The 72,089-nt window shown below is 34.1% G+C and overlaps 6 protein-coding genes and 1 pseudogene across 6 annotated transcripts; 5 read left to right on the forward strand and 2 right to left on the reverse strand.

Moving 5' to 3' along the window:
• Nucleotides 1–3,646: 3,646 nt before the first annotated feature.
• Nucleotides 3,647–12,836, forward strand: LOC129305522 (uncharacterized; annotated as a pseudogene).
• Nucleotides 12,837–14,671: 1,835 nt separating this feature from the next.
• Nucleotides 14,672–16,876, forward strand: LOC129306950 (40S ribosomal protein S19-3-like). The gene is given in 5 exon segments (XM_054947775.1): nt 14,672–14,862; nt 15,822–15,851; nt 15,853–15,913; nt 16,108–16,291; nt 16,601–16,876. Coding segments are annotated over 5 exon segments (432 nt in total). The 5' UTR covers nt 14,672–14,778; the 3' UTR covers nt 16,674–16,876.
• Nucleotides 16,877–18,841: 1,965 nt separating this feature from the next.
• On the reverse strand, nt 18,842–21,540 carry LOC129306949 (microtubule-destabilizing protein 60-like). The gene is made up of 8 exons (XM_054947774.1): nt 20,336–21,540; nt 20,174–20,219; nt 19,970–20,062; nt 19,760–19,879; nt 19,568–19,666; nt 19,431–19,490; nt 19,239–19,333; nt 18,842–19,145 (listed from the first exon to the last, which is right to left on the reverse strand). Exons 1-8 carry the CDS (start codon nt 21,214–21,216, stop codon nt 19,052–19,054), a joined length of 1,488 nt encoding a protein of 495 aa, XP_054803749.1. The 5' UTR covers nt 21,217–21,540; the 3' UTR covers nt 18,842–19,051.
• Nucleotides 21,541–25,593: 4,053 nt separating this feature from the next.
• LOC129306177 (UDP-glucose 6-dehydrogenase 1) lies at nt 25,594–28,558 on the forward strand. The gene is made up of 2 exons (XM_054946605.1): nt 25,594–25,740; nt 26,859–28,558. Exon 2 carries the CDS (start codon nt 26,877–26,879, stop codon nt 28,317–28,319), a length of 1,443 nt encoding a protein of 480 aa, XP_054802580.1. The 5' UTR covers nt 25,594–25,740; nt 26,859–26,876; the 3' UTR covers nt 28,320–28,558.
• A 949-nt stretch (nt 28,559–29,507) lies between these two features.
• On the forward strand, nt 29,508–32,148 carry LOC129304874 (uncharacterized). The gene is made up of 2 exons (XM_054944703.1): nt 29,508–30,147; nt 31,538–32,148. Exons 1-2 carry the CDS (start codon nt 29,728–29,730, stop codon nt 32,108–32,110), a joined length of 993 nt encoding a protein of 330 aa, XP_054800678.1. The 5' UTR covers nt 29,508–29,727; the 3' UTR covers nt 32,111–32,148.
• A 747-nt stretch (nt 32,149–32,895) lies between these two features.
• Nucleotides 32,896–43,230, reverse strand: LOC129304873 (alpha-1,4 glucan phosphorylase L isozyme, chloroplastic/amyloplastic). The gene is made up of 15 exons (XM_054944702.1): nt 42,693–43,230; nt 41,592–41,833; nt 41,396–41,497; nt 40,459–40,635; nt 40,069–40,344; nt 39,445–39,716; nt 39,237–39,354; nt 38,742–39,158; nt 38,259–38,411; nt 37,198–37,326; nt 36,593–36,829; nt 35,231–35,307; nt 34,225–34,411; nt 33,773–33,973; nt 32,896–33,363 (listed from the first exon to the last, which is right to left on the reverse strand). The coding sequence occupies exons 1-15, from the start codon at nt 42,907–42,909 to the stop codon at nt 33,247–33,249; spliced, it is 2,922 nt and encodes a 973-aa protein (XP_054800677.1). The 5' UTR covers nt 42,910–43,230; the 3' UTR covers nt 32,896–33,246.
• A 24,478-nt stretch (nt 43,231–67,708) lies between these two features.
• LOC129306424 (BAG family molecular chaperone regulator 8, chloroplastic) lies at nt 67,709–69,445 on the forward strand. Its single transcript, XM_054947035.1, has 2 exons — nt 67,709–68,411; nt 68,512–69,445. The coding sequence occupies exons 1-2, from the start codon at nt 67,803–67,805 to the stop codon at nt 69,289–69,291; spliced, it is 1,389 nt and encodes a 462-aa protein (XP_054803010.1). The 5' UTR covers nt 67,709–67,802; the 3' UTR covers nt 69,292–69,445.
• Nucleotides 69,446–72,089: the final 2,644 nt, after the last annotated feature.

The raw sequence follows: 72,089 nt of genomic DNA on the forward strand, positions 1-72,089 counted from the left end.
AGTTTAACACATGCTGACTGGACTAAACTCATGTTACATAGACAACATATGCTGACTCACCATAAGATTTACTGGTGTTAATGACAGCTTAGTAAATTTAACACCTTTAATGACTAAAGGGACTAACATTATGGATGTAAGATCTTAAGTTTCTCAATTAATAATTATCAATTTTTTCAAGGGTAAATTAGTCAATTTAAATAAACTATTGATTAATAAGGTTTATGGAAGACTAATATAGTTTTTGAATTCTTGAGCAGCTTTAGAAGAGGGCTAGGTTGATGCTTGAGCAGGCCATAGCACGGAAGGGAGTTTAAAGTTTAGTGAGACTTTCTATGCCATGCGCTGTGGTGTGCATATCAATGCGTCATGATGCACATGTAAAATCTGCACTTATTATATGTGAAAAACAAACAGAAAATAAAAAGAAGAAAAAAGGAAAATGAGAGAACGATGAAGAGGAGCTTATGATTTGCTAGGGCACAATCCGTAGGCCATGTTGGGAGCATTTGGAGTTTGAATCACCATTGGATAAGTTTCACATTTTCTCTTCTCCCTCTTTTATGCAAAAATATGGATTGGTGGGGCAATGAAGGCTTTGATTTTAGTTCCCTTAGGTTTAGATCGAATCTATTAGTTTATTTAAGGACTTGAGGAGTTAAATTAAGCTTCTAACCCTAAGTTTATGAGTTTTATGGTGATTGGAAATTCTATTGGTGGGTTTGGATGAACTCTAAGTATAATTTAAAGATTTTGAGACAATGTGAGGTATTGATTAGTGATTTTAGTGTATTAGGATATTTAATAGGATAGTTATAGTGTTTGGGAATGGTTAATGTTGTTAGAAAAAAAATTGAGTATTATAAGTACTTAAAACCTAGTGAATTCAGGGTTATCTGGAGTGATAATTGACGATTATCACTTGATTATGTATATCGAGTGTTGCTCGAGCTACCTTGTGCATATAGAACGTGTGGAGCTAACGTTAAGTCATAGTAACCTTTTTGTATGACAAAGGGTTGAAGTAATGGAATAATTTATACTATTTGATTATATTGCTTAATTGTCTGTGAGTAGATATGTTAAATTTATTATTTGAGATTTGATAACCTTGTATATTACGAAATGTGGTTTTGTACATGAAAAACTATTTGCAAACAATGAGAAGGATGAAAGTTTTATATGGACTAGTTGAGAAATTTGAAATGTATATGTGTTATATATGATGAGTGTGAGCATGATCTGATAGACCCCATGGCACGGGTGACATAGCATTAATGGCAATGAAGCTTGAGGATGGTAATCATGAGTATGGTGACATAGAAGGAGCCCAATACTTCCAATCCAACGTACCTAAAGACCCATTACAACATATTAGAGGTCCAATGACAAGAGCCCGAACTAAAGCTATGAAGCAAGCCTTATTCAGTCTTGTGCAAGAAGTTCAAGAGCTTGGAGAGCATTGGGGCACTCCTCTCAAGCCCAAAGGAGAGCATCTATACGTGTATAATGTATTTAAGATCCAAACTCATGAAAAGTCAAGCCTAAGAGATGCAGACCTTAGCCCAATGCAAGGAAGACTACAAGTTGAGCCTCTTGCAAGCAAGGAGGCATGAAACCCTAGTACAGAAGTCAAGGGTGGCATGATTTTAAATCCTTTATGATCCCTTGATTGTCTTCTAAATTATTTCCTATTTTAATGGTCCTTTAATTTAATTTTCTATTTTGAGTCTAGTCAAAGGTTAGAATTAATTATAGTATTAATTTCTAAATTTTGTAATCCCATAATTTTAGGATCACATCTCCTAAATTATGTGGCTGAATATTTTATCATTATTTTATATTATTTCTCCTTTTAGCATTAGGAAATTAGGGTTTTAATTTTAGGAAATTTTTTTTCTATGAGCCTATATAAATTAGGCATGCTCCCTATTGTAAACAACACAGAAGTTAAATGAAATTATTCATTTTAGAGTTTATAACTCTTGTGAGCCTTAGTGCTTTGTGGTGGCATCCTGTGTGAGAAACAGACGTGATCAAGAGCGTGATCAACTCTTATGGTGTCTACGAAGGTTAAGGTTCCTAAAGGCAGGTGCTCTAGAGGATCTTCGCATTGATCATTATTCTATTGTTCATTTCATACCTTTCTTTATTTCCGTCATAAATTTCGTCCCTTTCCTTTTGTTCTTGTGTTTTTGTTGTTTCAGGGTTCTGTCCCTAAACTAGCATGATTCTACTTCCGCGTCCCCTATCAGATTGGCATCAGAGCTTTGGTTGCTAGTTTTGGTTTAAATTCTTATCCTTCCTTCTTCTTTTTCATCTTGAGTTATTTCTTTTTGTGATCATCTCTTATCTACCCCATCTACTTCTATCTTTTAGTTTTTCTCTTCTTCATTTTTGTGACTTTTTATCTTATGTGAGTTTTCATTTTATTAGCCTTCTTTAAAAAAAGAGAAAAAAATACCTAGAAATTCGTGCAAAAAAAGGCAAAAAAAAGTGTTAGTGTGTTGAGAAAAAAAAAGAGAAAAAAAATCCGAAAATTCAAAAAAAAATTTACAAAAAAATATATTGTTGTGAGTTATGACTGTAGAAAAAGCTATTCTTGAACTCCAAGTTACCAAGAGTTTGCTTAAAGAGAAAAGTCAACTTGGGTGATAAGAAAGTCTTATACGTTGATCACTTTCTTATTTTTAATTTTTGGTAACACTTTTCGAATTCTCTACTCTCTTATTTGCTATTTGTGCTACTCTCTTATTTTATTTAGTTTTTTTATTTTTGTCTTTGAGTATTTGACTCTTTGACTTTTATTTATTTCTTTCTTATTTTTGTTGTCACGTGTGGTTTTTCCTTTAACAAGCTTAATTTTATTTGAAAATTTTGCTTTCCTATTTGTTTCAAAATTGCAAAAAAAAAAAATCCTTTTTTCACTTTGTGCTTGTTTTCTAGTTTTCTTAATTTAGAAGATATTCACTTGATTGTTCCTTAGTTTCTTGATTTGTGTTGGTTTCACCATTGGATTCTATCCATAAGCTTAGTGAGTGGTAAAAGGCAAGTGTGTTTTTCATCATTAAAAAAAAAGAGCCATTAATTTTTTTTGTGAAACACGAGTGACTTTATCTTGAGAGTAAACACGTGAGTTTGTGTGTGTGAGGACCTATTTTTATCTTATATGGTTTCTAGTGCTTCTGTGAACATGAGTAACAAGGATGAATCTCCTAGTATTGATATAAACTCTGTTTTAGAACTTATCAAAACACAGTTGCAGCAGTTTCGCTTGAAACTTGATCATAGGTTCCATAAAGAGGATAAAGATGAGCCGGAGACTTCCTCTTCAAAAGGAAAGAAGCATAAGATCCCCAGCGATGATGAGGAGTATGAAGAACCCCCTTCTCCTAAGGGAAAGAAATCCTCAAAACGTGGTGTTGACTTACCAGACCAAAAAGTAAAGTATCCTTCATTCAAGGGTAGCAACAATCCAGAAAAATACCTTGATTGGGAAATGAAGATGGACCAAATCTTCATGACTCTTGATTTGTCTGAGTCAATGAAGGTAAAAACTACTTCTTTGAATTTTACTGACTATGCTGTTTATTGGTGGCAAGATTTACAGTACAAAAGAAGCCAACTTGAGAAAAAGCCCATTAAAACGTGGGAGAAGCTTAAAAGGCACTTAAGAAAGGCTTATGTCCCCAGCTACTACTATACAGAGCTGAATAGAAAATTGAGAATGTTTTCTCAAGGATCTATAACAGTGGAGGAGTATGTGCACGAGTTGAATATCTTGAAGTTTCGTGCAAACATTCAAGAAAATGAACGTGAAGCGATGTCAAGAATTACGGATGGCTTGAGGCCAGAGTTGAGAGATAAGCTTGACTTGTACCCTTTTGTGGACAAGGAAGAGCTCATACACAAGGCTATAAAGTTGGAGCAGAGAAATAAGAACAAACGTTCCAAGTCCTCTTGGAAAGACTCCAAGACAACTTCCAAATGGAAGGATTCCAAAGCCAAAGATACATCCCAGGCCAAGGAAGAAATAAAGACCAAGTATGAGGGTAAAACTTCTAACCCTAAACCTTCTTCTTATTCATCTAACACTTCTCCTATTAAGTGTTTCAAATGTCATGGTGTGGGCCACATGGCGAGAAATTGTAGCAATAAAAGGGTTATGATCTTGAGAGATGATGGTGGCTATGATAGTGTGCATTAAAGTGATAAAGATGATGCTGATAATGTTGATGATGATTCTACCTCCCATGAATCAAATGATGAGCTTGAATGCAATGGTGTAGTTGACTCTATCTTGGTGGCAAGAAGAGCTCTCAATATTCAACTAAAGGAGGATGATGAATATGAGCAACGTGAGCATATTTTTCACACTAGATGCTTCATCAGAGAGAAAGTGTGTAGCATGGTAATTGATGGTGGTAGTTTTACTAACGTCACTAATACTTTACTTGTAGATAAATCATCTTTATCTTTAATTCCACACCTTAAGCCCTATAAATTGCAATAGTTGAATGATTCTACTGAAATTAGGGTTTCTAAGCAAGTGTTGATTACTTTCTCTGTTGGAGTTTATACTTGTGATGTATTATGTGATGTAGCCCCTATGCTTGCTGGACACTTGTTATTAGGTAGGCCTTGGCAGTTTGATAGTAAGGCTACTCATGATGGTTTTAGAAATTGTTACAAGGTGCCTTTTAAAGGCAAGACTATTGTATTAAATCTTCTTAGGCCCATCCAAGCCTATGAAGATCAACTAAAGATTACTCAAGATTACAAGCAAAGGAGAGATCTCCTTAATTGTGGCATGAGTGAGAGAGAAAAGAAAGAGAGTATTACTTTACTTGAAAATCAATCAAAAGAGAGGAAAAAGAGTGGTGAGAAGGTGAGAAAAGAAAAAAAATAGAATGGTGGGAGTGAAGGAAAATAGTGAAAAAAAATATTATTGTGTGGGAAAAGTAAGATAAGAGGCTTTGATGAGTGAGCAAGCCCTTATTGTAATTCCCAAGAATATTTATTTTTCTACTAACACTTTTGACCCCACTTTGCCTTCTAGTGTTGTCTCTTTGTTGCAGGATTATAGAGATCTATTCCTTGATGAAATTCTTGATGGACTTCCTCCCTTAAGAGGAATTGAGCATAGGATAGATTTCTTGCCTGGAGCTGCTATTCCAAACAAGCCTGCTTATAGGGCTAACCCTAAAGAGACTAAGGAGATCCAACGCCAAGTAGAGGAATTGATGATGAAAGGCTTTGTGCGTGAGAGCCTTAGCCCTTGTGCTGTCCCTATTATCTTGGTGCCAAAAAAAGGCGGATCTTGGAGGATGTGTGTTGATTGTAGAGCAATCAACAAAATCACTGTAAAGTATCATTACCCTATCCCTAGACTTGATGATATGCTTGATGAATTGCATAGTGCTTCTATCTTTTCTAAAATTAATCTTAGAAGTGGTTATCATCAAATTCGTATGAAAGAGGGTGATGAATGGAAAACTGCCTTTAAAACTAAATTTGGATTATATGAATGGTTAGTTATGCCTTTTGGTTTGACTAATACTCCTAGCACTTTTATGGTATTAATAAATCATGTTTTTAGAAAGTTTATAGGCAAGTTTGTTGTGGTTTACTTTGATAATATTCTGATTTATAGTAAATCTTTGACTGATCATATGAATCATCTTAAAAATGTATTTGACATCTTGAGGGAATATAAGTTATATGGTAATTTTTAAAAAGTGTTTCTTTTGTATGGACTCTATTATCTTTTTAGGATTTATTGTTGGATCACAGGGAAATCGTGTAAATGAGGAGAAAGTTAAGGCTATTCGTGAATGGCCAACCCCTAAGAATGTAAGTGAAGTAAGAAGCTTCCATAGCTTAGCAAGCTTCTATAGGAGATTTGTTAGGGATTTCTCTAGCATTGCTGCCCCTCTTAATGAACTTGTTAAGAAGAATGCGACCTTTAAATGGGGTAAAACACAAGAAAGGGCCTTTCAAACCTTAAAGAATAAATTGACTAATGCCCCTTTACTTGTTTTGCCTAATTTCTCTAAAGCATTTGAAATTCAATGTGATGCTTCTGGTATTGGTATAGGTGCTGTTTTAATCCAGGATTCTAAGCCCATAGCTTACTTCAGTGAAAAGCTTTATGGCGCAGCTTTGAATTATTCCACCTATGACAAAGAGCTTTATGCTCTAAAGAGGGCCTTAGAAACATGGCAACATTATTTGTGGCCCAAGGAATTCATCATTCATTTTGATCATGAAAGTTTAAAGTTTCTTAAGTCTCAAGGTAAGTTAAACAAGAGACATGCTCGCTGGATAGAATTTATTGAAACCTTTCCTTATGTGATTAAGCATAAGCAAGGTAAAGAAAATATCATTGCTGATGCCTTATCTCGAAGGTATACATTACTTTCCTATTTGCATGCTCAATTACTTGGTTTTGAGATTCTAAAAGATCTTTATAAAACTAATCCTGATTTTAAAAATATTTGAAAATCTTGTGAAAATCATGGATCTAGTGATTTCTTTAAATTTGATGGATTTCTTTTTAAGAAAAATAAATTATGCATTCCTATTTGTTCTATGCGTGAGTTGCTTACTAAGGAAGCATATAGTGGTGGTTTGATAGGACACTTTGGTGTAGATAAAACTTTAGCTATTTTGTCTGATCATTTCTTTTGGGCTCACATACAGAAAGATGTCATATTTGTTTGTGATAAATGCATTAAATGTAGACAGGCAAAATCTAAGATCCAACCTTATGAACTTTACTCTCCTTTACCCGTCCCCTCTCACCCTTGGGAACATATCTCTATGGATTTTGTAATTGGATTGCCTAAATCTTCTGCAGGCAAAGATTCCATATTTATTGTTTTTGATAGGTTCTCTAAGATAGCACACTTTATTGCTTGTGCTAAGACTAATGATACTGTTAACATTGTTGACTTATTTTTTAAAGAGATTATTCGTTTGCATGGTTTACCTAAAACTATTACGAGTAACAGAGATGTGAAGTTTCTTAGTCATTTTTGGCGTACCCTATGGCATAAATTAGGGACTAAGTTACTTTTTTCCACTACTGCCTATCCACAAACTGATGGTCAAACTGAGGTAGTTAACAGAACTATGACTACACTATTAAGAGCAATAATTCAGAAGAATTTAAAGAATTAGGTGAATTGTTTACCTCATATTGAATTTGCTTACAGTAGGGCTGTTCATTCTTCTACTTCTTATTCTCCATTTGAAATTGTTTATGGTTTCAATCCATTATCTCCTATTGATATTTTACCTTTGCCTTTCTTTGAGCATGTTAACACTAATGGCAAGAAAAAAGCTAAGTTTGTGCAGGACTTACATGCTAAGGTTAAAGCAAACATAGAGCGAAAGAATGAGCAATATGCTAAGCAAGCTAATAAAGGTAGGAGACGTGTGATCTTTGAGCCTGGAGATTGGGTTTGGTTACATTTAAGGAAAGAGAGATTTCCTAATCAAAGGAAGTCCAAACTTCAAGCTCGAGGAGATGGACCTTTCAAGTTTTGGAAATAATTAACGATAATGCTTACAAGATTGATTTGCCTAGCTCTTATGGCAATGTTAGTGCCACATTTAATGTTTTTGATTTATCTTTATATGATTCTGCAGATTCAAGGACGAATCCTTTCCAACTGGGAGGGAATGATGGACCCCATGGCACAGGTGATATAGCATTAATGGCAACGAAGATTAAGGATGGTAATCATGAGTATGGTGACATAGAAGGAGCCCAATACTTCCAATCCAATGTACCTAAAGACCCATTACAATATATTGGAGGTCCAATGACAAAAGCCCGAACTAAAGCCATGCAGCAAGCCTTGTTCAGTCTTGTGCAAGAAGTTCAAGAGCTTGGAGAGCATTGGGTACTCCTTTCAAGCCCAAAGGAGAGCATCTATACGTGTATAATGTATTTAAGATCCAAACTTATGAAGAGTCAAGCCCAAAAGATGCAGACATTAGCCTAATGCAAGGAAGACTACAAGTTGAGCCTCTTGCAAGCAAGGAGGCATGAAACCCTAGTAAAGAAGTGAAGGGTGACGTGATTTTAAATCCTTTATAATCCCTTGATTGTCTCCTAAATTATTTCCTATTTTAATAGTCCTTTGATTTGATTTTCTATTTTGAGTCTAGTCAAAGGTTAGAATTAATTATAGTATTAATTTTTAAATTTTGTAATCCCATAATTTTAGGATCACATCTTCTAAATTATGTGGCTGAATATTTTATCATTATTTTATATTATTTCTCCTTTTAGTATTAGGAAATTAGGGTTTTAATCTTAGGAAATATTTTTTTCTACGAGCCTATATAAATTAGGCATGCTCCCTATTGTAAACAACACAGAAGTTGAATGAAATTATTCATTTTAGAGTTTATAACTCTTGTGAGCCTTAGTGCTTTATGGTGGCATCCTGTGTGAGAAACAGACGTGATCAAGAGCGTGATCAACTCTTGTGGTGTCTTTAAAAGTTGAGGTTCTTAGAGGCAGGTGCTCTAGAGGATCTTCACCTTGATCATTATTCTATTGTTTACTTCATACCTTTCTTTATTTCTGTCATAAATTTCATCCTTTTCCTTTTGTTCTTGTGTTTTTGTTGTTTCAAGGTTCTGTCCCTAAACTAGCACGATTCTACTTCCGCATCCCCTATCATGATTTTATTAGGAGTGGAAGTTCACCCATAGGAAGGAGTAGTGAAAATTTATATAGCATCTATCTCTTTAGTGTCTAGTGAGGCACGGTATTGGAGATTTTCTCCTTAGTACCCATGCAGGATATGGTGTTGGAAAGTGACACTCCTTAGAATCAATAATGCAGTATTAGAGTAACGATACCCTAATTCGTGTGTGATAGAAAGAGACCATAGTCTAAAAGTGGGATAGGATGCCTTTGGCCAGGTGATCCTACCGCCAAAAGTGAGCTTAAACCATTGTGGATGTATATTTGGTTCAAGAGCTTATGGTTTTAGTAGGAGTGATATGAAGGCTCGGATGGTAGAATGATCATACTAGTAATACATGATTTGTATTGATGAAAAAGAGTATGTTATAGTGTGTAAAAGTATATTTTGCAATGATGTCAAACCCGGACCGAACCGGACGGTCCGACCGGTCTGACCGTCACCTGGTGACTGAAGCGGTCTGGTTCAACCAATTGAACCACTCAAACTATTAAATCGGATTGACCCAAAAAGAACCGTCCAGTTTTTATTGAACCGGAGTTGACCTGGAACCCGAGTTTAGTTCAACATGGGTCAATCCGGGTCAATTTAAAAAATAAAAAAAATTACTTAAGGGCTTCTACGGTTCTGCACTTCTGCTTCTGCGCCATGCCGCCACCGAGACCGAATTGAAGTCTAAAGTCTGAACTCTCAAGTCTCAACTCTAAAGGCTGAAGCACAGACATTGGCTGCTCTCTCTCTCTCTGTCACACCGTCTCGCCTCTCGCGTTGCCTCTGTCACGCCGTCTCGCCTCTCGTGCCTCTGGTTTTGGTAGACTCCAGACTCCATAGACGAACAAACATGAGCTCACTCTCGCCGTCTCAGATCAGGGTGATCAGTAAAATGAGAAGGAATAATCAAATACTCTCTGCTGCTCTCTTCACCTAGCGGTCCACGAAGCACTTTCATTTTGTAGCTCGCCGACCGTCGCATTCCTCTGTGATTTATCACGACTTCATTTTCACTTCACCACTGTGGTGCTCGGCCTCAGACTCAGTCTCAGAGGCCAGAGCTCAAAACTCATTTTCCTCCAATCTAGTGAGTCTAGTCTCTCTCTCGCCTTTCTCTATTTCTCATCTTCAATGATCAACTAATCAAGCTTAAAATTCAAAATTTTGATTCATATCCTTCTCGCATCTTGCTTGCCATTCTCAACCCAGACCAGATTTTTCATCGCCATTGTCAGCCATTCTCGTCTCGCTCGCCACTTTGAGCTCGTGCCTCTGCCTCTGCTTCCAGCCCTCCACTCGAGTTGCTTTCAGCTCCTCCCAGCTCCAGCTCGTGCCTCTGCCTCTGTGTGATTCTCATTTTGCTCCAACTTGTTTGATTCTCGGTGTGCTCTGCTCTCCTTTCAGGTTCAATTTTTAGCTTATATGTTCTATCTATATATTTGAGTTTGTAATTTGTATAATGAGTAGTATGTATGCACAATTCGTCCAGGACTCCAGGCAGCTTGTTTGCTTTATTTTTCATTACTTTGTTATTTATTGATATGGAATTCTGAATATGATCTAATTCTGCTCTCTTTTTCACGTTTTATCTGTGCTTTCAATTTAAATTTAGAAAATATCATCTGACCAAATATCTAGTACTGCATCTACACAATCTGTTAGAGCTAAGTCAGATCCTACATGGGAGCATTGCACTGCAATACCAAATGAAAAAGGTGGCAAGCCTCGCTTAAGATGCCTATATTGTGGAAAGGAATTTGGTGGTGGTGGAATACATAGAATGAAACAACACCTTGCTGGAAAAAAGGAGATGCAACTAGTTGTAAAAGTGTACCACATGATGTTCGTTATCAATTGGAGGAAAACTTGAAAGAAATTGATCAAAAGAGACCAACTAAGAAATTGAGAAAAGAAGAGGACAATCCATTGGAAGTGGATGATGAAATTGTGCAAGAAATAATTCCTTCAAGTTCCTCTCAACTAGCCAAAAAAAAGGCATCTACAGCTGGAGACAAATTCTTTGCCCCAAGGACAAGCTCGGGAGTACAGCCAGGAATTCAAAGTGCATTTGCAAGTAAAGAAGCTTTGCATAGAGTGGATTTAGCTGTGGTTAGGTGGTTGTATGATTGTTGCATTCCTATGAATGTTGTAAATTATGTTTACTATCAGCCCATGATAGATGCTATTTCAGCTATTGGCCCAGATTATAAAGGACCAACTTACCATACTGTGAGAACCAAATTATTACAAGACATGAAAAAGGAGGTGCAATTATTAGTTGATGAATGTAGAAGCTTTTGGGCTGAGACAGGATGTACAATAATGGCTGATGGTTGGCAAGATCAAAGAAATAGACAGTTGATTAATTTCCTTGTTTATTGCCCTAGAGGAATGGTTTTCATTAAATCTGTTGATGCATCGGATATTGTTAAGGATGCTCAAAATCTTTGCAACTTATTCATGGATATGGTTGCTTTTGCTGGTGCAGACAATGTTGTCCACTTGGTAACTGATAATGCAACTAATTATAAAGCTGCTGGAAGGTTGTTAAATGATAAGTTTCCTTCTATTTTCTGGTCTCCTTGTGCTGCCTATTGCTTAAATTTGATTTTATCAGATATTGGCAAAATGGAGATTGTTAGTAGCTTAGCAACACGTGCATCCATGGTTTCGAAATTCATTTACAACTATGTCTTTTTGCTAGCATGGTTAAGGAAAAGAGAAGGTTGGACAGAAATCATCCGGCCTGGTGCAACACGGTTTGCCACTACTTTTATTGCCTTGAAAAGTATCTATGAGCACAAGCATGATATTCAAGCTTTGATAACAAGCAAGACATTTGTAGAATCTAGATACTACAAGGATTCAAAGGCAAAGGATGTGACAATGATTGTATTAGACAATCAGTTTTGGAATAATTGTAAAATTGTTGTTGAAATTGTAAAACCACTTGTGAGATTGTTGAGAATTGTTGATTCTGATGACCGGCCTTTACTTGGCTATGTTTATAACGGCATGTACAGAGCAAAAAGAGCTATAAAGAATACTTTTAGGCACAAAAAATCCTTGTACAAGCCTTACACAAGTATTATTAAGAGAAGGTGGGATTCTCAACTTTGACAAAATCTTCATGCAGCAGCATATCTCTTTAATCTTGCTTTTCTTTATGATAAGGAAAATTTTTCTAGAAAGCCAGAGGTTATGCAAGGATATCTTAATGTGATAGATAGAAAAATTTCTTCTAATAAGACCAAGTTTCTGTTAGAAGGCACACAATACCAAGAAAGGTGTGGAAGCTTTAGTCATCCACTGGCTATGGAATCTGCAAAAACCATGCGACCTGGTATACTTTTATATTTGATATTTATTATTTTTATCTTTAAAATATATTCTAATGACTTATTTTTTCTCATGATAGATGAATGGTGGAAGCATTTTGGGAGGAGCTGTCCAAATGTTAAAGACTTGGCTATTAAGATATTAGGCCAAACTGCATCTTCCTCGGGCTGTGAAAGGAACTGGAGTGTCTTTGAAAGAATACAATCCAAGAAAAGGAATAAGTTGGAGCATGAAAGATTAAATGATCTTGTCTATATTCATTACAATTTTCGATTAAGGAATAGGTAAATTATTCAAAATTTTGCTTTCATTTGTAGTTATAAAAAATAAGTTACATGAATCCTTATACTTTATTACTATTGTGTGTTTTTATTAGAGTTGCTAACAAGAAGAAAGCTTTAGACCCTGTTGATTATGAAAGTATTGATCAAATTGATTATTGGGTAATGGAAGAAGATGATTGTTCTTTGCTCAATATTGATGATATAGAACGAGATCTCATTTATGATGACACAGTGCTACCAAAAGCTATCATTCATCAAGAGGATGAGGAAGGTTTGGTATTTTTACTTAATGTTTTCACTTTTTTTTTATCACTTATCATGTGATTCTCATTAATTTGATTATATACATTGAATGTTTGTTTGTGAAGATAATGAGCAAAGAGGCAACGTGGCACATGGTAAAGCTATTGGTGGACTTGATTTACAATTATTTTCTCAAGAGGATGTTGATAGCTTTAGTGAAGATGTTGATGCCTTTGAGCCTACACATGCTTAGATTAACCAAGATCCCCCAATATTTGATAAGCCATGAAAATTTAAACTTATGAGTTATGATATTGTGAACTTTGCAATGATATGTTTGAGACTTATATTTTGGATTTGTGGTATCTTTATTTGAGACTTTGAGCAATTAAAACATGTTTGAGACTATATTTTGAATTCGTGATGTCATTGTTTAAGATTTTTAGCAATTAGAACATGTTATGCAATGTGAATTTGTGGTGTTGCTTGATATATTATTGTTTTTTTTGTCAAATCAATGTCTTATATATATATATATATATATATATGCATATAAATATTATTTTTTATTTAATTTTTATGTCACTGGTTCGACCACCGGTCCAACCGATTGAACCATGAGAACCGTGACCCGCTGCCCTTTCCGATTCGATGTCTGGTCCGGGTTTCAAAACATTGATATTTTGGTGTTTTAATAGCTTTACTCCCAAATAGTTGTGTATGTTAATTAATAGTAATGAATTATTCTGTTACTGAGATGTTTATCTCATCCTGTGGCTATATTTTTACAAGTGAAGGCTCTGGTAGGGGTAAGGGGAAGGAAGGGGTGTTTAAAGAGTGAAGAGCATAGTTGTATAGCTCTTCCCTTTCCTCTTTTTGGGTATTGTAACGAATATTATCAATATATAATGTCAATTTAGGAACATGACATTATTTTAGGATATCACTTGTCTGAATTTGTGATCAATGTATGTATCTTGGTCCAAGGTAGAGCTAAGTTACAATTACTAGTGATATAATTGTAATCTATGTGCCAAAATTACCAAGTTGATATGTGTGTTAAATTTTATTCACCCCTTTGTAATATTGTCAGATGGAGGTTTGGTGGTTATTTTGAATGTGATTGTTTATTTAGGTGATATGAATGAATTGTCATGTTGTGTGTCTGGGGCTAATGGCATTTGGTATTATAAGTTGGACACCTTTGTATGTGTTTTCAAATAAAAGCAAACCAATTTGGATTCCGGTGTCCATCTTTTAAATGAATGATTAATTAAGTGTGAGACCGGTGCCATTAGCTAGAGAGCTCAAAGAGCTTCATGTGGACATTTAAACCTTTGAAATTGGACATTAGATGGCGAAACAGCACGCTTTAGAAATTTAGAGAGATATCATGATAGTAATTTACTGTCATGATAATAGGTGCGCGCCGCGGCGCATGTGACTTTTAAGGGACTCATCCCTCTATGCCATCTTCCATGGTAGGTGTGGCTTGCACCACGACAAACGGGCAAGATATTTGAAAAAAAAAAAAGGCTTGTTTTAGATTGATTTGAAGTGATTTGATTTTCATGCTTCTGTATTTTGTTCTCAATTGATTTTGAATTATGATTTGAACTCAAACAACATTTCTAAAAATGATTTCTTAGGATCCCATTGTTTGAACTATTATCTTTTAAATCCTTGGATTGTAATAACTTCTTTTTGAGATTTTATCTAATCCTGGTTATCATAACGGCGTGTAAAAGTGTTATCCTAATAATGTCAAGGCGGGCATTATAATGGACGACAAAAACTATAGGGACTAATAACAATGAAAATAAAGTATAGGAATCAAAGCAAAACACCATGAAACTTCAGGGACTAAACATTGTGTTTTTCAAAAAAAAAAAACTATAAACTTCAAAAATTGTTGCTATATTTGTAGATTATAAAGTGCAAAACTGTTGGGCCATGTGTTTTTTTGGGGGTTCTTGGGCCGGCGTATTCACATGTCCAAGCCCAATGAACCAAAATGCCTGACCGGGTCAGCTTATGCCGATGGACGAAGGCAAAACCCTAAATGAGATCATCCCCGTCTGTATAAATTATAAACACTGAAGACAGCATTAAAAACAAGAAGCAAGCGCGCATCGACGAGGGCTCATCGTTCTGAGCATTGGAGCAGCTTCTCGTTTGCCCTCTGCAATTTAGCCATGGCAACTGCGAGAACCGTGAAGGATGTTTCACCGCATGAGTTTGTCAAGGCTTATTCCGCTCACCTCAAGCGCTCTGGCAAGGTACAGTCAACCTGCTGCTTATCCCACTTTCTGCGTTTCTTTCAGACAGAGGAGACATTTTCGTTGGTGATGTAGGTTCTGCTCACTGTCTATGCCCATGTCTTAGGACAAAAAAGAAGGGCAGAAACACTTTCCTAATTTGATATTCTGGAGAGCTACTGTTTTTTGTTTTTTTTTAATCTCACTGAATTTCTGGGTTGTTCATATTTGATCTCCAATTGATTACTGGCAATGGCACTTTCTCTATCTCTTAACGTTTGATTTCGCTTGAAATTCCTCACTTGCTTAGCTTAGAGTTTCTTAGATGTTTGGGTTATTCGTTTCCAGTTACGTTTATATTTCTTTAATTTTTAATCTTGTAATGAGAAGACTGAGGACCAAGTTTCATTAATCAGTGTTTTTAGAGAGTACTTCTTGGTTTTATTTATAATTTATTTTTAACAACCTCATTATCAATAATAATACAGGAAAAGTACAAAGAATAAAATTTAATAAAATTGCAAACATAATCTTAAAAAATAAATAAATTGTATAATATTTTTTTTAAGTATAATTTAACCATTTCATTTGAAACAAAATATCACTCTATTTATAAGGTGGATCACTTTACTTTTCTGAAAGGTGACTAATAAAATGACCAATAAAGTGGAAGTGGAGAGAGAGAGTAGTAGATAACTAGAGAACTGTAGTTTATCAGGATGAACTCCATGCCCTTGAAGTAATAAAAGAGCGAATTTTTTATTTTATGCATTCCACTTCTTTGTCATGACATATATGGCTTCTAATGTTTCCTCGACCCAATAATTATGCCGCTTCTTATGCCTGTTGTTGTTCTCACCCGAGGAAAATTTCTGCTTGATCACTTTTGCTACATTTTGACTGAGTCGTGGTTCACTTTCACTTGAAGATTATGTATCTATTCTAATTATGATTTATATCTGTTTCTTAAATCTTAATAGATGGAGCTTCCTGAGTGGACGGATTTAGTAAAAAACTGCAAGATTTAAAGAACTCGCCCCATATGATCCTGACTGGTATTATGTTAGAGCCGGTGAGTTTGCTATCTCTAGGTGCAAGTTCGTTCTTGTGCTAGGATCATTTTTGTTTTTGGGTGATAAAAGTTTCATATGGTTTGGTCCCATGAGTTCACTAGGGTCACTACAGACCTCATAGTTCAAAGAACACTTATTGCTCACATCCATTTGTTAACTTTTAGCTTAATTTGGAGGTTTATTTTTGTTACAGCCTCCATGGCTAGAAAGATCTACTTGAGAGGTGGTCTCGGTGTTGGTGCCTTTCAGAGGATTTATGGTGGAAGCAAGAGGAATGGAAGCCGCCCCCCACATTTCTGCAAAAGCAGTGGAGCCATTGCCAGACACATTCTTCAGCAGTTGCAAAACATGAATATTATTGAGCTTGATTCAAAGGGGTAAGTTATGTTTCATTCAATGCTAAAAATGCTAGTGGAAATTATAGTTTCTCTTTCTCATTTTCCAGCCTTCAGTTGCCATTGTATGTCCTTTCCCACTCACAAATAATCACAGGATGATCTTCATTCCTCAGAGTGTTGTATATTCTGTTGATTGCTACATCCTCGCTTTTTTTGGCCTTGAGATCTACAATATGAAACACTTTGTAGTAATTCTTTTCATATTGATTTTTTTACAATTTTTTAGATATCAGATTTTCATTAATGTGTGCCAATGGTTGTATCTTATTTATGGTTTCTGTGCGGCAGAGGCAGGAAAATCACTTCAAGTGGTCAAAGGGATCTTGACCAAGTTGCTGGGCGAATTGTGGTTGCTCCTTGAACAGACAATCCAGTAGCATTGCCTTTTTTATTTTTTCCCCCCCCCCCCCCCTCATTGAGATTCGTAGATGTTGTCGAAGACATGATTTAAAGTATTGAGCATAGTAGTCGATTACGTCTTCTCAGTTCTCATGGAACACTATATGTTGTGAACATGGAAACCAAATTGATGTTTGTTGCAGGCTTGTGGCAGCGTTTCCTTCATGTTCTCACGGAACTTTTTGTCCTGTTGGAGCGAACTTTGAATAGACATACGTCGGCTTCGAACCTACGTAATGATAACTGAAAATGATTTGGGAATATTGAACCACTTGCTAAGTCGGCCGAATGGCCAAGCCAATCAACGCATAATCCGTGAATCTAAATATATTGAGGTTTCGGGCCATAATCATCCGGAGTTCTGGCTTTTGTAATGACATGTTAATATTTGCAGAAAAGCAATGATTGTGTTTGTCTGGGGCTTGAAATGCTGAAATACATGGGCGAGAAAACAGAAAAAAGGGCGTCTGAGATACACAACGGTGAAGGCTAGGGCAAGTTTGCACCATTGCATGACATACAAGGTACAAGTATGTACGAACTTGTGATGGAAGGTGTTCAGGAAATAGTATAGACAATTGATAAACCAAGCCTGCTCTGTTTGGGCAACTGGATAAAAACACTTGTATTGTTCACTAGTAAATTCATAAACAATCTCACCATGTGGCCGAAAACAGAAGCAATCTAGTTAGGTATTAATTTCAGAGTCAATGTGGGGTATTCTAGTTTAGTAGTTAGTGTAAGATTTTAAAAGTTTATTAAAAATGTGATTCATTTTTAAACTTTTCACTAAAACTAGAAGAAATTTATAATTCATTGCATAATACATAATTTATCACCAAAAAACTTGGACTTGATTTGGGACCTGGCAAGAGCATTAATGGTAATTATAGCTCTGAATTATTAAAATTCTAATAACAGATTATGACATTTAATTGCAATAAATTATTTTTTATTAATTGATTCAAAATACACAATAGATTTTAGTAAGTTTTTAACTAATGCTACAAAGATTCCTAACTAGTTTTTGCTAATTTTTCAAGTAATAACAAAAAATCATAAGTGATTAGTTTGTGATTCACTAACATTATAAATATATTTACTTAATTCTCAAGTACTTACATATTGACTATTCACTTGATTTCTCAAGTACTTACATATTGACATCAAAATTCACTCTTGTAAATTTTTAATTGACATTACAAGCAATGCCAAGTGTATTTAGTAACATCAACTGATTATTCACATTTTTTAATTGTGTAAGGACTATGATATATTATTAAGATTTTAATCATTTAGGTTTATAAATTATTTTTCCAATATATTAAAATGATTCCAATATATTAAAATGATTACATGTATCTGTATTATTTTTTTTAATGTTCATATCTATTTATATTTTACATATTTTTCAAAAACTATGTAAAAAATTAAAGTTAAAAAAACCTCTCAAACATTTAGATGAGTCAAACAACTTTCTCCAAGAGAATGCTTTTTTTTCTCTTGTTTCCAGCTTTATTGGCGATCAAATTTGTTAGGGAAAATTAATTTATTTTCTCCTTTTAATTTTAATTCAATTATAATTTATATTTATTTATATTTTACATATTTTCCAAAACTATGTGAAAAATTGAAGTTAAAAAAAAAAAAAAACCTCTCAAACAATTAGATAAGTCAAACAACTTTCTCCAAGAGAACGCTTTTTTTTTTTCTTTTGTTTCTGGCTTCATTGGCGATCAAATTTGTTCAGGAAAATTAATTATTTTATCCTTATAATTTTAATTTAATTATAATTCAATTCTTACACTTTGACTTATTATAATTCAATCTTTATAATTTTAATTCAATTATAATTTAGATTCTAAACTTTCACTCTTGCAATTTAATCTATTTAAAATATTAATTCCTATATTGTTAAATTATAAAGATTGAAAGAGTTTAGTAACTTAAAATATTAGTCCTAAATATTAAGAATGGAATTACAATCAAATCAAAATTATAAGGATCAAGTTACTGGAAGTTAAAATTCAGGATTTAAATTATAATTAAGTTAAAATTATAAGATTAAATGATTAATTTTCTCATATTTGTTATTTTCAGGATTAATGATCACTTGCACCAACTCTAAACTGGGGTGGAGTCGCCCTTTCTCATCTTGAGGACCATTACACAGTTACAACCGAAAAAAGGCTTAAGGAAAAATCTTCAACTACATCAATTGCTTGTATACAAAAATCAATCAACACTCTTCAGACGGGGCAAAAATATAGACGATGGTTTTTTCTCTCTGCACATGTCTATAATAGCCCATCTAGTCTTAATGTAGTGCAGGAGTTAATGTCATTCCATAATAATCAGCATCTGATCATTCTTGTGTTGACTGTGAGGACTCTGAAACTTGGGTTCTCTAGGGATGGTTGGAGGCTTCGTTGATCTTCAAGATATGGGATGCAAGTTTTTTAAACAGAACAAGATTGAAGGAAAAATAAACAAAAATATTCAGTTATGAATATAGTCCAAATATTACCTCCTGGGGATAAAGGGCCTGTCAAAATAAGGCATGGGTTGTGCTTTAGGGACGAGTTCTTTTCTTAACCTTCTGACTTCTTCTTCTTCTTCTAACTACAACACAAAACAAAAGAAAAATATTGAATATCTATAATAAGAGGAAAACGATGTAGATTAATAATAGTTGAGGAATCCATCACTGTTACTGTACCTTCTGTTGCCTCTCTCTTTCCATCTTGAATTGCTCAATAAAGGTAAACTTTTCTGCCACCTGCATAAAAAGTTCATCAAATTTTATTCTGATTTGCAAAATTTCAGCAATTGAAATAATTTCCATGATAAAAGCACCTGATGGTCAAAGTCAGCACGATCTATCGCCCGTAGCTCACTATGAAGCTTCAGGTCCATGGGTCTTGTGATTTCTTTAGTTACAGGTTTTACGAGGTTCTGAAGAAGTAGCACCGAATGAAATCCTTAGTAACAGTAAACATGTGACCAAATATATCTACAAACATGGGAGTTGTGAAATATTGACCTTACCTCTGGTTCATCCGTAGTCCATGGAAGACCCTGTGCAATGGGTATTCTCTGCTTCTCTTCTTCAAACATTTCTTCCTGTAACTTCTTCATAAATTCTTCCTCTTTCACCTTTCCCCTTTGCTACAGTAGCAGGTTACATTACAAAGTGTCACCATCCAAACACAAAAAATGAATTGAAGTTCATAAGATCAATTCGTGGTCCTAAACTACCTCTGTTCTCAGCTTGAATGGTTTCTGGCTTGTGGCTTTTGAGTGTTTCTTTTTCCGCCTCCTTCCTCCAGAAGTGCATGGCGATTCCAAGCTCTAAAAATTAAAAAAAAAAAAATCAAAGCAAACTCAATCACTTGTTCAACATTATTCAATCTGCTTCAGTGCTTGTAGCAGTAATTAACTAATTATAACTTGTAATCTTACATTTCTCCTGCTCCTTTGACCCCCATTAGAAGTCCTGCTCGATACACTGCAACATCAACAAAAATAATGAGCATTAGAGAAAACTGAATGGTGCAACAACGCAAAAATATGCGTACATATACTAAGTGGAATCAAATTGGTTTTCTTTTCATTTTCACGAACCTTTCACGGATGCTATTATCATCACAAGAAGAAGAAAGTGAAATAGGTGGGTCCAAGCCAAGGCTTTCGGGTGTGAGGAATAAATCCGAAGGGCAGAATGATGAAGATGAAACCTCAGTTTCAGGTGCCTTTGGAGGAGGTTGCAATCCTGGCAATGCCCATTTCGCGGCTTTCTTCTGATCATCCTCTAGTAACTTATCCTTCTCCTCCTCCTTCTCATCACGGTCCTTCGAGCTCGGAATTGTTAGAAGCTTCTCGAATGCTTTCACCAGATGCATCACTCTACCACATCCTCCTTCTGGGACGCTCCTTCTCGCCTCTTCCATCAATTTGTCCCTCTGACGTTTCATTGTCGGACCGCCCACTTGATCAGGTGATTGTGTCTCGTTGATCATTGAGCCAAATTCATCAATTGGACAGTCTTGTATCGTCGTCAGAATCCCTGATTCTTCACAAGCCTTGGATTGATCCCGCTCATCTGCCTGATTCTTTAAAAATTCTTCCTGGGACGCTCTCAAACTCTCGTAGGCCACACAAAGACACTTCTTTTTATATGTGTCTTTGCACTTGCACTTCGCTGGCGAACTAGAAACGACGTCGTCTTCTTTCTTCGGATTGTTCTTTGCAGTCACGAACTTCCTCTGACGGATCTTGTTCTGAGATAAACAGGCACCTGAATTAGCGTTCTTCGACGCCGACTTCAAAGAGATCACTGTCTTGGCTGAAACAGGGGTGTTCAAGGTTTTCGAACCCGGGCTACGACGAGACACGTTGGGATTAAAATTCTCCGAAAGTTTTGAGCATTCCTGATTCTTTGATCGATAACCATGTGATTCTTTCATCGGAGTCATGACTCCGGCGTTCTTGCAAGCCAATTCCATCGGAAAATAAAGAAAGTTCAGCGATAATTATATGGCCAAAAAGGATTCTGAAAACCGAAGGAGAGATAAAGAGAGAGAGAGAGTGTGTGTTAAAGAATGAGGAAGACTGTATGACTCTGTGTGATATTTTGATGATTTTCTGATTTCTTGGCCAACTAAGTTGATTTTCTGATTGGCAGGGGAGAAAAAATAGGAACGTTGAGCCGGGGACGCGATTTGTAACGGCTATTTTTCGTGGGTCAGAATCTGAGATGATGAGCCGTCGGATTTTTCATTTTGGATTTTGTTTAGATTATTTGACCCGTTGGATTCGCTTTTCAGGTGAAATGCGGCGGTGATCTGATTTCTAATCAACGACCGTTACACTTATAATCAGGACATAACCTTCTGGGTGGCCTTTTGGGCCGAAACTGATGGGCTTCATTTGTTGCACAATCACATGACATGGAACTCAGTTACCCAATATACTTGTGGATTCTCGCTTTCTTTTATTTTCTTTCCTTTAAAATGCGAAAATTTAAATAATTTACCACCTGAGTGTATGAGCTAATTTCTTACGACATAAAAAATCAGATTCAAATTTCACCTAAAAAATATATTTATATTAGTATCTAATAATGTCTCAAATATGGCTACCTATAGTACATTGATACTTTTGAATAAAAAATAATTGAAATAATTTTTGTAAAACATATACATGGATGACCAAATGTTCATACACAATAACTACTGGCAAAATTTATACGTTGAATATTAAGATGGAAAAATAAATCCCAGCCTATTATTATCATGAGAAGAAAAAAAGAGAGAGAATTACAATCAGGTTTTATATAAAAAAATTAATTATTACAACATTCGTTAACAATTGAACTAAATTATATTGATAACTGATTGTATTATTCATATAGTTTAGTTCAATTGTTAATAAATTTTATAATAATTAATTTTTTTTGTGGGGAATTTCAATGTAATTTTTTTTTAAAAAAAATGCTTGTTTAAAATTTATCCAAAAGTTTTGTCAAAGGTTAAGTCTGGAGATTTGGTGATTTCACACGGAAAAAATGGTGATTAGGTATGATTGTGGCTTGAAAATGTACTTCTTTGTAATTAATTATTTTTGGCCCAGTATTTCTTTGTAAATTCAACGATTGAGACTATAATACTTAACTTTTTTAAGAAAAAAAATGTGATTATTGATCATCTCTGCATGTGAAGTCTTTGAGCTATCATTGCTATGAAAGGAAACATTTTTTTTAGTTAAAAAAAAGTTTTTAAGATCTTTTATAGCTTCAAATGCACTCTAACAATTTCTAACCTCTCAAGCAAAGTCCATTCTTAGTTTTCAAGTTTGTGAAGACTGCTTTAGGGAGAATCTGTACAATGATGGTGCCTCCATCTTCACCTAAAAGCACATCTAAATCATGTTTATATAAATCCTTCTCAATCACATTCTAATTTTGACCTTCCATAGCATTCAATTCTTTTCTTAATATATGAATGACAAATACAAATTTCAGATCTACTCAAAATCATGCTCTTTTTCGACAGAGACTCCTTTTTCATATTTACCTTTTCTTTTTTGTGATAAACCATAATCTTTTCCCTATAAATTACCCGATCACGGTGATAATTCAACCATTCTCTCTCTCTCTGTTTTTTCAACAATAAAATCCTTGGTGTGCCGAAACAAGTCACGTTATTTTTTTTTTCCTGAAAAAACAATATATTAGACAATTAGTTATGCAATGGCTGTACACGCCCACGCACCACAAGGACAAAAATGCGTAGACATAACTTGAAAGTATATAAAGAAACCTCTTCATTTCACAGTCAACATTGATTATTAAATAAGTTACTTCTCATTATAAAAGAGTTTGAATCTACTACTTCTTTCTTCAATCACACATCACCTTCATGAATTAAGTATCGTCTAACCACAAGCCTTTTTTTTCTTCCCCAGCATATGATTTATTATTACATAATCTAATCACTAATGTATATAATTCCATTCCACTTCATTACTGTTAATATATATATATATATACACACTACAGCTAAAAGAAAATATATTTGTTCTACTCTTACAAGAAAAATGAAATTTACATATATAGAGTAAGCTTTACCAGCCTAAGAAAGAATCTGGAAATTATTTTACGCTTAAATGATGGACTTAAAAAAGCCTATTTTTGCCTCCACCATCAAAGCGGTGTTTGTTTGATCTGATCGTCAGGTAAAATTATTATTTCAATTTAGTGTGTGTTTGGATTAAAAAAGTTTATAATTAAAGTTAAGATTTAACCAAGATTAGCAAATTAAAGTTAGAAAAAATGTCTATAACTTTAATGTAATTTATGTTTGGATATTTTTTTTTATAAATCAGTTGAACAAATTAAAAATTGTTTGGATGATTGATTCAAAAGTCAGTTAAGATATATAATGACAAAAATGGGTATAAATTTTGTTGTCTATATTTTTGTGACCAATTTGATATTTTTAAGAAAACAAATCATAAACTTTAGATTGCATTTAAAAAGTTAGACTTAAAATATCTAAGATAAATTAATTGTTTTAAAATCAAAATTTTTAAACAGAGCATGAATGAAATGATAAATTATAGTCTATATATAATTAAAATTTAATAAATAGTGTAATTTGATCTTCTTTAAAAAAATTAAACTTTAAATTTAAATTTAAAAAAACAATATATATATAAAATGAGGTGTTAAGTATTAACTATTAACTATTATTTATAATATTAGATTACTTTTGCAGAAGCACCAGTAGATCGGTCTCAACCTCGCCAAATGCTATATTTCACCAACACCACCTTCTTTGACCTTATCTGCAACATTTTCATAGACATCACCTTCACCGTTGACAACATGTTCCTTCTCTTCTCCAACTTACCTTGTCTTCTCCATGCAAATTAGCTTTGCCATGCTTTAGGGTATCTCCATTTGTGCCAAAAACACCATGAGCACTGGTTCAGTTGACAAAAGATTGAACAGCAACAACAATGGTGAGCATAATCTCTAGTCAGATTTGCGGCGAGGGATTAGACGGCGGCGAGCACACTCATGAAAAGTAGAGACTTGTGAAGGCAGAGGAGAAGAAATCATGCCACTCATGAATGAAGAGGGAGAAGACAGCACTGTGAATCAGAGCGAGCAACACATTGCACACACGATGGAGATCAGGTCTTAGCGGCGATGGCAGTTGTAGCTGTGATCTCTCGTTAGATCCAACAAGCTTGGGAGAGTGAAGGGCGAGCCAGAGCAACCATAGGAACGGCAATGACGATGATCTGAGTAGAGAGCAAGCAATTGAAGAGAGAGAATAAAAAATTTAAAAAGCATTTAATGCTCCAACTACATATCTGGACACCCAACGCTGATGGAAAAGCTAGGTGGTTGAACTTTGACAAATACGTTGGTTTGGACCCTAATTAAGGTTGATTATTTTTTGTTATCCAAATATGATAGATGAAGCTTTTAAGATCCCAACTTAAGTTTGGTCCCTCCTAATTTAAGTTAAGATTTAATTCAAACATGCTCTTAATCTTTCCAAGGAGAAGTCCCCTCACATATAAGCATATTTTAATGTAATAATTTAAATGTAATATCATTTTCATAATTTATAGCCAATGAAACTAGCAGGCAATCTACGTAGTATTACATAGTGGATTCTAGGATAACCTATAAAAAATATTTTTCATGTCCTTGTATTTTGTTCATCTAATATACAACAAAATACAATTTATCAGTTTAATCAAACAATTTGTTGCTAAGATTAGTAAATGCCTAATAATCTAATTAATACTCCAAATGCAAGAGATCAAAATAAAGTTACGGTCAATTAGAGCGAGGACAGGATAAGATTAGTAGTTGAGGGTTCCAATTATATATAAGTAGTCACTCAATCTAACATTTACAAAATACAAAACATGGGGAAAATGCACAACTAACACATGAGTTGCCATAAAGTTGTATTAATTAGCCAAATAAATTTCAGTGGAGGATAATTTATTGCACAGCCATGCATGCCAGCCAGGATTTATTCTCGTTCCCATATAACATGAGAATGGAACAAAGGACAATAAAGACAAAGGAATTGAAGTTGACACACTGATTCGCAGAGGAGGAATCGGTTCCATTGTGCGGCGAACGCGTGCAAAGCTGGAAACCCCTCATTGCCAGTTTCGCTCCCAGACTTTGACTTTCATTGTGAAAATGAACTAACCAATAATCTAATGGCACTTCGGTCATTTCACTTTACTTCTCGACTTTGCCCCTGTCGTTCTCCTCCTGCCAAGTGCCAAATGTGACCCTTCCCACCAACCGGAGCAGCGTTTTCACATGTCTTTGTCCTTTTTGGTAATTACACGTCCACTGCCTCTTTGTTTCCGTTGCTATATATTCTCCTCAGTCCCGCTCTCCTACGGACCTCGTCTTCTTTCTTCCTTTCCTTCTCTCGGCTTCTGTGATCCCTTGTTTTTTCCCATTTCGTAGTGAATCACCTGGAAAGGTAAAATTCTGTCAGTTTTCATACTTCCATTCCCTGATTTGATTCTTCTCCTGTGAGATTTTTGTCAATTTTTTAGTTGCTGTTGACTCCGGTCTCTGGTGTTACGTTAGAACCGGCCATTCTGGTTAAGTTTCGCTTCACCAGTTCATCTTAAGAAAATGGATTATCTAGTCCTTAGTAATTGATGGTTTTGGTTCTGATTTGTTCTATAATCTGCGGATCCGTGCCCCCATTTTTTTTAACGTTGTTAGTTATTTCAGCTGTCCGTTTCTATGCTTAATTCAATGCTGTTCGGTATCAGCTTTTGTTGTTTGGCTTTTCTTATGTGAAGCTGGTTGATTACGGATCTACTAGAATTCATGTTTGATTTATAGAGATCGCCAGCAATTCGTTTGTGATTCTCCGATTTGAGCTAGATCTACAAATATTGCGTTCGTAAGACTGATCGCCAGTAGTCAACCTATAGTCATCCTGAAAGCTAATGATAAAAGTATCAACTTTTGCATTCATGTATTAGATCTGGTTTCTCCTAATCTCTTTTTATGGCTACTGGAAGAAAACAAGTTGGATTGTTTTTATTTTCCGGAGTTGCTTTCATTTGGTATAGATCTCGCACCGACCTTTGAGTCTAATACGTTTGAATACGTCATTCTAGTTTCCACCCAGTTGGAACGTAGTGACACTTTGTTCTGCTCACCAGTCTTTTGGTAGTCTGTATCAATCATGCTTGAACTATTCGTGAATCTTCAATGCAAACAAAACGCATGGAGACTGCTTGAAATCGTGCCTCAGTGGATGTTTTTCTATTGTTATCGCTTAGTATAAGATTATGCGAGACAGAATGGAATTTGCAGCTTGGTTCTGTTTGGGAGGAAAATGTTTGCTCACGGAAATTTTATACACTTTTGTATTGTTCAATGATATATTTATTATTTGTTGAATTTTTAAGATAGGGATTGCTAAGACTTGCTTCCTCTTTCATTATGATGAAATAGTTGTAAATTGCAATATAGACCTTAGTATGATGTGGTACTACTTCAAGGCAAGTGCTTCGTATGAAAGTTGTTATTGCTGTATCATTGTGTTTTTACCTATCCATTTGAGCCTGTTTTATATAGGTTATTAAAAGAGGAAAAATGGTGAAGATTTGCTGCATTGGTGCTGGATATGTCGGGGGACCTACCATGGCTGTCATTGCACTTAAGTGCCCCTCCATTGAAGTGGCTGTCGTTGATATCTCTGTATCCCGTATTGCAGCCTGGAACAGCGACCAGCTTCCTATCTATGAGCCAGGCCTTGACGATGTTGTAAAGCAATGCCGTGGCAAGAACCTGTTCTTCAGCACTGATGTGGAAAAACATGTCTACGAAGCTGATATTGTGTTTGTCTCAGTTAACACCCCAACCAAAACTAGGGGTCTTGGAGCTGGGAAAGCAGCAGACTTGACATACTGGGAGAGTGCTGCTCGCATGATTGCTGATGTCTCAAAATCTGACAAAATCGTGGTTGAAAAATCTACTGTCCCAGTCAAAACTGCGGAGGCCATTGAGAAAATCCTTACCCACAATGGCAAGGGGATTAAATTCCAGATTCTATCTAACCCAGAATTCCTTGCTGAGGGAACTGCCATCCAAGATCTTTTCAAACCAGACCGAGTGCTCATTGGTGGTCGGGAGACTCCCGAAGGACAAAAGGCCATCCAAGCATTGAAGGATGTTTATGCTCAATGGGTTCCTGAGGATCGAATTCTTACCACAAATCTCTGGTCTGCAGAGCTGTCTAAGCTTGCTGCTAATGCCTTCTTGGCCCAGAGAATTTCGTCTGTCAATGCCATGTCAGCACTCTGTGAGGCCACTGGTGCAAATGTCAAACAGGTGTCCTTTGCTGTTGGTACAGACACAAGGATTGGGCCCAAGTTCCTTAATGCTAGTGTTGGCTTTGGTGGATCCTGCTTCCAGAAAGACATCTTGAACCTTGTTTACATCTGTGAGTGCAATGGCCTTCCAGAGGTGGCAGAGTACTGGAAACAAGTCATTAAGATCAATGACTATCAGAAGAGCCGTTTCGTGAACCGTGTTGTTTCCTCCATGTTCAACACAGTTGCTAACAAGAAGATTGCCATTCTGGGATTTGCCTTCAAAAAAGATACCGGGGACACTCGTGAGACCCCGGCCATTGACGTTTGCAAGGGACTGCTGGGTGACAAAGCTCGCCTGAGCATATATGATCCACAAGTTACTGAAGAGCAAATCCAGAGGGATCTCACAATGAACAAGTTTGATTGGGACCATCCCATCCACTTGCAGCCCATGAGCCCTTCCACGGTGAAGCAAGTCAGTGTGGTTTGGGATGCCTACGCGGCAACAAAGGATGCACATGCTCTTTGCATTCTGACTGAGTGGGATGAGTTCAAGACTCTTGATTATCAGAAGATATATGACAACATGCAGAAGCCAGCCTTTGTGTTCGATGGCAGGAACATTGTGGATTTGGATAAGTTGCGTGAGATTGGCTTCATCGTTTACTCCATTGGTAAGCCACTGGACCCATGGCTTAAGGACATGCCAGCAGTGGCTTGAAACAGGATCATTTGATTAAGGGGAGGCGTTCCCACTCAGTCTGATTCTTTATTATTTCCACAAGAGTTTTTCTTTTGGTCCTTTTTTTTTTCTTTCCCTTTGTAGTTGGCACAAAATGGGTAAAAAAAAAAATCAGGGAAAGTAAAAAGGCTTTATGTTTTGCCTTGCTTTTTGTAACCCATTTCATTATTATCTGGATGTTATGAATTTACTAGGGAAACTTGTTTTTATTTGATAAATCCGCTGTTGTTATCTATTGTTGTAATTTTGAAAACCACATATTCACCCCGCGAGAATCGCATTGTGCTTGCGCCCCATCAATATATCTAAGAAAAAACGAGGTTCGTGACTCGAAATGTAGTAGATCATTCAAATTGTCAGACGTGGCGCCATTTGCTTGGGCCAGCTTGCAAAGGGGATTGGATTTTTTTTTTTTTGGATTAAAAAAACCAACTTGCAAAGTAGGATTACAATATGATTCATTTGTGATGGTTGTGTACTAGTACATTCCAAGAAAATATACATGGGTCGAATCTTAGGGAGTAAATATAATAAATTTTATAATGTGCTCCTTGTACGTTCCAAGAAAATATGCATGGGACACATTAATCTTTGAGAAAATTATACAGAGTGCATTCCCTAAGATTCAATTTCTCAAGAAATTATACGTAAAGAATTACAGTGAGATTCTACTTTGCATAAAGAATTACACTTTGTTGGCATTACATTGTACTCTCTCTATTAAAAAATATAAAATATTTTTTGAAAGTTAGATTTTAAAAAATGTAAGGCAATTTTAATCTTTCGAAATGTAATTCTTGTTTTTTTTAAATGGCACTATTGATAATAATTTTATATTCATTGTAGTGTGTTTAATAGAGGTAAATATAAAAAAATAAGGCTAGTTTAGAAGTAGATAACTACTTTATTGAAACATGAGATTTGTTTAAAAATGCCTTATACTTTTAAACGGAGGTAGTATATAATATATTCTACATTCATTTATAATTAATTACAACGTAATTCTTTATGTATATTTTCTTGCATTGTATATATTCTACTTTGCAAGAAAATGTATTTTCTTGGAGAAAATTAATTACAAGTCCTCGACGGATTTTTCTCTAAAAAAAATACAAGGGTGAAATTCTCTTTCTGGACTACGGAAAAATCTCCCCGAGCCCATGTCTGAGGCAGTTGGATCAACCGATAGTTGTTGATTCTCCATTGCTGGGCCTCCATCTCTTACACAAAAGGTCGACCTTGGTTCCGTTTCAACACGAACTGCTACAGTGCTATTCAATCTTCATCACGGAGTCGGAAACAGTGCAAACAGTGCATCTTCATCTTCCTTTCCTCTACATGATTCTGTCCCCTCCATCCACTGCCTCTCTATGAAATTGAAAATCCAATGGACTACACCACTGTGCCTGGATTGCAGCCAAATCCAACGCCAGCGCCCCTGTCTTCTTACCCACAATCTGTAGCCACTTATTTTCCTGCATCCTGTCCTCCCCATTATCAATTATACCTTCAAAACCCTAATCCTTCTTCTGTAGACCCTCAACCTCAATCTTCTATTGCGACTCAAGAATTTCACTGTGGCACGGCCGCGGAATCTGGGGTGAACCCTCCTGCTGTTCCTTCCTATGCCCCCTTGGCCTCCAATTTAGTTGGCCATCTGACTCATGAAGCCCATGCTGATTACTCGTATGCTCACAACCCTATTGCAGATTCGAGTTCCGGATACTATTTTGACCCAAATGTTCTGAATTGGGCTGCTAGGGAGGCCGTTAGGCAGTTCGGGGCAGACCCGCTTGGCTATGGAGCTGTATGTTCTTTTCTTTCTTCATTCCTTTAAATTTTCATGCTGTGTTTATTGTGGTGGCGTGAGATGGATTGAGGTAATCGATAATTAATGTCTTAAAATTTGGAAGGGATGACTATACTGTTTGAGGTTTGGATTGTAAATGAAGGATAGATGAAGCTATGTTCTGGTTTCAAGTTTATGTGCTGGAGCCTGACACTACGTGAAGCAGCTTGTAATTATCTAAAATTGATTGACAACACTTGAATATTTTTTTAACTGGTTAGCTGAAGTATTGGGAACATGTATTTCTAAAGCTATATCTCTTAGTGGTTAATAAGTTGCCTATCCTTGGTTTATGACATTTAGTTAATGATTTATGCCAGTTGATATGTTTCTAATGATGAATAATTTGAAATTTGCTGTGTCCTTGATGAGATCCAGAGTAAGTGCATGGTCATTTTGAGTGGCGTGTGAGGAGACCAAATGATGCTGATTCTAAGCTAAAATGCTAAAAAACATAGGGCATTGTTTATTCTTCTTGCACACCACTCAATCTCACCTCGCACTGGATCCATTTCCGTCCTTGGTATGTGCCATGCAATAAATGTTCTGGCCTAAATTCTTAAAACCACTTCTTGAATTTAGGAAGGTTGATTAGTAAGAGAATCTTGAGGATAACATAGCTTCTTTCAAATGAGCCTTTTGATATAATTTGCTGAGCTATTTCAATTTCAGAATTCATGGAGCACTTGAGCAAATTCCTAATTGTTTCTCTGTGATCCTTGAAGCTAAGGAAAACAATGTTTTCTATTCAAATCTTTTCTTTTTGAACTGAGCTTCAATTTAAAAATTTTAAACTAAAAATTGTTGCCAATTTGAATGTATGGAGTTTTACTACTTTGACTTTACTTTATCTGCCTCTCCCACCCCTTTTTTTTACAACGGTCATCTTTTGATATATTTTTAAGATTTAAACTTCTAACTAAAACTATATTTCATAATTCAGACTATTCATTAATTAGTGACGCACATGCTTTTCCTGTTTCCCAATTCCTATTTTTTAGAATTTCATCTCAATGGATGCTTCATTTGTTTTGGCCATAATGAAGTTAAAAACGTATGAATCTGTTCAAAGTTTGTCACCTTGGCACGATGGATCAAATCATGTTTGCTGTAGATGTGGAGTACATGTTATTTTTCTTAATTACGTACTTATGCAATGAGTGATTGAGAAAGGAAACAATGCGTGCTCCTATTTTGTTGAGAGGGAGTTGAAACGTGGTTTACAAGTACACTTGGATATTCAACGTGTTGATTTGTTTACTGTTGGAACTCTGCATGGAAAGGAATGGAATGATGATTGCCCCTATCTCATCTCATGTGTTATTGCATTGTGTATTATTATGAGTAGGCTATCCCCGTGGCTTCAACTGGATCAGAGCAATTATCTACTGCAAATACTAACTCCGCATGGTGGGCCAACACAACAACTCAACCTCATGGAAATGGGGCATGGAAGAAACGCCCAAAGAAACCAAAAACTAAGGTTGTCCAATCTGCATATTGTGAAGTTTGCAAGATAGATTGTACCAGCAAGGATGTTCTGGACCAGCATAAGTTAGGAAAGAAGCACAAGAAGAACTTGGAGAAACTAAAAGAAGCATTAAGGCCACCACAAGTTCCCGTTTCACCCGCAGCATCATCTAATCCAGTGATAGGACCTCAACCGGCAGCATCTAATCCAGTGATAGTACCTCAAGCGGTGGGGGTGAAGAGCAAATCTGGTGGTAAGGGTAAAAGGAAAGCGATTGAAACACCAGAAGATTTGGAGAAAAAGAAAAAGAAGGTTCTTGAAGGTGGGGCAGCCGCAGAAGCAGTTAAAATCTGTACAATATGTAATGTGGTCTGTAATAGCGAGACGGTATTTAATTATCATCTTGCAGGGCAAAAGCATGCTGCTATGATGAAGAAACAAGCTTCTTAACATAAGTAAAAGCGAGCTGATTACAATTTTTTGAGTTACATTGTTTAGTCATATTGATCTAGCAAAATCCAACGTTGCTTGTTTCATAGTATTGTTTAGTTTCATATGAAGAGAGTTGGAACAGAGACAACTGAAGTGGCAGCTAACACATCATGCGTGCGGTTGTGCCGAGTATGAAGAACCAATATAATGCCAGAGTTGTGCAGAAAGATTGTTTGGGATTTCAATCCCCAGTTGATGTTTAGAATTTCTAATGTAATCTGGGTTTTGCCCTCTTTTCTACCAAACAAAAGACAAGAAGAAAAAGCCACAGGGTTTGACGCACCTTTTCTTTATTTGTTCTTTTGAAATGGGGATTTGGGCTTCAAAACAATTGCCCTACTTTCATGTCCCTAATAAAAGAATTTTGCATGAAGATATTAAATGCCCCACATAACACACGGACGTTTAATTTGCAACTCAGGAACTTGGATGCATTTTCGGTAGTGTTTCTGATGCATTATCCTGATGATTATCGTTGTTGCGTTAGTTTTCATTTTCACGTTCTCCGGTCACGTACGAGATGGCCATCTTAGTCGACAACGGAATCCATTCTAAACTTTTTACTCTGGCTTTATATAATGATATATTTTTTTACCAAAAATTTTTCAATATAAAATTTATAATAAGAGTTCTATTTATAATCCATTAATAGCATATTTCAGCACTCATGCGTTAAAATGTTTCCATGCAGTGATATCCTGCCACGAGTATCTCTATACTCATCACATATCAATTAACACGACTTATATAGTGATATCCCACCACATGAGGATCTCTATATTCATCATATCAATTAACACACTTAGGAGCAAAATTCACCATATATTTTACTTTTATCGTGCATCTGCAGCCAATAGAAAGAACTTTATTTCAGTTCTGGTGCCACACAGAAACAAGAAAAAGAAGGATGCAGGCTTATTGGCGCTGAAAAACATAGCCGCAGTTATGTTCAAATGCCGCTACTCTGGAGTCTTCCCAAGGCTTTATTTATTTTCAGGGGAAATATGATAAACCGAAAGCCGTGATCACCAGGGCCATGAGAGGAGCACCCATATTTTTGCTGCTAGGTATGATGATATGAAGACATCCATCTTCTAAGGTAATGGGACTGGATCAATGTTCCATATATCTCGGGCGTATTCGTGAATCGTGCGGTCACTGCTAAACTTGTGAGAGCCTGCTGTATTCAATATTGACATTCGTGTCCATGTCTGCATCCACACGATTCAGGTGTTAATGCCACACATTCACATGAAATAACACAGTCTAATGTGGTACTTGATAATTCCTAAGAAAAGCTGACTCATGAAGGGCCAAATCTGGGCAATATATAATCCATGCCTAAAGAGTAAACGTGTAAAACTACCCTGGATTATTTAATGTCAAGAAAAGTAGAATGAGCCATGCATATGAAATACCAAATATAATCAAGTGATGTACGCCTTGCATGACATGATAAAAACATAAATGAAAGCACGAAAATATAATTTGGGCGTGTGATTAACAAACATGGAGTTAGCTCACGCTCCCCTGGGTCGTGAACATCTCATGAACTCTAGAGTACAGCGGAGTTTATCAGCACGTGAATAAAAAAAAAAAAAAAAAAATTCATGAACTCACTCTTTGATCTCGATATGCCTCATTGACCTTTTCTTGGCATTCTATGTAGCTGGGGAAGTCCTTTCCCACAAGGAAATAATCCGCGCGGCCAAACCCTTCATTTCCTTCTAACGATCCCATCAATTCATCATAGTTGTGATGCCCAAAAGCACCACTTCTGACGAATTCTTTAACTTCTTCAAATCTTGGATCAGGCACAAACTACATCAAAAGGCCAGCTAAGGTTATAAAGGAAACAACACGCTTTCAGGATTTCACCAACAAAAAATTTGTGCAAAACCACTTATCAGGATTTTCTATTTTGAAAAAAGAAAATCTGACAATGACTAAAACATAAAACTTGTAGGGAGGATCGTGTTTTGCTCCAAACATAATGGCATCAAGAATATCAACAGTACAGAGTACAATGGCTCACCAGGTAGGCATTGGATAAGTAACAGTATAAGACTAACCTTTCCCTCAGCTCTTTCTTTCCGAAGTCCAGCAATTTCATGAGCCTTGGCACCAAAGAGGAAGAAGTTGTCTGCTCCAACTTCTTCCCTTATTTCAACGTTGGCCCCATCCAATGTTCCAATCAGTAAGCAGCCATTCATGGCAAATTTCATGTTGCTTGTTCCACTGGCCTCCATTCCAGCAGTACTAAAGATGGAGGTAAACAGGAAGGACTAGGTTAGACACCGTGGCTAGAGATCAAAGAAATAGTGATATTAACTATAATGTCCCACCATTTGGAGATTACTTCTACAGCTCCATTCTTGGTCGAATTAAATAGATTCACAGAACACAATGTGATACTGATATACATTGTCCTAACATCCAAAAATAGTTTGACTCACAAAACTCAATGCGATACTAATACACATTGTCCTTGTATCGCAAGAACCGTTTCTCTTGAGTTATTTAAAAGTTTGGCATCAACTAACAGGATAACTTTGCAACAATATGTAATTCATGAATTCTCTGATTAGGAAGGTTGGAAAGGTTTAAATGCATTTTCAGAAGGCACATATCTTAACTGTAGCATATCTTGCGGTATGACATTTATATACAGCTCCTCTTGGATACTTTGCATATGGGTTTGATAAGGGAATCACTTTACCTGATGCGAAAAGAGATTGCCCAGCTCTACTACATGTATTAGCTTTAAAGGGCTATATGCTTTTATGTTTTTTTAGCTATTTCGTGTTTGAGGCTGTCCTATCCTACAAGCTGTTCTTTCTTTTCTCTCTATCAATATTTTTCCTTATATAGATATATATATATATATATATATATCATTAACAAAAGGTGCTTATCAGCTTATGCTTATGAGGAAAAACAACCACTTCAAGCTTTAAGCTGGGATCTATAAAAATGGCAGAGACTGGTAAGCCTGACCATAAATCCAATAAAGAAGCAACCAGCAAAAGAATAGAATTTATATCTATATATATAACCAAATATAGCAAATAAAACTACCTGATATGTTGTGACAATTCACTTGCAGGAATAAGGATCTCAGCAACACTGACATTGTAATCAGGGACAAAAACAACCTGAATAATCACGAATAAATGAATGATATAATATTATAAATGATATAATAAGCAGAAAAATGACTAAACAAAGAACAATGAGAAATATTTATAGTATTTATGACTAAAAATATTTCACTTCGACGAGAACCATTTTATCATAGATATTTTAGCATACCACCAAGGTCTAAAAAGATAAGTGCATATTAGACAATAAAATACAGAGTTCTTAAGCAAAACTTGCAAATCATTCACGTAAATTCTCTCCTAATTTTTACAATTTAATCAATGAAAAAGAACAGTTTTACCTGTAAAAGTAGCATATTAGATAACTGGGATGTTGACAAGCTTTATTTTTTATAAGAAAATTTCAAATGTCTTATTGAAAAACTATATCAAGGTTGACAAGTAACTTCTCGCAAGTTTACATGCAAAGCTTTCCATGGATTGTCATTATTTAAGTGGCATTACTAGTAATGAAAGTTTCCAAGAAGAATAAAAGGCTTCAAAACAATATAAAGACTTTGCTGCAAGTTCATAAACATTTTATCAGATACAGCCGTACAGGCATCATAGAAACAAGAAGCAATGCAACAAATCCACCTAAAATATATAGTGTCAAGTGTTAATTGGCAATTTGGCCAAAAAAAAAAAGGGTTAATTGGCAAAGCTACTAGGATCTTTATTAACTCCATCTGTAATTTTTTCCCCAAAAGATTGAGGTCCATAATCATTTAAGAGAATTATATTGTAGACCAAGTTAAAAGAAAAATGTGATTTATCCTAAGGTGGAAGCTGATATCAAAGATGAGAGTGGAAGGACTAATGATGAAGCTCAAGATTGCCATAAAGGCACCTCGAAACTGCATTAGCCAAAAGAAAAATTTGCTGAATAAGATTTCAAATTAATTGGCGTACTGTCATGAATACACAGTTCATGAAATGTTTTGAGACTTTAATTGGCTCTTCCTTTTCATTTTTTTCCCTTTATCTTTGGGTAATTTACATGTGGGCCTCGGACTGCCACATATAATGGGCTTCCGCTAGCAAGATTTTATTCTCATTAAGGTACAATCAAGTTTGTCTGTGACTTTGCACATTCATTATAAATTCACAGTACAACAGCAAAGTGCTTGTAAACCATCAGAATCAAACAGATGACCCAGCAGAAACCTGAGAACCATTTACCAAGTTTAATATCAGTATGTTACCCTGTAGCAGCTTAATATGACAATGTTAAATGGATTAGCTGTTGAAGAAGTACAAAAACGAAAAAAGAACTCTCAAAAAAGAAAGTCATTTTTACCTTAAGAAGATCTCCTATTTCAGGATCATGATTTATTGTAGCTCCAACATCTGTGATAAATTTCACAATTCTCTTGGCCTGCACATATGTAGCAAATGCCTTTCCCCCAAAGATACAAACTCGAGGAACAAATTTTGCATTCCTTTCAGCAGCACTCATTTCTTTCATCATCTTGTAGCGGTAAACAATTCCCAGAATGTTCAACAACTGTCGCTTATATTCATGGATTCTCTTTACCTAAATAAGTCCATTCAGTTGGACAAAAGCTACAGTTATAAACTATAAACTGTTGATACAAGCAACAACAGTGCAGGGAGACAGGGACAGCTTCAAAATTTAAAAAAGTTGGCTATGAATAGCTTGTACAAATGCACACTTAGCATATGGCATTATTCAATCCCATTAATCCAGTTGAATTAATCCATTAAGCTGACAAAAACTTCAAAGGGCTGCCAAAGATTTTAGCTGTAACGTTTCAGATATAGACAATCATGATACACCTTTTAAATCCTTTACTTCCTCATTGAGGTTCTACACCACGTTTAAAACTTAGCCCAATCAAAAGTGGATGTGCAAGAAAGAAAAATTCTAAGACAGCATCAGACCTGGATGTCAAACATTGCATCAGGACTGACAGAATACCCTGTTTTTTGTCTGAGAAATTCAACAACCTTCATCTTGTTACTCCTCTTTGCTTCCCTCCACTGGATCTGCATATCCTCATTATCTGCAAACTAAATACATGCCACTAATCTGCTCAGCATGAATTATCAACACTAAGAAATCAAATTGAATAGAACATTAACTGACTTTGAAGATGCAGGAAATACACAACAGGGGTAAATAGTGAACCATGGCATACTAATTTCAAGGTGTACTACAAATTACAATCCATATAAAATGCAGACTCCTTCAGCTGAAGAAGCAGTGAACACCAATTTTAGAGTCACGCCTAATATATATGTTAAGGAAGCTCAATAATATCAGGCACACCCTAGAATCAGTAGGAATTTATATACAATTAATGAGTTAGATATTTGATATGCTTTGGCGGAACATATATTTTCATTTGAAATTGTTGTATTCAAGGATATTTGGTGGTGCAGGGTAGATACATTTAGAAGACTACTAGAAGTAGCCACAATTCTTGATTTTCTGTTGTTTACTCTGAAAAAATCTGCATTTAAGGATTTCAATTCCTAATTTCAATTCTTAGGTTTGAAACTTCTAAGCAGATTAGAAAATTTGGGCATGTCTTACGTATTAAAATTTCTCATTGAATGTTCACCAAAAAAAAAAAAAATTGCTCATTTAATTTATTGAAAATACTCCAGTGCAAAAATGGGCATGATTTTAAAGTGTAATATGTTTTTGAGTCTCCTTTATATATATATAGATCCTTGATCTCTTGAGCTGGACTTCCTATAGCTCTGATCCAATTTCATCTTGCTCTTTCAATCCTATCAACATTAGGCCAAAGGAAAAAAAGCCATATACATGGTATTCTCAATTCAATTTGGTGAGTTGATCAAAATTGTATACAAGCATTTTAGAAGCATCATGGAAAAAAAGAGGTTGAAACCAACAACTAAAAAGTAATATCTATGTTTCAATTTCACAACCATAAGATTCATAATTGTACCAAAGAGAAAGATTAGATAATTACTTTTCGTAGTTCAGCCAACTTTTCAGTATTTAACACCCAATCTTCTGTTCCTAGCCACTCAGTTATTATGTTGCTCAAATTTGGATTGCAAAACCTGATCCATCTTCTTGGTGTGACCCCGTTGGTCTTGTTTTGGAATTTCTCAGGCCACAACTGTGCAAGTGCAGAGGTCAATGATACGGAAAACAATTCATTTTGGTCTCATCATAAATCCAAACTTTAAGAAAAGAAGGAATTGCTGGAAAAAGTTTGTAGGACTGGTAAGAAAGGAAGATAAAAAAGTGGGAAGTCATATTTATGGAAAAAGCAATATGTGATTGTTTAAAAGTGGCTAAGATGGAAATAACTGCTTCTATGCTTTTTCCATAATTATAAAAATCTTAAGTTCGTAATTAACCTGAACAAAGAAAATGGATAAGAGCATAATTAGAAAAACCTCCCTCAACCAAACCACTCAATGGCGAAGCCATTTGACATATTCACCTTATAAAATGAATTGAATACTTCATCCTTCACAATTTCACTATGTATCTCTGCAACCCCATTCACTGCATGACCGCCCACAACACAAAGATTAGCCATATGGACCAATTTTGGTGGTTCAGGTAGTGGCTCTGGCAACTGCTCCTCCTCATCCTCAGTGTGACTTTCGTCTGTTCCATCCATTTTACCAGTTGCCGCTGCTGCTTCTTCCTCCTCTTCCTCCTCCTCTTCTTTTCCATCTTCTTCTGCATCCTGAAGCCCTTCACTAGAAATAGCAACAGCCTCCTTGGGTTTAATAAATAAATCTGCATATTCTGCAGGTAATTCAACATTTTCAAGAATCCTCATTTCCTTCAATTTTTTCTCTAATAAGTTTAAATCTGCTGTGCCATATTCAGCAATTATTGTCTGACTCAGCTGCAAAGAATGAACATCAGAAACAAGTTAATGGCCAAACTCTAAAGTAAGAGTTCTATGGAGATATTTCAATATTACCTCTTCATCAATCATTTCTATGATCTCAACATGGCGAGGAAGTAATTTCTGCATGAGGTCCAAGCTCCACTTCTCCAATGCCTCTGGCAGAACAGTATGATTTGTATATGCTACAGTCCTTGATCATTGTGGCAGATAACAAGCTTTCAATCAATAAAATAATATTTGGTAAAAGAAATGCAGAAAGAAAAATGAACCATTACGTTACCTTTGAGTAATATTCCAAGCATCCTTCCAGCTTAAACCTTTTACATCTATCAAGATTCTCATTAGCTCTGGGATGCACAGGGTCGGGTGAGTATCATTCATCTGCACTGCAACCTTTTCAGGAAATTGTTCCCAATTCACAGTTGTTCCTGATCTTCTCTCAAATCGTGCAATTATGTCTTGGAGAGAAGCTGAACACAAAGTATATTGTTGCTTTAAACGAAGGATCTTGCCTTCTATTGATTCATCACCAGGGTAGAGTATATAACATATCTGCATTTGCAACAGAACAATATAAAAAATGTAGTTTCATTTCCCATTAACATTTTAAAGAAGTAGCAACTAACTAGTTTGAAGAGGACATAGCCTCCAAGGTTCCATGGATCATTAGATAGAGACTTACTAAATAGTGAAGATATAATCTAAGAAAGCTATACGTTTACTGTCAGTTGGCTGAGCAACTTAGATGCTATCATGATATACATTACTCATTCAAACACTTCTACCAGATTCAAGTTTAATTACCTTTTCTGAAAGAAGTTATTTAATAAAATATAACAGACTGTGAAATATAGTAACAGACCACATGAAATATAGTTACACATGGTAAATGCATCCAAAGTACCTTTTCAGCATTTGCTAGAGCCTCATATGCTTCAGTGTGCTTGCCAGCATTGAAAGCATATAAATCAAAATCTTCTGATGCAGTCTTTGCAGACCAAAGTCTCAGGTTGATTGTGGATTTAGTTTTATATCCAGGGATTGGAACATCATGTGCAACAGCTTTTATATCTTCTCCCCCAATCCAATGTTTTTTCCCATCTGCTCCTGGAACGACCTTGCCATAAAACTTTACAGGATACGAGACATCATTTCTGACAATCTCCCAGGGATTGCCCATCTGTGAGAAAAGGTTTCAAGTAAGGAAAATGTTAAGAGTATGAAAAGGCCTAAAGTTAATATGTTAAAGTCTGATATATGACATGACAAATTGTTGATCAGTACTCATGCAAACCTCAAGCCAACTTTCAGCAACTTCCTCCTGTCCATCCTTGGTAATCAGCTGTTTAAATAAGCCATACTTGTATCTAAGTCCATATCCCCATGCTGGGTAATTCAAGGTTGCCAAGGAGTCCAAAAAACACGAGGCCAACCTCCCAAGACCCCCATTTCCAAGTGCAGCATCTGGCTCCTAATATAATCATCCAAAAAGGATAATAACTCCACTAGAGAAAGTGCACCAAAATATTAAAGAAATAGTAGTAGACTTCTCTCGTTGCTTTGGTGGTAGAGAAGTGGCAACATGTACAGTCTTGAAACGTCTCAAAGAAAAGAAGCAGGAAAAGGAACATGATAAGACAATGCAGCACGTCTCCCAGCCGTTGAAACTGTAGTGTGTATTTTCTCGAAAGTTTGAAGAACTCCTTTGCAAAAGAATTCTCATCCATGGTGAAGACTGTAATGCTTATTTGCAGTACAGATATTTCGTTACACTTGCTTCAGCTATTATTATGTTGAGCTTCACTTTAACACATTATATTACCTATTGTTGGACCTCAAAATTTCAAATATATATATATATATGGAATTTGATGAGCATTTTTAACAGTCAGAGCAAGACATTGAATTATTATAATAATGTAGCTCCTATCATTCTCCACTCGTGTGAACAATGACCAAACCAACAACATAGTAGATGACTTCAAAATGAACCTTGTCTGTCTCATAAGTGAGAATCGCAAGGTGCTGTAAATTTATATGATTTTTCATACAAGGTTCTGAAGCTTTTATGTTAGCCTTACCCCATGAAGGTGAAATTAGGAAAACGGTCGATTGGATGCTGAGATGCTTTGCATTAGACAGACAATGACTCAAGCCAACAAATACAGAAAACACAAAATGGCACTATAAAATTTAAACAAAGACATGTTTTAAGACAGGAAATATCTCACGTGGCATGCCACATCTTCTAATTTATGACCAAACTTGCTCAATGCCTCTGCATAGGGACCAGTGAGCTCTAGATTTCCAATTGCATTAAGCAAAGCTCTACCCTGAAAGATAGAATGATACATAAAACAAGTTTTAAATATGAAAAATGTTTTGAACGGTTGTCAAAATATTCTTACGGTTAAAGTCCTCACAAACCTGAAGAAATTCCATTGAAAGGTAATATGCCTGCTTAACGTTTAGATTGTCATAGTAATCATAAGTAGCATTCCAGTTTATTATGAGCGCATCCCGCACACTCTGTGCAGTTGCAAAGAAAGCCTTCGGAAGTTCAAATTTCTCAGGAGAAAACATTGGAGTGAACTCTGCATGGTATTTGATACTCGAGGCAATAGACTCAGCGTCTTGTGTCATTGGGATGAGGGTGGTTGAAGCAGCTTCTAAAACAATCCACAAATAGTAACGATTAATGAGATCACTCTAAACCCTATATAATTGTCAGTAACACGCAAAAGTGAGGATTAATCTCTATCAAAATGCTTCCATGTCATCTCTAGTTCCCACACCCAATTAAATATACAGAAACCAAAAAAAAAAATTGAAAATAGCTGTCCTTCGCTTGGACAAAGTTTATCTTGTGTAGGGACTGCTTCTTGACTACAGTATACCACATCTCCAGCAACAAAACACATTACCATGTCATCACAAAAAAAAGATCCAAACCTATGAACTGCTAAGTAACATGCCATGGCTCATTGCAACAATAAGCCAGCTTACTAAGATGATTCTCAACAACCAATCCTACAACTACATCCCTGGAGCAGCTTTGGACACCACCGAATGTGTTGGATAAGAACTTGAAGGTTGAAAATTGAGATATCAAGATAGAGCAGAACTTATGATGCGTTCCTGACAGGCTACTAAGATTTCAATCTTTTTTCTATGATAACAAGGTAAAATGTAGGAAGAGAAAGTATGGCATACCGTGTCATAAAATCCATGCAAAAGTTTAAAAAAGTCATAGTCTAAAGATTCACTGTGAAATAAATGTTTCTAGAATTTTGAAACGAGCAAATACAAAATTCCAGTGGAATAAAAAAGGATGAGATCACTCGAATTGTATAACCATTCATTATCCCTACGGCTTACGTATTAACTATCAAGCAACCAAAGCTGAGACTAAAACAATAGGATCAAAAGTCAAAACCTAATCTGCAGATGGACTAAACATCAGAGATCTGAATCATCAAAAATCCTTAGAAAATTCAGGCTAGAGAGAGGGGAAAAAAAAATTCAGACCTTGCCCAGGATCCTTCAGTGTCTGCGCTGCCTCACTACTGGAGACATTCTTCACCAAAAAAGACCTCCTCAGATACCGTGACTTCACCGTCCTTCCGATCAGCAACAGCCTCGATTTGGAGCATTTGGAGGTGAGGCCGATAAGTCCAGAAATGGAATTGCAACGAGAAAATGCATCCGTTCTGGTTGGATTCACAGGTAACTGCAATGTCGCCATTGCTATTTCTATCTGAGATCACAGTGAGGCTACTGTGAGAGCGAGAGAGTTTTATTATCTTCAGAAACGAATTCGGTTTCTCTTTCCAATGAAGTTGGCGTTGAAAAATGGAAAATGTCGAATCACGAGCCCTCGAACCCCATTATCAAAATTCAAAGCCAACGCAAAGGCTTCCGTCCAAAGAAGATTTTGTTGCGTGTTATCACATCTTCATGCAGCCTCTGTAACTGGACTGCTGGTTCTTTATACTGGGTGCCACGTGACGCGTCACCGCTATGCTTTCCCTTTCTTAGTACTGTCAGCCTGTGACTCTTTGCTCTTCTTACTTTGATTTCGCCCGGCATACATTAATGTGTAAATTTACGTTTTTTTTCCCCTCCATTATTATATACTAGGAAAAATTGCTCAAAAGTCCTCCCTCACCAATTTAATTGTGCACAAGGACCTGATTTGTCCCTGGTAAAGGACGTTAATCAGTGAATGGAGGACCTTTTGAGCAAGTTTCCCTATACTATGTATAATAGCAGTTAAATGCACAATTAACATGATAAATTTTGGTACGTGAATCTGGAGCCATTTGTTTTATTATTTTTTCAAGTTGCACACCAAGAAATGGAGGACACGGATGCTTTGTCTGGTCAAGCTATTCCGTTTTACGTGGCACTTGTCTCATGACTGGTGACACACCAGTGTGCCGCACTTTGTTTTGGTTAAAAACTTCTTTTGATAGTTGTAGGATTGCATTATTTTTTTCATAAATAAATCTTAACCTATTTCAGAACTAAATAAGCAGCACTGAGTGAATACAATAGATAATAATTTTGCTGGGAAGGGGGGCACGTGCAAGTTGAAGTCATATATAGGCATTAATTAAAATTAATTAATTAATTAATTAATATAGTTATACGAAAATCCAGGGTTTAATTTCAGCCATGACAAGTGGTGAGTTATTAGATACTCGTAATTGGAATGATTTCAAATCCTTAGCTTTGTTTGCGGAGAGATTGGTAACAGTTAAATCTACAGTTGCCAATCTCTTTGAACGCGGCCGGTTCAATTGTCATGGAATTATGGGTTAATAATTTAAAGAACACTCTTGGTCATTGTGCTGTGCGAACTGCGAAATATTTTCCCAATTTTCTAGTATATACACACACAGTCACACAGTATATTCTAAAGTTTGCCAAGTTTATGCACTTTTTATGCGTTGATGACAATAGCAAGATCTCGCCTTCGCTATCTTTTAAAGAGATTGATTTCAGAAGATTCTCAGGCTATAATTATATGGCAGAAGAATAATGAAGGGGATATTGATGCACAAGTTTTGCGAAGCACCGTTGGAGTCTCTGTCAAAGTCCCTTCAATCGTCCAAGCCTTCAATTATTGGAAAACGGAAATCATGCCCTCCGTATATAAGTATTGCGCGGCGGGAGATGGGAGCAGGTTGATATTTCATATTTGTCCTCCTCCTCCTCAGATTCTATTGCCTGTTAGATAATTCCTAATTTTCATATCATATACTGTGACAAATAGATTTCTTATTATATATATATTTGTATAATATTTATAAAAATTGCTTTAAATCAAATATCCCAGTTTAAGATATCATTGAATTACGAGATATCATTAAGGATAATAAAATATCCTGAGTGTGGCCCCAATTAATTAATTGTATCTAGATTTAGATATTTGCTCAATCTAAATTAAATAATGAGGGTCGGTTATAAATAGAGGTTGAGTTAACATACAATAAATTGTCATACTTTGAGAGGGTTTATTGACTAGTGACAACTGCTCCTCAGTTTCCATCACTTTTTTTCTTTTTGGGCCAATTTTTGGGCTGAATAGTTATGGTATTTTTTTATTTTTTTACAAAAACTATACAAGTTTCACTTAATGTAATTAATTACTTTCAAATTCATTAGCAACTGAATTTAAAAAAATAATACAATAATGGTCAAATAATCAATGAACTTGAAAGTAATTAATTGTCTTGAGTGAGATCTTAAAACAATTTTCTCAAAAAAAAATCTTCTGAATTAGCTATTCTAGCCTGGAAAAGGAATAGTTTTGGATTTCTAAAATTATTTTGTTAATTAAGGCATTTTTCGTTGGATTCCAGAAATTATCTTGGGATAAATAAATTTATTTGGCTATGGCTTTTTTCAAAATTTTATTGTTCATCTAAATTGATGATTTTATTTTATGGAAATTATTTTGGGCCCTATTCTGAGATCTAAATGTTTTTGGGCCATTTTGGTATAGTTGCGGAAATTATTTTTGAGCTACATAAATCATGTTTTTGTCAATATATGTGTGTGTATATATGTTTGCCGTTCAATTTGTATATGCGAGAATTTATTTTACGTGCCATTCAATTGTTTAATGTTCTGCGGATTTAATTTTAGCTTTTTTAACATACTATAAAATTTTGCAAAATTATTTTATTGAAATTTTATTGTTTGAAAATTTGGGACACTAGATGGGAAATTACATGATTGTTTGAGTTTTTCAAATTATGTTGAGTTATAATTTGTTGAAATTGATTATTTGGTAAATTAAATAGTGGGAGAATATCTTTGAAAAAATAACAATAAAATTCAACCAAAATATATAAATGATAATCAGGTCTCTTCAAATGTCACAATTCTTTTAAAGTCCTAAAGTAACTTTCTAACATTAATGATTTTAAATTAAATGACTAAATTGCCTCTTGTCTAAAATGCAAATAATGGGTTTGGCTCTATTTTTTCAATCACAACTTTTATTTTGTAAATCATAAAACTTAAATATGAAATTACAACTTTTCACGTGAAATTTTTTTTATAATTGATAAATAAGTTTTGAAAATAATCAATCCTACTCAAAGTTTTTATTTAAACAATCACAACTTTTATATTGTATAAATTACAAAATTTAAATAAAAAAATTACAACTTCCCACATGAAATTTTTTTGTATTATTGAAGTTCAAGTTTTAAAAATAACAATCACAACTTTCATTCTATAAATCACAAAAATTAAACAAAAAAGCACAACTTTCTACGTGAACCCATCATTTTTTTTAAAATTTTACACAAGGGGCAATTGAGTCATTTAACCTAAACTGATTAATATTGGAAAGATACCCAGGGATTTTAGATGAATTATGATATTTTGAGAGATTTAATTATTATTTATATATTTTGGTGGAATTTTATTGCCATTTCCCAATATTTTTCTAGTTATTTAATCACATAGCAAAATAGTTTATTAAATTGATTGATTGATTCTCATTACTCATTAGGGTATATGCATATGCATTAAACTCAAGTGCACATGTTTGATATTTGTGATTAGCACACACTCTTCTTTAATTAAGGAGTAGCCACATCATTATCATTTTATGCATGATTAATCACATATGGATCTTATAATATCAATTGTACTTAAATTTGTGATTATAGTTTATCTTTTCCTACCAGGAGATAATTATAGCTGCCTAATTAATGAGGATGGAATAGAATTGGCCTTACATGTTCTTAAGTATCCCATAGGTATTAAGAACTGTAAATGAATTCTAGTTTTATCATATTGGACATAAATTTATGCTACTGTAAAGTTTTTACCCTTAGGTAGATTTCAATGATACAAAATTTATGCTTGTATGTTTTACATTGGTAAACATTCACTTAAATGTGATGGTAAATATAAAGGTTGATTGCCTCATATAGTATTTGTATGAGCATGATTAGTGTTAAATTTCTGATTTTAATTTGCAGCATTATCATTGTCTTTTAAATTGTTAAAATTACTAAGATCACGTTGGTTAGAGACAATTATTGAGTGCAAAAAGAGTTCTACATATATACATGCATGCATGCATATATAATTTCTCAATAGAAATGATCCTAATATAAATAGAGTTTTGGTGTCCATTAATATCAACAAGTGAGGTCAAGTGGCATTTGTAAGATAAAATTTCATGGTCTTAATACAATAGCCTTAATTAAGAGATGATTAATATGGATGTGTGATGGATGGAACAAAGTCAAAGGCCAATTATAAGTTAAAGGACAATTGACTATAAATTAGCCAGTTCTCCATAAGGTATATTGACATAAGAGATCTCTATTAATCTTGGCGCAAGAGATCCTTGATTTTGTTGTCTCATAGTAATGAGTCATTGTACCCTTCTTAGATATTAAGCGTATGATGTAAAGGGTATATGCAAGAAATTTTGGCTCAATTTTGAAAAATAATGAGATAGTAAATGAGGACCATTAAATTACTAATAACTCCAAGAGGCTAAGCCGCATATAAAGAGAAATGCCTTTTAAGAAGGTTTAAATGCAGAATAATGGATATACTGTTGATATTAGTATATTTGGGATCTCATATAATTCAAACTTATCATAAAGAATATTTCTTTAAGTTACGTGGCATAGAAAATTAATCAAATATTCCCAGTAAAAGGGTTTATAAAGAATGTTATTTATCTCTTAACCTTATCAACTTGTATTAATGTATGATTTGTACTCCATCCGTTTTTATTTATAAAAGAAACTATCACTTTTTACTCATTTTTTAATATAAGCAAAATCACATATTTCAATAAACATTTATTACATATTTGTTAAATTATTTCTCATAATTTACATTAACGAGAAATAATTAATGCATGTTCATATTAATTAACATAGGACATTTTAGTCTAATTTCTTTTTTTTTTTCAGACATAATTATTATGATTATAACCAAATTTCTTAAATTGTGTGATACATTTTTTTTCTCTCATATATAGAAACAAGGAGCGTATTAAGAAATAGGTAGACCATCACACCACTTAAATAAACTTGAAGGAGTATGATTAGTTAAAAATCATATGTACTATCATAAATTTATGTTTTAATGTGTGAAATGTTTATTTCCTTTGTTGGTGACTACTCGCAATACTTGAGTATTATTTGCTTTATAACTAGATAGCAGCATTAACTACCAGAGTTAACACACACACACATAAGGTAAGAGTGGGTAATTAATCTGATCAACAAATTACTTTGGTGAAGGTCAAAGGAGGAAATGAATGATATGATGGGCACATTAGTAATGAACATTAATTTAATTTATATGATAAATTTCATTTATATAACAACTCACCTAACAAAATTGAGACTTTTAGGAGAAGGAACATGTCGTTAATAGATATATTGGAAAGTAAAGTTTGCACTTGGAATTTTATTCCATTGTGAGATTATTTCAAGTCAATGATGTATATTTAAACAAGATTCCAATAAAAGCTATTATTTTTGAGAGGGTTGGAAAAACTAAGTTTATAATATTCACTTATGTAGCATTATCTTATAAAGGAATGGGTTTGTAGTATTTGAGAATGCCAAATTTCTTACGGATGCCATGATTAGTGGGAGTGATCAAACTCATTGAGATGATCATATGCATATGTTATACCCTTTAATTATGGTTGAATGCTAGTTTTACATGGAACTTACATTATGAGGTAAATGTGAAATATAAAGAAGTTCTAAAGTTCTCAATTGATGATGCTAGAATTTAAGAGTATCTAGATAGTGAATTTCATATACTCTTAAAAGACTATCCCATAATTTTAACAAAGATGTCTCAAGTTATAAAGAGTGGTATTCTTATTGTGAAGCCTCAATCCAACAATGTGATTAGTTAAAATTAATGGCAATTGAAATTTGGAAACTCCTAGTGACTATACATAGGATACTTAAATAGAACATAAATATTGAGAATGACCCTATCTTTCACATTTTTGACAAGTGAAAGGAAAATTCCAAATAGACATTATTTCTTGAAAGATATATGAGATCCCAAGTCAAACAATATTTGAATTTTTGTAAAGTTACCATTAAGAAAATTCTGATCTATAAAAGAAAGTTATTTGCTCAAGTTTCTCCATAAAAGAAGGAATTGATTATAGTGAGATATTTCTCCCATATATATAAACTAGCTTTTACTACCTCCTATGTTACACGAGAAGCATTTAATTAGATGCATCTAATCCCATTCAACCATACAAAGTAGTCATCTAAATCAATACTAAAGCCATTACCAATAAACATGTCACTTAAATGTACCTAGAAATCTTGATTGGAAAAAGCATATGCGACAAGTATGACTTTAATATTAAGTTACATATAGAATGAGACATGGTCCAAAATAATTACAAGTAAAGCAATATCACACCAAATTCATAAAGATTTTTTTATAAACAACATTCGCTGTGCTACCTGTCCTATGAGGTAAGAGAATCTTTAAGCCTTCCATGGTCTTAACTCTTGATAGTGCCACATATAACTACCCATGTGTGAATATTGGTTTGGGAAAATACAACCCAACATTGCGTAGTCATTGCCCTTGACTTTTGTTGATCGTCGTTGCAAATGAAACAGTAATTAGAAATTGCCTTTTTTAAATACGAAACAGCCATCTACTTTTTAAAGGATTCATGTCCACTTGATGAATTAATATTTTTTCATTTTGCTTTAAACCATTCAAAGTTATAGCTTCAATGACATTTCTTTCGACATTTGTAGTATGTAACCTTACACCATTGCATAGACTAGATGATTGATCTACATTGCGCAGTAACATTATAGGGGTCCTAACCTTCAACTGGAGCTTATAAGGTGGTAATTTAGATCAAGTGATTGTGTTAAGAAACTCAATATTATACAAATCATCAAATGAATTGCTATCTTTCGTTGAATTGTAAATGGAATCATAGCTTAAGAACTCAACATAATAATCAGGAAGAAATGAACACTCATTAACTTGATTGACAATTTCAATGGTAAGAGCAAGAATTGCTCTATCATTGAAATATTGAGTGTTACCTTGAGATGATTAGGATAAGTAGATGATATTATTGCCTCTATTGGGTCCCTATAGTTAGAAAGCAATAAATCTTGAGGAACTTTTATCTCAGCTACACTATCATGCAGTTAGCCTAAATTCCCATCACTTACATCTAATAGCCATTGTGAAAATTCTTTCAAATCTTTATCACCATTGTTTGAAGTTGATGACGATAAGCGCATGTTCTTCTTAAGTTGGAAAATCATACAATGGTCCCATAAAGGTGAAGAACTAATACATGCATTCATAATTGATGCTCTTGTTCCTTTAAGAATGATAGGAAGTATTTGTCAAAAATCACCTCCCATGACAACAGATTTACCACCAAATAGATTATTAGAATGCATTATATCCTTAAGTGTGAGGTCAAGGGCCTCAACACAATATCATTGCACCATTGGTGCTACATCCCATATGATTAGTTTTGTTGCTTGAATTAAATGTGCTAATGCTAAGTTTTGTTTAATGCAGCAAACAGAATCTTCAGTAACTTGTATAGGGATCACAAACCTCAAATGTGCTGTTCTTTCATATGACAATAAAGTTACTACAATTCTACTTGATGCCACTATCAAAATTATATCTCCTTTTGCACGAAGTGATGAAGATAATGCATTCCATAAAAATGTCTTTCCAGTGTTTTCATAACTATAAACAAAGAAAAAACCTTCAATTAATGAAGACAAAGAGGATATGATACTATTATATATACATTTCTGCTCTTCGTTGAATGAACCAATTGGCTTATAGCTTCCAACTGCAAGCTATATTGATCATAGTTCAACTCTTGTAGTGTAAGATGGTTAGTGACATCAAAAGTCAAAGCTCTTTGAGGAAATGGCAAAGAAGGATAGTCTTGAAGTGATCTCCCATTACTCTATAGGAAGGAATCAATCTCACATAAAACAGCTTGTTCCTTCTCAAATATTGGTACATCTATCACTATAATGTTAAAGACAATTAAAATGATTAATTATGTGCTTAAGATAAAACCTATTAATCTATAACAATGGAAAAGATAATATTGAAACTACCTAGTAAACGTTAATTCTTTTTGGAGATATATAATAAATCTTCTGACAATATTTTAGAAGTATTATTCCATACATAGTTAGGATGACTCAAGTAAGAACATAGTAACATACTCACAAGCATTTTTCTCAAGGATATTCCTAAAGCCCAAGTTGTAGCTTCATGAATTGCATTTATATATTCCTTGTCATCATCTAGTAATCCCATCACAAAGCAAGCATCTTTAAAAGTCTTATGGATTACTCTATTGACCTTTTTAATGTCATCAAATGAAGAAGGACCTTTAACTTTTGTCAAAAGAATTTTGAGGTAGTATAGCTCTCCAAATGATGGTGATGCATAAGTAAACCTACCAACTGTAAGATCTCGCTCCCTTTGTTTCTAAGATCATTTTGTCTTTTGATAAACATAATAATGAGGAAATTCAATGTATGTAAGTGTTTGTGTGAACTGGTCCCACTCATTCCTTTTTATCCAAGCAAGAAACTATGATTCACATACTTTTGTTTATTCAATAAATTGGCAACATCATCATCATTTGAATAAATCACAGACTGTTGATTGGAAAGATGAAAGCATAATCTCTCAAGTGAAGGATATCTATGATGTATGTCAAAATCAAATATATGCTAGGATGCCTTACATGCAGATATGTATCAACAATTATAGTATTGTTGAATCTCATCATGATTGTCATATATTGTAGCAACAACCCTATCATTCCCGTTACTTATATACTTAAATAAGTACTTAATAGATGTAGAATGATTAGATTTCTCTACATTAATATGTGCTTAGTACATGCATAATAGAATTGGATTGTATGGCATAACATATCTATTATCAAGAGGAATACCTTTAATTTTAATGGACCTTCCATCATCCCTTCTTCTGTACATAGGATATCCATCAGCATCAATTATTGTTAAGTCATTGAATTTCTTTGGGAAGTATTTGGTGTACTTTTTTTCATGCATACAGGGTGACTTAGGATTGCTCTTACCACATGGACTATGGATCATAAATTTCTTGACCAACTCATAGAGCAATGGTGAGGATGTCTCATCAAGAATCTTGGCTAAAATAATTTTGTCAACCCCATTTGCATATGTTATTTTGTCTCTTGGATCCAAGAACAAGAGAATGTGTGTATGAGGAAATACTTGCTTTTAAAACTCAATGGTATATACTTTTGAAAAAAATTAGAAATATAAGAAAATATTTAATTGTAAGAATAATATTGAGTTAATTGAACATGATTAAATTTAAAACTCACAATGACACTTATAAAATGTAAGATGCATTTTAACAAAACAATATAGCTTCAAATATATCGAAGTAGAATAGTTAATTTTATATTCGGACCTGCTCAAATAGTGCCAAAAATTTTCTTCTCCTTGATAGATTTCATCAACAATTGTAACTTCAACTTAAAAATCCTACTTACAATGTCGGGTTGATGTGAAGGAGATAAATAATGTTTTTCACAAAATCTAGTAATTTCCAGCAAGAATAAAAGTAAATGGGTATATCAGTCACAATATCCTTTGATAAAGTAATCAAAAGGAAATCATAAAGAGGCAACAAAAATTGAAAAAAAAATATAATAATAGTATCAGGAAAATTCAATGAGAGCATGCATGAAAATTTCCAGCAAAGTTTATGCATATTCAAAATTTACACATGTAAAGTATATTGAAAAAAGTAAATGCATATACTGCTGATAACCCTCCTTAATTGTGAATAGTAGAGGCAGACCACACAAAAAGGATGCTACCATATGTAAGTTGCTTTTTGACTAACCCTTTAATTACGCAATAGATGGTTCTGTGAAAAGGACACCAAAAGACTCATACAAATATAAAACAAAATAAGATTATGCTTTTTTGTTCTTTCCTGATATATACACCGAAAATGGAAAGATTTGTACCAAAACTAAAAGCAAGAAAAAAGACAACTTGATCAGACGATATAATAAATTAAAATGCAAGAGGATCTTATTGTTCTCACTTTATATATTGACAAATATTGCTGAGAGCAAAGGATAAAGGAGGGTGGCGAAGCATGGCATGCAGTTGAGAAATAAGTTATTAATTTTCCAATAAAAAAAGAATAGAAGGAAACATAGTAATATTCTAAATTAAAATAATTACAACCATTCAAAGCAAAAAATATGTCTATCACACTAGGTAACTTGATTATAGCCAAACCAAATCCTGACGGTTTACTCTCAAATGGACTCAATTTCAAACTTTAATTCTTCAATGAAGGTAACAATAGTTGCCTGAGATATGTTAGAATTTGGTTCTATAAAGTTTCCAAAGTAGAAACCATATGGGTTACGAACAGAGACAAGCCTTCAGTGAACACACTTCATTTAAATTAGTATAATTAATTTTCTTACATTTCCACAAAACTTTTAAATATAATGGACTAATCATGCCAATTATTTTTTAAAACTAATATGCAAATTTTGGATGTAATTTCAGACCAAAAAAATTATGGATGAATAGTATTTATGAAATTGAGGTTGGAGTGACTATAACATTACCTCTCCCTACATGATCTATGTCTTTGACTCCAAGTTTACTTAGCCCCGTATGGTTATTGACTTAAAGGAAGATGCAGTGATGGGACTGTATATAATGTGTTATCAGAAGCTGAGAGGAGTGATTGTTACAATGAAATGAAGCTTTATATGCTTTAGACTACACATAATATGTGTTTTACCAACACCCACATACTTCGCACAGTCAAAGGACTACCTGATAGTAAAAGCACAAAATTAGAATCGAAACCTTAAACATCTTATATAAAAAGCAAGCCCAAATTTCTCGCTTACCAGAAAAGCCTGACTTCATAGGGTTTGAGACAATGTATCATCAAAATGGCATGGAGTCTTACTAGAGAGAAAAAGTTGACATGACTTTTGATGCATTAAAGAAAAGCTACAAAAGGCTTACTATCACTTTTCTTTGTATTGGTTATAGATGATATCAAACAAAGCAGATGCACCATTAATGATTCAAGGACAACCACATTTAGTTAGTTTATAATAATAGATGATAGATACATTGATATGTCGAAGAATACAATCACCTACAACAGCAAGTTCCATTCAAAAAATGTAAATGGGTTTACCTGGTAATTAGCATTAATCAATATATACAGTTAAAAAAGAAGCAAAAGTAAGTGAGTTATAAGTGAATCCCATACCAGAGATTACCTCAATTACATGCTATATTCCCATAGAAGTTGTTCTAATAACCTTAAAATAATACAACATAAATTCATAGCATGTTAACATGTGAAGACATAAAACATAAACTACTTTATGATCCTATCCGTTATAGAAAATATGATTAGAATGAAGAATTTAGGTTTTTATATAAGTTAATCAATTGATGAATATAAGAATCAAAAAAGGAAAAAGAAAGAAAAGAAAAGAAGCTTAAATCAACTATTCAAGAAAGTAGGTTGTTTAAGAACAAAAATAAATTAAAAAAAATTCTTAAAGAAAGCTTGCCCCACCTAAATTGTGATGTGCATCTTTGAAACTAATAACATAAAGTGCTTGGAATTTCTTGTCCATTTGAAAGCATGGCCTAAATTTCAAACATAAAGTCAGCATATATACAAGTGTGGAATGGCCTAACTTCATGTTAAAAACCAAGAAAGCACACAAATTTAATACCATGTATACCTCTCCAAATCCCTTCACCATCCTTGTTCTCTATAAAGAACTTATCTGTGGCTGTGACATGTGTACAAAAAATCATATTGCAATTAAATTGGAACCACAATTGCAACAATAACCCCTGGTAAGATCTTACTTTTTCCCATATCATTCATAAACACAAAAAGGAAAAACATTTAATAAGGTAAATCCATTACAATAATTACAATTATCATGATCCATTACCTACTTGGGCTATAGAAATATGTCCATAAAAAATCACCTACAATAGGGCAAGATGGAGAATGATAGAACCTTCACTAACCACTAATGTTTGATTACAAAAAAACCTTGCAATAAAGAAGAGAGATGATTAAACCCTTTAATGAACTAGATATGCAAATACCGTGAAGATGAAGAACGTGGATCTTACCCACTGAATAATAAAGAACAGATAAGATGGAAGGAGATCACAAAACACTGACGGCCAATGTCTAATTATAGCAAAACCATAGCAGAGAAGGGGGTATATCTCAAGTAGTTGGTTGATAGTTTGCTTTTCAATATTTTTGGTGTGTGAGAATCAACCACTAAGACCATTGATGAGGAGCCGATTGAGTAGGGAAATGAAAAAGGTGTCATTTTTTGTGGGACAAATGAAATGGTCTTGGTATCTCTAGAGGCAAATTGAATAGGCTATAGGCTTTTTAAGAGTAGGAATATCAAACTCCATTAATTAACCAACCACAATTTATTAAAGAAACCCATAGATAATTTGATGAACCAGAGGATAAAAATGTGCTCTATGTCTAGCGCAGATACATTTTGTACGCTAGCACTAAAGTGAGAAAGACCATAAATGCCCCTAACCTCTTTGCTATTTTGCAAGAGATATGGTAAAGCCTTATTTTATCTCTCTATAAAATATTGAGAATATCCCTAGTTACTGTTCACAAGGATTTTGTTATAAGATAGATTTCTATAATATATTGGTGATAAAATAACCTTGATTGTGAGTTATAAATAGAGGCGAGTTAGTATATGGTAAATTATTATGCTCTAAGAGGGTTCTTTGACTAGTGACGACTATTCCCTAATTATCATCACTGTGCTCGTGTCTATTTTCTATTCTATTCTCTTCTGACTATATTTAAAAAAATATATTGAGACTTGGAGCAATAAAAACAAAGTATACGAATTAATAACAAAATACGATAAAACTATAAGAATTAACAATTATTTTTTTCCATGCTGCAATTAAGTCATGTAGTTTACTCTTTTCATCATTTGTAATGGACTTTATCTATCTATTTATTCTATGCTATTCTAATTTAGTATAAAATCTCATAATTAAGTCATGCAATTTGCAATTACGAGACATTGAGATGATGTTGTATGTTAACGTTATAATATGCAGCATTATTAGATTTTTATGAAAATAACTTTTATTTGTATTTTTAATTTTTTGCATGGATGGATTTATCTCTAATAATTTATGTTAATAATGTTGGGCAAAATTTATTAGAAACATTTATTTAGAATACCCATAAGCCATAGAAATACACGTATTAGAAAATAAATAGCATTTCCCAGCCAGAGAAATACACATAAAAGATCACTATTGTAACATCTTGGAAAACTAATCAAGATTAAGTTAAGTACAAAATAAAATAATTGAGTTAATTAATGAGGTGTGTATTGTCAGAGAGGTCTAATAGGTGTGTTTGGTTGTTTTCAGCCTTAAAGCCTCGTTTGGTATAAAGAAAGAATTTTTGATAGAAGTGAAAGTGGAAATGAAAGTGAAAGTGAAAGTGAGATTTAAAAGTATGTTTGGTATGCCAATGGAATTGGGATAAAAAATTATTTAATATTATATTTATACTTTGAAAAGACTAAACTACATATGAAACATAAAAGAACTTGACTCACCAGATTTCATAACTGCCTTCCACTTTACTAGATCTTTGAACCATCATCCCACCACCCCTTTCATCCTTGAAAATTGTCCAAAAATTAAGTTTGTCATATTTAAATAGATATAGCAATAGATGCAGAAATCAAGAACACAAAGCAAAATTAGAAATTTCAACATTTTCCCAACCATCACAATCAAATGTAAGAGAAAGCAAAACTAAAAAACAAAAGCTTAAAAAAGAAAAATGAACGAAGGAAAGGATTGAAGGAGATGATAGTGATGATGTGTGAGAGAGAGAGAGAGATAAGCAACAACAATAACAACGACAGTAAACATAGAAGGGTATGCCACTATTATTGTTAGGGAAGAATCATTATTGGTGGTCTCTCAATGCTATCAATGGGGAATCATTAGAGGAGACAAGAATCATCATGGTCCTTGATGCTACTAGTAGCGAATTGCTGCTCGTCGCAAGTAGGAACTATTAGAAGAGGTGAGAATCTTTGTGGTTCATCGACATTGTTGGTGCTAAATCATTGCCACCGATAGTCAAGAGTTGCCGTCACCGTTACTAGTGGAGGAACAACATTGCATGTGGGGGTTGGTGGGGTGCAATGAGAAATTGGTAGATATCATGACAGACAGAGGAGAATGATAAGGTAAGGGTAAAAGGGTCCAATAGAGACATGGAACCCACTTCCATAGGGTGAGGCAAGGAACCTACTTCCATCATTTTTTATTGAAATGGGTTCTCTAAAGAATTGGTGTAACATCCTAAAAATTTTAAGACTCAAATTTATTTAAAAAAATAAATAAAAATAACATAAAATATCTATAATTAAATTAAAATTTAGAATAATTTAATAGAGGCCCAGAGTTTGAATTTTACTAAGCAAAAGTTTGGTTTTATTTGATTTTTAACTATGAAAAAAATTACCAAAGTTGACTCGGGCTTTTGTGCAATAATAAAAAATGTTGGGCCCTTTCTTGTAATTTTCCCCAAACTTTTTGACCAGCAATTTAAAGACCAAAATTGATACAGAAATTGAATTGGAAAGGAAAGGAAAGGAAACGTATGAGAGGGAGAGAGGAAGAAGAGAAGAGAAAGGAAGGGAGTTAGGCTTGGATCTAAGAGTCTTTGCGACCGTTGCGAGCTCGGCTACACGATAGGTAAACTCCCTACTTCAATTCTCTTCTCTTTCTCTTGATTTTCTTCAATTTTTGGAAGAGAAAATTTTTGGATTTTGATCCCAAAGGCTTTATTCTTGTAAGCTTTTGTTTCTTTGGATTCTAGGGAGCATGTTTTGAGTTTCTATATAGTGATCTAATGTTTTGAGTGAATAATTGGATGAAAAGAGGTGTTTTGGGCACAAAATAAACCTTGAGAAATTGGGTTTTTGCTCCTCAATGGTTTAAGCCTATTGATTTAGTTATAATTTTGCTATTTGAGCCCAATAAGATTTAAATTAAGGTTTGGTTTTCATTATAAGGGCTAATGGTGAAAGTTGGTGGCACTAAGTAAAGGTTTTTAATTGATTAAAAAATTATATAAATTGAAAATTAGCCTAGTGATGGCTAATAAATGGTTTTGGTGGTTAAGTGATACTATGTGAATGGTTGGTTTAATATATGGACCATTAGGGTGGATTATGACTCATTGACCTAAGTTGTGTGGTATAAATTATAGTCTTCATTAATGCTATTTGTCATGATAAGTGATGTGGATCACTTATATGTTGTAGAAAATTGTTGGTGGAACTTATTGAGAAGTAAGAAACAAGCCGAGCCCTATTTTGTACAAGGGGAACCCTTTTAGTACCAAAGGGTTGAGGTAACAGGGGAATTTATATTTCTTATTACTTTTTTTAGCTATTTTTGAATAAATATTACTAGTTATCATGCATTACATGTTTTAAAAGATTAAATGTGCTTTATAAGGGGTTATGGGGTACTACTTTGATTATAGTGCAAATATGTTTTCTAATTGTTTAATAACAATGTTTTTATGGAAATGAGATTTATAAATATTATACTACTTTAGAGTGTTGAATGGTCAATACTCAGGAAAGGTAGACAAGAGTAAAAGGCATGATCTCGGTGGGAGTTCACCAATGAGAAGGTGTGGATTTTTGATATTCTATAGCACACTGTCAGTACTCAGTGTTGTCTTACGTATTGTGGGCTCAGTGCACTAAAGTGGTTAGTGTATTGAGTGTTCGACACCTCTCAGTGGGGGAGGGAATCCAACATATGAAGTGTGAGGTTGAGTGCCTAGGCCAAGGTAGCCCTCACATGGAGAGTAAGTCGGGCTGGCTCTGGGAGGGAGTTAGCTTTGACTGCTCAGGATTCACGTCGAAGGGGCATAGGCGGTTCGGTCGATTAGATCATGCCTTAGATTATGTTTTGTGCCTGTGGAGGTACAAGTAGGTATAAGGTTTACCTGCGAGTTAAAGAGTGCCAGGGGGTATTCTGTTGGTCATGAAAGGTCATACCGGCCTAGGTCATGCATTCATGCATTTTAAATGGTTAAATTATATACTATGTTAAATTTATTATTCGTTTATTTGATTATGGCTTACTTTGTAATAATCAATGTAAATTTCGCTGTTACTGAGACTGTGGTTGTCTCACCCCTTTCTTTTCAATATTCTAGGTCCAGGCGAAGGATCCAGTGGTGGACGGGGAAAGGAGCAAAGCTAGGGGTTTGCTTGTAATTTGTAAAGAACTGCAACCCCTTTCTTTTGAGCAAATATATTGTAATGTATTTAAGATTAGGGTGCCAGTAAGATATGATTATGTGTGTGTGTGTGAATATGTGTGGATTGTGTGCTTGTGTATGAATTTTTGTCTGTTTGCAGACTTGTGGCTAGGAAACTTGGTTATGGTGTGTGGTTTTGATGGATTTACTTAGTAGACCAAGTTTCTATTACAAGCAGATCTTTATTTTGATATATATGTGATTTTATAAGCAAATGCAAAGTGGTTGCATTGCAAATGGTGTGCTATGGGAAAGCATACAGCTTGGATAGAGAGAGTGGGTGCGTGGGCCTCACAAGGAGCTCTGAGCTAAGTGAAAATGTTTAGCATATGTATTTATATAAATACATGGTATTTGGATTGATTTGTGACCACTCTTGTATGATTTGTGCATTTTGGGGGTTTAGGGTCCATTTTGCGAAATGGCACCCGGGTGGTCAAATTTTGATGTATGGGGATTTTCCATCATTTGAATGTTCTATCAGGTGTTTTTAATCTTATTTGATGTGTCCAAAGTGTTTTCACAGGTTTGTGACCATTAGGATGGGATTTGGACAATTTTGAAAATGGTTTTTACCAAAAAGCTGCACTTTTGCATCCGGGTGTCCAAATCTTAATCCGGCCATTGGATTTCTCTAAAATTTGGGTCACAAGTAAAACCTTTTATAAGCTTCGTGTGGGCTTTAGAATCACGTCGATCGGATATCGGACGGAGAAACGACGTACTCCAAAATTTGGTCTGGAGGTGCTGTCATGACAGCATTAAAATGCTGTCATGACAGCTACAGTATTGATTTTATAACCTGCACAAAATTCAATCTGTCCGTTGGATCTTTTTAAAATTTAGTATGCTAATAGTATTCTTTAAAAGTGACATGTGGGCTTTGGAATCACTCCGATCGGAGGTCAGATGATGAAATGGTGCACTCCGGAAGTTGGTCTGGAAATGCTGTCATGACAGCTTTTTAGCTGTCATGACAGCAAAAATAATCAAATTTTTAACATGTCTAATTTTAAATTCGACCGTTGGATCTTTTTAAAATTTGGTATACTTATAGTACCCTTTGAATGTGACGTGTGAGCTTTAAAATCACTTTGATCAGAGGTCGGATGGCGGAACGACGCCTCCCAGAAGTTGACTCGGGAGGGTTGTCATGACAGCAATTTAAATGCTGTCATGACAGTATCTTTTTATTTCTCTTTCGTCTAACTTGCTTCTATGCGCTATAGTTAGAACCTATAATTTTTTTTAAGGTTTTAAATGTTTACTTTGCAATCGTATATTTGCTTAGTGATTTAAATGGTTTGTTTCCTAAGTTGGTTTTAGGATTAACTCCTTAACCACACTTAGTTTATTTGAATTGTGTGATTTTTTGATAACACTCGGGGCAAGTGTTACAATTGGCTTCCATTGTAACAAACACATAAAGTTACTAATTCCACTTCCACTTCCACTTCTCTCACTCTAATTCCATGTTAACAAACGGACCATAAATATTAGTTTAAAGTGAAGTCGGTCACTTGGATATGAAGAAGGGAGAAAATTTAAAGGAAGTGGTTTTGTGCCATCTGCTATGGCATATGGTCAAAATTTTTTATAAGTGACTCGCGTATCAAACAAAAAATAAGAAGGAAAGAAGAGAGAAAACAAAGAGCAAACATAATTTCTCTGCTAGGGCTTGTGACACAAGAGGTTTGGGAGTATTTTGAATCTATAAAACATCTAAGGTAAGGTTTCTAAGCTCATTTCTTCCCTTGCTCTTTCATTTTCTCTAGTTTGAAAGTTAGAGTTTAAGTTAAAATGATAGTTTTCAATTCATATGAGGTATAGAGGCCTAGGCCTATTAGCTAAAATAGAGATAGTAGGACTTATTTAAAATATTTAAACATAATATTAATGGTTTTATGAGTTATTGGTTGGTAAGGGCCATTAATGGCTGAAAATGACATTGATGGAGGAAGTTGGAGTTGTTTTAAAGCCATTAATGATAGTTTATTGACTTATTATTGACAATGTGGGCTATTAAAACATAATAAACCTAATGGGTATGATGAGAAATAGAAGATTATGTTTTATGTGAGTTGGAAAGAGTAACTAAGGTGTGAAAATCATTTAAATAAGAGCGTTGATGGATATCCTTGTACTTTATTGTAGAATTAACTAATTGGCACCATTCAAGCTTGAAGAAAGCTTTGAAAAGTGTGTGTTTTGAGAGATAAACCTTTAACCTCTCAAAGGTTTGAAGTAACTGGGGAAAAATTTAGTTTGTATAGTTGTTTATTAATTAATTATTTGTGAAAATTATATTTTAAAGACCTATTAATACAAATGTTAGCAATGTGAAATGTTGTGTTGTGAAATTGTTTTAGACTACCAAGGATAATATGTATGTATACATATGCTACAAATGTTAATGATTAAGTACATATCTTTATGAAAATGAATAACTTATGGTATCAGGCATGTAGAGATATGTATTCTATAAACAGAGGGAATGTTATTATGAATGAGATATGACATGATTGTTGATAGAAATGCATATTACGTATTAATATTTGCATTGTATGATCATATGGAGGGTTTGCCTATAGGAAGGGGAGTCAATTGGTAAATTCACATGGTAATAGTAGAGTATTGTTGGAATCAGAAGCTTGCCTTGGCACCAACCGTTGGACTCATGAGGTAGCCATTGTCCTATAGTTGATTAAGGACTGTCCCACTTATTCTTTGAGGAACTTGAACCTAACTAGTCTCTACCAGTTCATAAGGAGGCTAGATTAAGAGTACAACACTTAATGATTATTAGTATTAGGAAAAATCATGAATCATGAGTGAGCAGGTTTACTTTATCCCGAAAACTCCTCATGAGTGAATAACTATGTTAGTTTGAGTAGTGGAAGTAATCACTGAATAATCATCGATTTTATGTCGAAGGTATCAGGAGAGTATTAAGTTGGCATTAATCATGTATTCTATTTCTAGCCACATAGTTATTATTATTACGACCCCAAGATGTGTATTTTGTAACATCCCAAAAATTAACCTAAGGTTAATTAAGTTAATTTAGAACAAATGAGTAATTTTGGAGGAATATTTAGATATAAATAATTTTAGTTAGAAAATTATTATTGGATTTAATTTAGATTAAAATCCTAAGTTATGATCTTATAGTAAATAGAAATAGTAATGATAATATTATTAAAAAAAAGAAGGAAAAGAAACATAAAATAAATTGAAAATTTAAGAGGGCGGAGAGAAGTAATTTTTGCTTTGGGTGTTGAGGTGTAAATAATGCAAAAAAAAAGAAAGAAAGAGAGGAAGAAGAGAGCTTTCGGCGTGCATGATAGATTAACAAAAGACAAAAGAAAAGGTGAGGAGTAAAAACACGTGGGTCCCACAGTTTTCTTTTGAAAAGCAACACATCTGATTCTTTTCTTCATTTCCTCCATTCTTTCTTCATTCCTTCTCGCGTAACAGAGAGAGCGAAATCAGAGAGCGAGCGAGAGAGCGAACGACGCTGCAGCTAGAAGAGCTGGTTCAGAAGGTGAAGCTCTATAATAGGATACTTCAAATGAGATTTTAAGTATTCTAAGACTAGGTAAGTGTTCTAAACATTTTTCTTAGTCATCTTTTCTCTTTGGTTTCTGATTTTGTAGTGGTAGAAAATTTAGGATTTGGAAGGAGGATAAATTTATGTTAAATAAATATGGTTTTGAGATTGTTAGTAGTGTAATAAATATTTTAGAGTATTATTTTATTGATAGAATTGAAATTTGAGGCATTTGAGTTTATCCCTAGATTCCTATAGGTAGATTTTTGGTTAAATCTGAAAATATAAATTGATTTGTTGATATTTAAATGATTATTTGAGATGAGAAATAAATTATTATGGCTATAGAATAATGATTCTAGGCTTGAAATTAAGTTTACAATTTTTGGGTATTTTTATGTGCGAATTTTTGGAATAAAAAGAGAAATATTGATATTAGAAAATTATTTGAATGAAATTATTATAAAAGAGACTATTGAACTAAGTAGATAGGTTCAAATACATGAAATTAAATTTTAGAATTCAAGAGACTAAGACTAAGTTCTTAAAAAAATATATATAAAAATAAAATAAATATAAAATAAAATAAAATAAATACTTAGGTGTTAGAGTATGAGTAAAAATTGTGTTAATAATTATTATTGACAAATTGGGATATGATCAATTGTAAATTAATTTCCTTTTGACACCATTCAAGCTTTGGAAAGCTTTGGAAGTGTTGTAACTTGAGGGGTAACCTTTGACCTCTCAAAGGTTGAGGTAACCGGGGGAAATCTATTTTATGCATTTGTATGTTAATTAATTAATTATGTTAGTGAAACAAAAGAATATATATATATATATATATATCTAAATTTGAAATAGTTGTTTGTAATGCATGTGACTTTATTGAGACTTTATGACTTGTGAGTAATGAGATTGATGGTTGATGATTATGTGTACACTCTTGGTTATAAATTGTGGATTATGCACAGTGATGAAAGTTGATGAGCATGTGGGATAATTTTGAAATATATATATGAGTTTTTGAAATGCATTTTCTCATGAGCATGATCATATGACGGGAGTTCGCCTTAGTGAAGGAGTTAGCAGTTATGCAAAATCCATATGGTACTTGGCTATTAACCGATAATCCTAGGGGTTATAGCCGCTACTTACCTTGTAAGGTACTGTAGCATTATTTCTATTAAGGGACTTGACCCTACTGGCCTACCTGGAGTTTTGGGTAGAGCTAGTTTTGGGTATGACACCCCATAGTGTGTGATTTGGGGGAAACTGTGTTCATAAGTGAGTAAGGTAACCCTGGCCTGGTAGCCCCTCATGATATGATTAAGGCCTTAGGTAGTCTCACCACATGGACGATCCCTTTTGGTTATTGGCTCACGAATTTCATGTCAGAGGAAATAAGGGGGGATATAAGGAAGAGATCGATCATGCATATTATTACTATCTTGCTGTTTGAGTGATTAATGGCTATGTTGAGAATATGGTTATAATTGTAGAAATGAGAACATGTAGTAACCATGTGAATAACATATATGTGGCTATTTTGTATTTGACTTTATTCTTGAGATTATTCACATGAGTTAAATGTTAATGTGATTGTTTACATAGTCACTTTAATAAACTTATTAGCCACTTGCATTCATGATTAATTACTATGCATTTGTATAACTTAGATGTACCTTGGTTACTGAGTGGTTGTACTCATCCCTCTCTTCTAACATATTACAGGAGCTAGCTCATCTGAGAAGAATAGAGGAAATGAGCATTAGGCCAAGTGATAATAATAACTTCTATAGGCCTCTCTCCTTTTATGTTGATATGTGTATTTAGTTTATGATATTGCCAATTAGGATAATATATTCTTGATCCACTTGCACTATGGGTTTTGTGTTGGATAGAAAGATATTTTGGGCCCTTGAGAATGTGTTTTGATGTTTGTATTATATTAATAGGCCAAAATATTTGTGCAAGTAAAAATAGTTATTATCATGCTTCCGCATATGTTTAATTAAATGATATGAGTTTTTAAAATATTTTAAAGACTTGGGATCCCTTTGTATTAAATAGTTTGTAAAAAAAACATGTTAAGAATTCATGTAGGATAATCCATTTGGATTAGTTCTTAATTAACTATGGTTAGTGTGATAATTAAGTCTTAATTTAGGGCACCCTTTACATATTTTTGAAATAATTGTGATAATATAAATTAGTGCACAGTCACATGATTGTTAATTTTAAGACCGAGGCTATAATTATAATTTATGTATTTGATACTTGTGAAGTTATTAAATTTCTATTTGCATTGATAATTAATTGATATGCAATTGTATAGGTTAGATTGACATTGGTTGTTCAGTGATTGTATTCACCCATCATTTCTTAACATTACAGGGCCTAGCTCATTAGATCACGATCAAGGAAAATGACCAAAGGCCTAGGATCATGTGTAAATCCTATCTGTAGGCCTATAGATTTACCTTTATATGTATTTCGATTGTTAATTTGCCAACTAGGATAGCGTAATCCATTTTTGACTATTTGTACTTAGATTTTGATGTTTTGAAAGTATTTTGTGCCCTACATTTGTTTGTGTTGGAGTTATATAGTTAATAGGGCCAAAATACTAGTACAAGTAGAATTAGATTGCAAAGTTAACTCCCCCTCATGTTTTGTGAATCAAGGAGGTTGGATGTTGAAAATTTATCATACATATGTTTGGAAGGTTATGGTGTGTTACACGAGTCCATTTTGGTCTATTAAACATGGTTTAAGAGTTAGTGTAAGCTTTTGGCACTTGTATTATGATTTGGGCACCCTAATTGTATGTTATTATGAAAAAGGAGTAAGATTTGTAATGAATGTCCAACTTTTAATAGAAAAATAATTTGATTGTGAAATTTGTGCCATTAGCTAAAGCAAGGGGAAAGCTTTTTGTAAACACTTAAATCACTTCAATTGAATATCAAATGAAGAATTGGAACGCTTTAAAAGTTTGTCCCCAGTGCTATCATTTGATAGCAAAATGTTGTCAAAATTCATGCAAAGCATCGCCATGTATGGTGCCTCCACAACGACACACGGTATAGAGGCAGCAAGCCACGGCGTGGGAGTGGCATGCCATGGCACATGTGTTGTATTAGCTGAAAACTCATGTTTTTACACTACTTTTGCAAATGCATTAACTTGAATTCCATGCTTCTGCATATGCTTTAAACCCTGATTTGTGAATGATAGAAATGTATGAGAGTATTTTAAATTATGAAAATTTGGGATCTCATTTATGATATTTTACAAAATTAATAATCCTTATTAAGGTAATTAAGGTTAGATCCTTAATTACCTTAATTTTGGTAGCTACTTGTAACCTAGTAAAGGAGTTATTACAATCATGCTCTATTTCCTTATTGATGCTTGATTACACCATATTTGGTTTCTAGTAATTTTTTGTAACACGCATAGCATGAATTGAAATTACAAATTATGGTATTGCAAATATAGCCCTTAGTCCACTTTTGGTTTGTAGTAATTTTGGGAAGATATTTTTTATTTAGTAAAAGAACAGAGAGATTATATATATATATATATATATATTTCTTACTACATTGAATTTCTATGAGCATTTGAATTTGAACCACTTTTTAAGATGATTTTTTTTCTTCATATCAAAAAGAGAGAACCTTTTAAAAACTACAGATTTAAGAGCTATAAAAAGCAGTTGTTTTTTTTTTTTAAAAAAAGGCTATAAAAAGCGGCTTGTTGTTATTACTGTTGAGACATTATTGATGTTGTATACAGTTGATGATGTTGTATAGCAATATCCAATGCATTATGCAGGGATGAACAATTTCGTAAGGTTGATTAGTATTGCTTAAGTTGACATGAAGCAGATATTTTCAAGTGTGTGAGTCATGGTTAGTAGATAATCTCTTCATAAAATATAATACAGTTACAGTTGATTACATAACCATTATGGATGATTTGGAAACCACAAAAAAAAATCATTATGGATCATTTGGAAAAAAAAGGAAAAAAAAAAGGCTTCAAATCTATAGAGCTCCTCTTGTTGCGTTGTGTCATCTACCTCTTAGTGTTAGCCTATGTTGTGTACTCTGCATAAGGCTTGGATGTATTTTGGCTCTCATTCATTTGCTCTATCAGTTTGTTGTGTATTGTACTTTGCATAAGGCTGTTTGACTTGTGTAATTAAGTTCTTTTGATGGGCCGAAAAGAAATTGTAGAAACCACTTAAATTTATGATGAAACCAATCAAATCAATATTGGTCCAATGATCCACGATATGACTCATATTTTAAAAATAATTAAGTTTAAAATTTATACCTTCATAAGTATTCTTTAAAATTTTAAGGGATACTTTGATGTCTGATCTATGTTCATATCTTAATGTCAATCCTACTGTCAAACAATATTGAAAATTATTTTTTAAAAAAAAATTTATCTATATCATATGCAAAGGAGAAGAAATCAAACTTCCAACTTCCTAGTGCTCATTTGACTATTTATGCCAATATAAGTTGGGAATTTTATTTCCATGTGGTTTTTCTATTGATCTCTTTTCATCTTTTATTCATTTTTTAATATTATTTATATTACATTTAAGGCAAAACTTATATAATTATTTTTATATTTTTTTGGTCCAGTATAATTACTTTTATATAATATATTTTCATTGAGTTAAATTAAGACATGTAAATTTTAACATTTAAATAATATTAATGACAAAAATTTATTATAAAATTAATAATCAATAATAGATATATGTATTAATTTAATTAAAAATAAAAACTTTAAATATATAAATTCTTTCCGCATATTTAACATTGAGATCTGATAAGCGTCACGTGCATAGCAGGACTCCACATCAGGATGTGGTACCAAAAAGTAGACTCCAACGTTTAGATCGCCCATCCAATCCTACGTGTCGTCGACGCGCATTTTCCCTTGTAAACGGTGGACCCGCACCCACTGAGCCAAGCCCACCCCAAAATCCTCGTCCTTCTCTGTCGCTGCTGTTCCTCCCGTCCCCGTAATCTTCGAGGGTTACGACGCCCCGCTTCATGGCCTCTTGCTGTCAAAGCCACCACTCCCATCCCTGCCACCACCAATCTCCTCCTCCCGCGACCGCCGCCGCCCACTGCTACTGTAACCCTTCACCCTATTGTTGCCCTTCACCGCCGCCCTCACTTAACCAGTTGCTTCAAGCCATTGCTTCACTTCTGGATCACTGGGATCCTCTTCCGCCCTATCGTTACACTCAGTGCGACCAGTCTGAGACCTACGGGTTTCTTAATCAAAACCAATACCGTAAATATTCCTCTAAAAATCGCCTGCGTCAGCATGAACAACAAGCCCATTCCGCTATTGCGTCCCTTCTCTGTCGAATTGAAGCGCTAGAATCTTCTCTGCGATGGATTTCTTCTTCTTCGCATGGCTATCGTCCGTCTTCGAATTATTCCCTTCGGGACTCTGCAGCTCGTGTTATTCAAACCCACTTCCGTGCCTTCCTTGTTCGCAGATCGAGAACCCTCAGGCAGCTTAAGGAGCTCGGCTGTATCAAGTCGAGATTTAATGCTCTCAAATCATTACTTTCCAACGACGCTTACATTGATTATGCAGCTCTCTCCGGCGAGGCCTTGGCTTTGCTTCTCCGGCTTGAATCTATCGAAGTAATCTAATCACTAGAAGCTTTTTTAATCTTAGGTCTTCTTTCTTTTTTTCTTTTTTATTTGTTTTTCTTTTTTCAACATTTTTCTGTGGTGTTTCTAGTGCTGCGATCCGATGATCAGGGATGGGAAGGGGTCCATTAGCAGAGATTTAGGACACTTTTTGGACTCCATTGAAGGGGTTGCTGCGAAAAAGCAATTGCGTGTAGTCAAGGCGACGAAAAATGCGAGGTTTGGTCAAAACATGGACAAATCCAGAGTTTTAAATAAACCTGGGAATTTTGGTCATGATCAGGGGAAACTGTTGGAGAACCTCAGGGGAAGAGTTGAGAGAATTAGCCGATTATGTAAGCTTTCCGCAAATGAGGAGGACGTAAAATCCGAGGAAATTCTTCATGTCATCGATGACAATGATGATGATGCAGATCCCAGTATAGTATTCAGAAGACGAAAGGGTACCCAGACTAACAATGGTGTTTTTGTTCAAAGGCAAGAGGTTCAACATAAACCTAAAGCGAAGAAAAGTGTAAGCTTTGCAGAGAGTGGAAATTTTTCTAAGATCAACAGCAACAATTATGAACCAGCTCTAAGTGTAGATGCGACTGGTTTAGATGGAAGTTCGTCTAGTGATGAGCAGGAAGAGATATTGGTGCATATTAGAAATGAAGCTGAAGATGTTTTGGATTCTTCTCGTGGGGCTGAAGTTGGTGAGGAAGACCTGCTGGACAATGGGGGATCAGCACTGAGTAGTGATGGCGAAAGAAACTCTAAAAGGCATCTCAGTAGAAATGGAGGGACGGTTATATTTTCTGCCCCAGTGCCTTTAAAGATGGAATCTAGGGATGATTTGATGAAGAGCAAGGGTGTAAGAATTTTGACTTGAAAAAACATAACACGGTAGGTTTCTGTCTGTAATTTTGTAGCAGTCTATTGACATTTGATTGTGTTCGCGTAATTGGATTGTAAGCGGTATTTGTTTGGATTTCAGATTGACAGAGCTTCCTTCTTCTCTAGTGAACCATGGTTTTGCAAATGGATTTTAATGTATCCACTTAAACTGTTAACCTGCTCCTCGAACTCTCCTCTTGTTCTTTGGAGCGAAGTCTTTTGTTTGCATGACGATGCATCCCTAAAAGACAAGACATATTTCCGTTCTTCTCTGTCATTTACAATAATCATGATTTCGTTTCATCCCACGAAAGAACTAGGAAAGAAGAGCAGGAAGAAAAATAATTATGCATGTATGCCAAGCCACTAAAACAATATTCTGAAACACGTGCACGCTAATTCTTGACAAAACGTTTCATTTATTCTGCTGATCTAGTGTGAAGACAACCCCCGTTAATCTACCAAAACATTTCACATGTATATCTATATATGTATATTTGTACAGCGTATGTTATACAAATGTATTGTGCTTGTGTGTGTGTGTGATGAAAATACTAACAAATTTAATTATAAATTTACGTTGATATGTTTTGGCATTTACGTGATTTTCCAATCATATTAAAATACATGGTATTTATATGCTTAAAAGGTGGTTTATGAAATATTGTTAATTCAAAGTTATTGTTGGATGCTTGATGAGATAGTAGATCAGCATACTTGTTTGCTTCCTTTGACACATGATCCAATCTTTTATAGTGAAATATTTGATTTTCTCAATGTAATTAGAATAAGGATGATTCTTGAAAAAATTGTATTGAATCAAGGATAAAGCTTTTGGAGAGTGTGAATAAATGTTAATTTTGATTAGTTTAGTATCTTAACAAAAACTTGATTGCTTTCAAAATGTCTAGTAGTTTAGCAATTGTGTTTGGATGATAACGAAATATTTAAAAAAAATCTCTTAATTCAATTTCCATGAACGTCACGAGTCAAGCCTCTGCAAATATATTGATAACGATGTTTCCAGCTGATAAATAAAAATTTTATATATTTTTATCTTTTTAATTTAAATTTTTAAATATTTATTTGAGGTTAATTAAATTTAATTAGATATTATTTAATATTATTAGCCAACATTTAGTTTTAAAATTTTAACTAACTAAATCTTTAATTTTAAAATATAAATAATATCTTTAATATTTTTGCACATGTGCTATTTAATTTTATCTTATTTATGTAAATTTTTTAGATTCAATTTGAAAGATTTTGATGGAGAATATTTTAGATAAGAAGAATTTAGACATGCTTAGAAATCAAATTAAGAATTAAATATTTAAAACCTTGTTCATATTTATTTTGAGTATTTTAGTGTAGTTTTTAATTAGGATTATTTAAGGTAATTTTACCATTTTAGTAAATTATTAGGTTTTAATTGTTTTGGGTGATGCAATCATACATATTTATAAAAGGGAGGAACAGACGCACGATGGGGGAAGAGAAGAGAAAGAAGGAATTGAACGACTTTTACATAGAAGAGAAAAGAGGGTAGTAGCGATCCTAGTTCATCTTTTTTTTTTTTTTCAATTCCTCTAGCAATTGCCTCTCCTATTTCCATCTTACATTGTTTGATTTTCAATTTTATAAATAACTAATTTTTTTGGTGTGATCAATCATAAACTATGATCTTAAATTTTAATCAGTCTTTGATATTCAAGAAAGATTTTATTTTAGCTTTATTTTAATTTGCTCTTCTTCTCTCTACCTTTAAATTTTATACTTTAACTGTTATTGCTGATTAGAGTAGTTTTATTGTATAATTTTTAGGTTATAAATTTTATCTAAAGTTTTACTTACTATAATCGATTGATATAGTAATTTAACAGTAATTTGGCTTGATTTGAGTGATTACTCAAGCTTTGTTTTTTTTGTGGCTAACATAAAACAGTTGTTAGATTATGAGTCAAAGGAGATCTCAATTAATCTATAACTTGATTTTTTGTTTAATTCTTGAATGATGATTTGAGAAATAAATAATAAAACTAGAATAATAAAGTTAAATAAAATTAATTTAATTTGTGAACGAAGAAGATTAAATTTAAGTGATTGGGTTTTGATTGATTGCGCTACTTGTTATTAATAATTTTTTCAGTTGAATTTTCTTTATTTATCTAATTTTAATTAATTTCATTATAAAAAAACACCCTACTTTTTAACTTTTTATAATCATAATTCAAATAGTTATTCTATTGACTCTTAAGGAAACGATCTAGGTTGCGCTTTACTATAAAATTTAGTTTTCATTAATTTTAGTGCTATTCGACTTTAGTGTCAAAATTTTGGCGCTGTTGCTGGAGAGTCAAAGGCGTTAACTTTTTGTGTTTGGTTATTAGTTTTTTTTCCTTTCTCATTATTTTTAATTTTTTATTTTCTAGTATTTTTTATTTTTTATAGATTTATTAGTGTTTTTTTTTTCTTTACTAGTTTTAGGTGTTTTTCATTGTTTTTCTGGTTTATTAGTGCATGACAAGATCTTTGCAAGATAAATTAATTAATTTGAACTCTGAGATTGAGAGAATTTGTCATAATAACCGTAAGAATCAAAAGCACTGTAAAATTAGAAATAGTGTGATTTTTGAAATTCTGTCTGAATTGATTGATAGTGTTATTAATGATTCTAAATCTAATTTTGACTCTACAATTAAGTTGGAAAACATAGTTGAAAATAATAATGGTAATAGGACAATTAAAGAATTGGCTGCTCCTAATGCGCACTATCAAAATCTATGCATTCAA

This window comes from Prosopis cineraria, unplaced genomic scaffold (genome assembly GCF_029017545.1).
Source record: "Prosopis cineraria cultivar Desert tree isolate PC_DT_omini unplaced genomic scaffold, ASM2901754v1 PC3, whole genome shotgun sequence".
Lineage (NCBI taxonomy): Eukaryota > Viridiplantae > Streptophyta > Magnoliopsida > Fabales > Fabaceae > Prosopis > Prosopis cineraria.

Coding starts and splice junctions, on each gene's coding strand:
- LOC129306949 (XM_054947774.1), bottom strand. CDS start 21,216: ATGGAATTGGCTTGCAAGAACGCCGGAGTCATGACTCCGATGAAAGAA. Junction 19,880..19,969: donor CATTCAAGCTGAGAACAGAG/GTAGTTTAGGAC, acceptor CTGCTACTGTAG/CAAAGGGGAAAGGTGAAAGA. Junction 19,146..19,238: donor AGGCCCTTTATCCCCAGGAG/GTAATATTTGGA, acceptor CATATCTTGAAG/ATCAACGAAGCCTCCAACCA.
- LOC129306177 (XM_054946605.1), top strand. CDS start 26,877: ATGGTGAAGATTTGCTGCATTGGTGCTGGATATGTCGGGGGACCTACC.
- LOC129304874 (XM_054944703.1), top strand. CDS start 29,728: ATGGACTACACCACTGTGCCTGGATTGCAGCCAAATCCAACGCCAGCG. Junction 30,148..31,537: donor ACCCGCTTGGCTATGGAGCT/GTATGTTCTTTT, acceptor TATTATGAGTAG/GCTATCCCCGTGGCTTCAAC.
- LOC129304873 (XM_054944702.1), bottom strand. CDS start 42,909: ATGGCGACATTGCAGTTACCTGTGAATCCAACCAGAACGGATGCATTT. Junction 40,636..41,395: donor TAGAAGATGTGGCATGCCAC/GTGAGATATTTC, acceptor TGATTATATTAG/GAGCCAGATGCTGCACTTGG. Junction 39,717..40,068: donor CTCTAGCAAATGCTGAAAAG/GTACTTTGGATG, acceptor TTGCAAATGCAG/ATATGTTATATACTCTACCC.
- LOC129306424 (XM_054947035.1), top strand. CDS start 67,803: ATGGCCTCTTGCTGTCAAAGCCACCACTCCCATCCCTGCCACCACCAA. Junction 68,412..68,511: donor TCCGGCTTGAATCTATCGAA/GTAATCTAATCA, acceptor TGGTGTTTCTAG/TGCTGCGATCCGATGATCAG.